General features: G+C 43.0%; 1 protein-coding gene across 4 annotated transcripts; it reads right to left on the bottom strand.

Annotated features, from left to right (window-relative positions):
* Positions 1-1,121: 1,121 nt before the first annotated feature.
* On the bottom strand, positions 1,122-30,199 carry Znf131 (zinc finger protein 131). Of its 4 annotated transcripts, none has more exons than XM_051183104.1 (7): positions 30,094-30,199; positions 29,487-29,625; positions 27,867-27,968; positions 19,811-19,955; positions 11,077-11,759; positions 3,846-3,976; positions 1,122-2,363 (listed from the first exon to the last, which is right to left on the bottom strand). In XM_051183104.1, the coding sequence occupies exons 2-7, from the start codon at positions 29,608-29,610 to the stop codon at positions 1,680-1,682; spliced, it is 1,869 nt and encodes a 622-aa protein (XP_051039061.1). In that variant the 5' UTR covers positions 29,611-29,625; positions 30,094-30,199; the 3' UTR covers positions 1,122-1,679. The 4 variants fall into 4 exon arrangements, with proteins under 4 accessions (XP_051039061.1, XP_051039062.1, XP_051039063.1 ...); XM_051183105.1 differs by lacking the exon at positions 30,094-30,199 and adding an exon at positions 29,830-30,065; XM_051183106.1 differs by lacking the exon at positions 30,094-30,199 and having other exon boundaries at positions 11,077-11,299; positions 11,402-11,759; positions 29,487-30,064.
* Between the last annotated feature and the right edge of the window lie 41,890 nt (positions 30,200-72,089).

The raw sequence follows: 72,089 nt of genomic DNA on the forward strand, positions 1-72,089 counted from the left end.
GTATACTTTTTGATTACACTTAATGCCAGGATTACCAAAAGTACTCTTGAACTGGTCCTTTATGTTTACTTTAAAAAGTAGAGAAATTGTTTAAAATAGTAGGCACTACTTAAAAAAACAAAAAAAGACCATTTCTTGTTGTGTCATTAAGAACTATATCATTGCCTATTTAGCTAAAGAAGTATGTATTAACAATATTCTATCGAGCCATGTTATTAGTCACAAAAACACATGAAATACCTCCAACCAAATTGGTAATTAAAAAAAAAATAAGAGGGTTGGAGAGATGGCTCAGCAGTTAAGAAGGCTGGCTGTTCTTCCAGGGGCCAAGGTTTGATTCCCAGCACCCCTGTGGCAGATCTCTAACTCCAGTTCAAGAATCTTCTGGCTTCTAGAAGTACCAGGCATGCACATGGTGCACATACATACAAGCAAAGCACCCTCACACATAAAAGAATAATAAATAATTAAAAAGAAAAAAAAGAGTCATGAATACATAATTTTAAAGTTTACTTTACAATGTAAATATCTCCCAGTATTTAACAGGTAAAGAAAATATCATATTGATTTTGTGGTTGTTATATTTTTATTTTCCAAGTAATACTGATTAAAAATATTTACACACCTACTTTTAAGTCCACAGTTTAGCACTCTTATTTGTATGGCTTTAAAAGTTATAGCACAAAATCTTTACATTAAGGATTGGGGGAAAAGATTCCATTCAAAACAAAGCCTGATATATTATATACATACTTTTCCTCTGTACTTTATTTTAAATACATTAATTTAAAAATGATGCTCATCTAATTTTTTTTTCATCTGGTGGTAAAATACTAGTGCAACTTCTCATCAAAATAAAGTTTACCACAGATATAAATGAATCTTTCCAATTGAAAATGGCCCTTCAGCTGCCATATAACTTAAAGGAAGAATTGGTTGTCATTATAAGCAAAAGTATCAAGTACCAGAGCAGTTGACACCGCCCCTTAAAACACAAACTTTGAAAGAAACAAAGATGTTTTGCTGAAGTTTTGTTGGCTTTGAAAAGGCACAAGGGTGTTTTTTTTTTTTTTTTTTGTTTTTTGTTTTTTGTTTTTTTTTTTTTGTTTTCTTTCTTCTTCTTTCTTTAACATTCTAGAAATTCTGCCACCACCATTTCTATTTTGGAGACAGCATTTGTAACTACTGGATAGACAAGAATGTTGTTCAAAATAAAGCCAGCCAGATCCCAATGTTTACTGCACAGTAACAATGCACTTCCCTCATGCAGCTTTGTGTTGCCTACAGACTCAATTTCCTAACATGCATTAGAATACAAAGACATGTATTCTAATGGTTTTATGTATGATTTTATAATATGGAAGGAATTAAGGACATGACCTGGGGAAGAGAATAAGGAGACCCTTACCACAATGAAAATAGATGCATTCGTACCCAACTATATAATAAGAATATAATTCATTTAAGTTACCAGAAATATACTTCTCAAAGCTCCCACTCATTATGAGAAATATTCCCATTCTGTGGCATTAACTGGAAGGAAGGACATCAGTCTGTTTCCATAGAAACAGTTCAGCACAACAGAAAATAGTTTAACTTTGGTCCACTTATCTGCTAGCTTAAGGTCACACTGCCCATCAGTTTACCCCAAATGTAAATTTAAAAATGTAATTGTTATTTCATTCTAAAACTGGCATAGATGTTCTGTCATTCTCTGCTTTTCCAGCTTGGGGATATTCTCTTGGTTTAGTCTCTAACCCCTCAGCATTTTCATGATCTTCCATGGCAGCCTCAGCAGCATCTGCATGGCTAGGCTCGCTCTCCTCTTGGCTCATGATTTCAGGGGTCATGTGATCCAAGTCAGCTTCTAGAAGCTCAGTTTGTACTTCAACTGGCATCTGATTAACCCGTTCAACATGCAGCTCCTCCACATGCACTTCAGTACCTTCTTCAGTCTGAATGCGACCCACTTCCAGATAACTCACTTGCACCTGCTCTGGGAGCTCACTCATGTGTGAGTCATGCACCTGGCCATCCTGCAGCAGATCTGGATGGACTTGTTCCACAGTGACTTGTGCTGAATCCACCTGGACCTGCAGCAGTGGTAACACGTGCACCTTTCCAACTTGTTCTATGATAGTCATTGATGTCACTGGTTCAGTTTGTACACGTGTTTCTACTGAAAGCACCTCTTCAGTTACTATACGCTCTGAAATATTGTGAGCATCACTAAGATGCCTCCTTAATTCATTTCCTTGCATAAACCACAAGTCACACAGAGTACAATGGTTGGGTTTATCTCCGGTGTGTATTACCAAGTGATCTTTGAACTGGTCCCAACTGTTAAACACACTGTTACAAACCTGAAAACACCAAGCATAATATGTTAATAATACTTATAATCAAACTGAAGTAAATGTGAACACATTTATTCTCCATAAAATACACTAAGGGGTTGAGATTAGCTGAGTGGAGAACCTACCAAGCATAAACAAGGCACGGTACTGGGTCTAATTCTAAGCTTCAAGATCTAGACATTATTTGGGACAAAAAAAAAAAAAAAAAGTACCAATCATGGAAAAGACCATTGCTGTATCTTGTCTGCTTTCCCTGTCCCTCTCCCACTCCCAGATGCTAATAATTGTTCTCATGGTTAAAATAACTAACTGTGGGCAGGTGAGATAACTCAATGGTAAAGGCATTTGCCTACAAGTCTGGGGACCTGAGTTCAATCTCTGGAACCCACATGGTGAAAGAGAATAAACTCCTGCAAACTGTCCTCTGACCTCCATGTACTGCAGCATGTGTGCCACTGCAATAATAAATATAAACACCCAAACAAATTACTCCCCCAAGCCAGGTGTGGGAGATTTAGAGAAGATCATACATAATTCAATGTCACCCTCAGCTACAAAGGGAGTTTGAGGCCAGCCTGAGCTATGAGACTGTCTTTAAACCTGCATATCCATAAGCACTACTGTACTATTTAGGGCAATTGTTATTAACACTCATCATCTAGGGTTGAATAAAAACAAACAAAAATATTCTAATAACCCACCAGATGGTGGTGGTTCACGCCTTTCATCCTAACACTAAGGAGGCAGAGGCAGGTGGATCTCTGAGTTTGAAGCCAGCTTGATTTAAAGAGTGAGTTCAAGGACAGTTAGAGCTGTTAACAGAGAAACCCTGACTTGGGGGGGGGGGGAGGGCGAATCTAATAACCCTTACAAAGTAAAAGGCTTTTCTTTATTCCCAAGTCTTTCTGAGGCTCTGTTTGCTTGAGATGCTGATACTCCTTGACTCAGAGTTGCATGCCAATTCACCATGCAATGCTGTAGCAAAAGTGCATTTACTAGCCTAACCTATCAGACACTACAGTAGCACAAACAGGCACATTTAACCCTTTGACACTGTAACAGGAAACTGTCACCTACAAAGTTCACATTCAAGAGCTGCTAAAGTTAAAAAACAAAACAAACACCCACCCACCCCCGTTGTTTAAGGATTTTACAATTTTGTCTTTGCCCAGATTATAGCTGTTCTGAGGTCACACAATGGATTCAGCCACAGAGAGTAACAGTTTTGTTTACTACTGTGACTGGACAGTTAACTGGGAGCTGAGGCTTCCTGCTGCCCAGTGTCACAAGACAATGTCCTATTGGGTATCACTGATTCACGAAAAGATCAGAATTCAAAATGCCAAGAATGGTTTCAACTGAACACATAGCTTTTTGCACTACTATCAAGTCAAAAGCTTCTAAACCTCGTGAGTCAATACTATTTAATCTGCACGCACAGTGACTGCAGTAAGTTCCTTTTTGAGAACAAAATACACCCACACATACCTGACATTCGTAAAGCTTCTTCCTTCCCTTTTTTGCTCCTATTCCAGTTTGACATGCAGTGAGGTGACATTTAAGAGTGCTGTTTCTAGCAAACCGCTCATGACAATTTGAACATTCAAATGGTTTTTCACCTATTGCAAGAAAAAAAACCACATCGATGAATTGAAAACATCAACAAAGGCAATATGAGATCATTTTGATTATTTTCTTCTTCTTCTTTTGCAGTGCTGGGGATTGAACCACAGGCTTCATGGATGCCAGGAAAATGATCCACCACCACTGAGGCACACCTTTGGCTAGCTTTATTAAAGTCGTCGTCTTCTGTGAAACAAGGTCTCTACTACGTATCTCTGGCTGCCTTGGAACTCACCCTGTAGACCAGGCCTGCCTCTGCTCCCAAGTGTTGGGATTAAAGGTTTGTACCCCTATACCCAGCTCATATTCATCTGCAGATGACGTGCATATGTGGGTGCATGTGTGTATGTAGGTGGGGTGAGGCCTGATTTGCCATGTATACCAGGCTGACCTCAAGTTCTTATGGCTCATTCTTCTGTGTGTGCCTCTGCCTCCTTCCCGTTTTGAAATATAGTTTCCCCATGTTCCTCATGTTGGAATTAAACTTAAACCTTCTGACTCAGGCTTCCAAGTGCTACAGCTACAGGTGTGACTTAATTAACACATTCACAATTCATAATGCACATGTTTTCCTTTGATAAAAACCAAGCTCTGTTTTATGGAAATATAGAACCATCCTTTCCCTAAGCACCTCTTTTTTTCCTCTTTGTACTAACTGTGTACCATATCATACTTTTGATGACAATAAAAGAAAAAAGGACAGGGATGCACAGATCCATAATCTCAGCACTGAGGAGAGGCAGAGGCAGAAGATTCTGACAGCAAAATGCTGTCTCAAAAAGCAAAACTCATTGAAGCATGGTGATGAATGCGCTTTAATCCTAGCACCAGGGAAACTGAGATGGAAGTTCTAGGCCAATAAAGGCTAGACAGTGAGACTCTGTCTCTAACAAAACTAAAAGCAAAGTAATAAGCTGATGCTCTGAACACTTTCATGAAAATAAACTCAAAGCACTGGAGACTGAAAAGGAGAGAGCTAACAGGGCAATTCTGCCTGGCACAGAATGATCTAAGGAAAGTTGAATTCACTAAAGTACAGCACTGAAGAGTAGATGAGTTAGGAGGGAGTAACTAACGATGAATCCCAAATCTCCGGCTTAGCATGCCACCTCATATCAAGAATGCAGGACTTCAAATGAAGTTTGTAGTGGAGATGCAGGGAAAGATCATGAATTTATTAGTTTGTTTGCAAAGTAGCACAAAGCCCTGGGTTTAATCCTTAGTATCACATAAACTGAGTGTGATGGTACACAGCTGTATCTCAGTACTAGAGAGGTGGTGATCATCCTGGACAATATATTTATTGAATTCAAGGCCACCTGAGCTACACGGAACTGTGTCCCAAAAAAATAAACGAGAGACTAGAGAGATGGTTCAGCAGCTGCTCTTCCAGAGGACCTAAGTTTGATTCCCAGCACACACAAGACAACTCACAACCATCTATTAATTCTAGCTCCAGGAGATGCCTTCTAGCCTGTGTGTGCAGACTTACATATAAGCAAGCACCCAAATATATTTAAAGAGGGGAGGGGGGCCACTAAATTTTATTTATTTTGTAAGAGGTAGTCAAAGTAGAGATTCCCATGGGATAGTTGTATAGACAATTCTGGAGAATCTCTATATACAGAATGGATTGATATATAGATGAAGTCTTTTTCAGTGGCAATGAATACTTCCAAGATAGATCAAAATTCTCAGCATGTTATACAATTACAAAACCCTGAGTAGGTTCTAAGGAAACCCCAAGTTATGACAGCAGGTAGATGAACTAACAGTGAGTGGAAACAGAACGGTCAAAGGATATCAGGAAAATTATAAAGTGGGACAGTACAGTGGCCCCGGGGCCAGGCTAAACCAGAATGGAGGAGTTAATGACAGACTCAGCACTGAAACCAAAACAGAGTTCTGTCAATAAAGCCTAGATAGAAGTAGGGTTGAGGATATGGCTCAGTGATAGAATGTGTATTTAGCAAGCACAGGGCCCAGGGTTCAATTTCCAGAAACATATAATATACATACATACTCTTAAAGAAAAAGAAGCCGGGCAGTGGTGCTGCATGCCTTTAATCCCAGCTCTAGGGAGGCAGAGGCAGGCGGATCTCTGAGTTCGAGGCCAGCCTGGTGTACAGAGCTTTCCAGGACAGTCTCCAAGGCGGCTATACTGAGAAACCTGTCTTGACCCCCCCCCCCCAAAAAAAAGAGGACTGGAAGAGATCTCTAATCAAAGAGAAATCACCATCTGTTGACCCTCTGTGGGGAAGGAAGATGCAGGGGAAGAGGAAAAAAGGATTAGAATAAAAATGGGCATGGTTCAAGTTAAAAGATTTACCACTGGTCTTTGAAGGAAAAGCAAGCTGATGGGAGGAAAAAGAGCTATGCTAACTAGAGAGTGGAAGGAAGGGAATACACAGCAGGGATGGAGAAGCAATTAGATACATCAGACAAGAAACTGCCACTGAGGCAGCATTTTCTCCAGCACTGTCCACTAACAAGGAAGGATATACAGACTCCAACATGCAATGACTCCAATGTGGAGTCCGGTTTTAAATACAAGTAGGATCCTTCTGCTGTGGGATAATCCTTTTGTACACACAACAGATTTGTTGCTGTGATTGGTTTACTAAAGAAGCCGACTGGCCAATAGCTCAACAGGATAAGGTGAGGCAGGAAAGCCAGAATAGGAAAATGCTGGAAGGGCAAAATCTGGAGTCACTCACTATGAGACAAAGGGTGACTGACACAAGATGGGCATGCCACACTTCGAAAAGGTACCAAGACATGTGGTAAAGCATAGATAAGAAATATCGGTTAATTTAAATGTAAGTTAGATAGTAACAAGCCTGAGCTATTGGACGACATTTATAATTAATATTAATCCTCTGGGTAATTACTTGAGTGGCTACAGGACAGGAAAACTTTGCCTACATCCTTCTATGAAAGAAAAGATATGGCAAGGTTCAGGTCAAGACTGAAATCATAAATAAGATAAGAAACTGACAGGAAGGATGAGCTGAAAGGCTTGGAGGTGGATGGACAAGAATTGTCCAGAGTATGGTGATTCAAAGACAGCATTGCATTTGCAGAGAAAAGATGTCAGAGGCTTCACTACCCCAGTAACAAGGGCATTCTGATGTTACCAAAATACTCAAGCAGACTGACATACTGACATAAGTTCCCAAGTCACATGTTCGTTTCCCAATAAAATAAATACAACTTTTACACAGTTTGCACATGATAAAAAAGCTAGGTAGTACCTAATTAATGTTGTTATGGGAACTCTTTAATTCAAGAAACACTGACAAATATGCTAAACAAAACCATTATTTTTTATTAGTGCATAATTTTAGACTACCAATGAAATCTATAAACATAAACTGTAACAGCCTTTGGGAAAGAATAATGTGAGGGGCTCAGGAAGATGACTCAGTGAAGTGTCAGCAGCGCAAGCATCCACCTACAGGAACCCAGCTGTGCTATAGCACAACTGCCCAGGAGGTTACAGACATGGTACTCGGGTAGACACAGGTAGCTCTCTGGTGCCAGCTAGCTAGTGGATGAACTTCAGGTTCAGTGAGAGATTCTGTCTCAAAAATAAGGTGTGTGTGTGTGTGTGTGTGTGTGTGTGTGTGTGTGTAGGTGGTGGCTCGCACCTTTAATGCCAGCACCAAAGCTACAGAGAGAAACCCCGTCTCCAAAAAACCAAAATAAATAAATAAACTAGTAAATGAATTAATAAAGTGGAGAAATACACCTGAAGTTGACCTCTGGCTTCCACAAACATATACATACTCACTCATGCATGTGCCACATCCATACACTCATGCAGGTACACACACATGCTACAGACACACATGTGCACATATGTTTGCAGAGAGGAAGGGAGGGAAGGTAAGGGAGGAATAAAAAGCATTCTGTTGTTTGTCAAGATTTCTTTAACCTGGTACTTCTGTTCTTAAAAATTAAATTGTATACAACAAGATGGCTCAACACTTGCTGTTAAGACTGATGAATTTGAGTTCAACCCCTGGAACCCACACAGCAGAATGAAAGAACCAACTCCTGAGTTGTTCTTTGATCTCCACTTATGTGGTGGCAAGTGCACAGGTACATATAATACATGGAATAAAAAGCCTTCCAAGGTACTTACATGAGCATGTGTATAACAATATGTGTATGTACCAGGATGCTTACTACATACACTACATCGAGCAAACTCTAGCAAAAACCTTGTGTTTACTTAAGAGTTACAATGACATGCACTAAAATAACATGTAGTCACAGTAAAAGACAATTTAAGCCCTCCTAAGAGTTTCATTTGCAATCCCAGCACTTGGGAGGCTGAGGCAAAAGGATCAGCTGAGCTACTTAATGAGAACTTGCAAAAAGAAAAAAAAAGTGTGAGTCTAAAATGAACCAAACGGCAGAAGCATATGTGCTTATGGTTACTTGATAATGCAAGGAATATGCCCGCAGTTTAGAGGCAAGCATTCTCTACCACGCCCCGCCCCAATAGTAGTGCTAGGTGCTTTGTATGCCCAAACAATGTTCTCCATTATGTTTTCCCTTTGAGCCAGTAGCTAGCTACTTTTAAGAAATCTATCATAACTAGGAAAGAATCACTTTCTACTGCCTGCCCCTCAAGCTATTTGTATTAAACAATTAGTTTAGTAAGTCTGGTAAAAATCTAGAAATAGCCAGATGACTTTTTTGAGAGGGTTTTTCTCTGTGTAGCCTTGGCTGTCCTGGAACGCGGATCAAGCTGGGCTTGAACTAGCAGAAACCTACCTACCTCTGAGTGCATGACCACTGCATGGCTGTTGTTTTTTTTTTTTTTTTTTTTTTTTTTTTAAGATATGTAGACTGTTAGTCTTCAGAGTGCTTCCTCTCTTCTCTATTTGTCATATCTGTGGGATGTGTATACCATTTCCTTAATGCAAAGAAAGGGGCCTCACTATAAAGGGACCCACCATGTTCATCAGACTCGTGGCTGTAAGGAATGATCCAGATTTTCCCATTCTCCTTGGAAAGCAGGGACCAAGTACATCACATCAAGGTTGTTTTTCAAATACAACTGTCAAACATATCAGGTATTCTCTGTCACCTCCTTCTGGCTTATGCCAGTCACATGGTCACTCCAACAGAAAGATCACCCTGTTTCATTCACCTTCAAGTTTCAGAGACCACCAAATCCTTGGCTCCTGCCTATTACTAAACTCTGCCTCTTTTTACTAATGCTGCTGTTAACTAATCTCTCATTCTTCAGATTGCTCCAAAAAATTTCCTCATCCAGAGCCAGGAGGTTTTATCTCACATCAGTCTACTTTGCCAGTCACTGGTCTAAAACAGAAACCCGATTCTTCTGCTTCCACATTTAAGCCTATAAGGGAGGTAAAGTTCAGTTTGCCTCTGTGCTAAACAGACTCTACAGCATATACTCTACAATTTACAACTAGTAAAGCTAATTAAGTTACTTTCTATCTCCGGGCTGGAGAGATGGCTCAGAGGTTAAGAGGTCCTGAGTTCAATTCCCAGCAACCACATCCACATGAGGTGGCTTATAAGCATCTGTAATAAGATCTGGTGATGCAGGACAAACACTGTATACATAATCAATAAACAAATCTTAAAAAAAAAAAGTTATTTGTTACCTCACATTCTTTGAAGAGTTAAAAAAAAAAAAAAAAAAGACACAGAACATAAACGTCTGCAGCCCTATAGCACAGGATGGGAAAGTCCCTCCTCTCCCTGCTCACACTTCTCCGGTATGCAGCCCAGATGGCCTGCTCCAGCAATCTCTTGGTATTCCTTTACTTTGACCCAACTCTACAGGCTCCATCTGTCTACTGGGATGCACACAACTTGCTTTTATGCTTTCCTCTATGACTGTGTTTTCTTTTGCTTGAAAATCTGCTTCCACACTACTTTTCCTCCTGTGAGGCATCATCACTGGGGCTGGATCTTAAGGAATAACACATTTTGTGAGTATGAGTCCTCAATTTCCACTGGTGTACTATAACTGACTTTGAGCAGTGAGAGAAGGAAGAGGAGGAGGGGAAAGAATCAACATCAGGAGCTATCCAAACTCCACTATCAAAGAAAGATTCTAAATGGCATATGTACCTATACTCTATTTCAATAATAATAACACTCCAAATGGCCTTACTACATATAATAACTTGGGCACAACTGTCTAGAAATTCAACTATTAGCAGCTCATGGTAACTGCTTTCTCCACACTCTTATATGGGGTTTAGAGCCTAGCAAAAATTTAAGTCACTGGTAGTAGGGTCCTGTGCTTGACTTAGTAAATCTAGCGAGGAATGCTTGGTGAGTAAAAGGACTTCAAGCACCTCACCTCCACTGGCTGTCCACTAGTCCTGACATATTTGCCATTAAGAGAGGTGAAGACTGACAGACAGAGATGACTATCTTTTCCTGGCTCAAAAATATACTACTGGAAGTGCCTGCTGCATAGACAACAGGACATGAGTGTGTACCTCCAGATATCATGTAAAAAGCCAGGAATGGCAGTGTGGGTATGTAACCCAAGCATTTAGCTAGGTGTGAGGAGTGGGGGCAGATTCTTGAAGCTTCCTGACCAGCCAATTTTGTTGAACTGATTAACTTCAGGTTCAGTGAGACTCTGCTTCCAAAAATAAAGTTGAAAAGAAGAATTATGGAAAGACTCATCCATCTCTGGCTTACACACACACACAGGTGAACATCCGGTATACAAATACATATATGCCCACTCAAACCCACTGAATACAGCACACTCTCTTACGAGATTGCTTATAAATGTCTATCTATGTAACATATTAGCATGGGAAACAAAAAGTCACACTATAATTAGGATTTAATAATTCATGGTACTTAGCAAATAAACTTTTTACAAATTTCTATGAAGAATATAAAAAAGGGCAAGTCATATAAGAGTGGCCATCATCTTCAAGGTAGACACTAGTTTGCATTTAAAGCATCAAATATTTCAAGAAATGAGTATGTATGTGCATACCCTGCTCATCAGGAAACACAGGGGGAAACAGACTTCAAGTGAATGTAGAAAACAATATACTTTAAAGTATTTCCCAATTACCTGTATGTTTTCGAAGGTGTTCTTTAAAGTGTCCAAAGTGGTCAAACTGTTTGTCACAGTACTGGCAAATGTGAATCTTTTTCCCAGTTCTTTGCTTCTTACTCACCCCACCTTCTTCAAGGTGGTAACAGTTTAGGTGCTGTTTCCATGCGCTCTCTCGAAGATACCTTTTATTGCATATGTCACACTTGAAACTCTCAGTGGAGTGTGATTTCATGTGTTCCTTAAAATGGTAAAACAATTTAAACGAACGGTTACATTTCTCACAATGGAACAAGTCCTTCACATGTGACAGCTGAAGTTCCACAATTTCAATACCTTCTACCTGTTTGCTTATGGGGTCAGATGCACAGTCATCTTCACTAATCTGTTCTTTGCTTTCACCTTGGCGGTACTTGCTGGTGATATCTGCCAGGAGTGCTAGTGCGGACTCATCTGAGGAGCCTGTGCTCTGTATGTACTTTATAGACTGCTTAGCAGAAGAAACCTCCTCCAAAGTCTCCATGCTTTCATCCTCTACTTCAATTGTGCCTTCAGCAATCTCCACCTCAATTTCCACAGGCTCTGATTCTGCAGATGGCAACGATTCAGTGATAACATTGGACGTTTCAGCAATCTTTCTTTTTTTTGCCTCATTTTTTCCTGTAGTATTTTCCTCTAATGGAGCTGAGTTTTCTTTGTTCCTGAAATATATATAAAGTTAAGGGTTAAGGAAAAAAAAAAAAACTATAAAAATATCTATAAAATCACAGAAGATGTCTTTGAAAAAAATTAAATTTACATGGAAGGCAGAAAACAAAAATTTGGCAGCCTATATTGATCAATTAAGATTTCCTAAAACAATTAACAATTAACTTAATCCTAACAATTAAGATAATGGTATTGATCAAAATATTAGGTATACAAATGTTAGTGGAATAGAACAAAGTCCAAAAACAAACCATTACTTATGATATTAACTTCTGGAGAAAAAAAAAATTGTTCAGAGTAACCCAATGGAGAAAGACACTCTTCACTCTTTTTTTTAAAAAATGGATCACAGATTAAAATGTGAAAACTAAACTTCTAAAAATCAAGGGGAAAAGTCTTAGCCACAGGCCCACCAACCTCTGTCTCCCCGCTGCCAATCTTTATGTTAAAATACACGAAAGCCTAACAGTGTCGTGACAACAGGGCATCATATGCCCAGGGTGTGCACTTTAAAAATCACTGCAAATCCACCCTGAAACAAGCCCCGAGGCTTGTGTCTGTCATCCTCATCTAGAAAACATGGAGAGGGATGCTCAATCAGAAGCTCCAGAACCTGAAGCACAGGCTTTCAGGAGGATCACCTTAATAGTGACTGAGGTGGTTAGGTGAGCTGAAAACACCAACAGGTAGACAAGAAACATGTAGCTTCTAGGATGCTTGAAACCAAAAGCAAATGTGCCTTGCATACTGGCAGACCGTCATCATCTCTCTTCAAAGATTTGGGGTTTTAGACTTGAGACCCTAGTCACAGCTACAAGCTACATAAAATTCCTCTTAAAAGAAGCAATTACCATGCTACTGGTCACATATTGGAATTGGTACCCAACCTGTGGAAGCTGGAGTCTTCCAGTCTGAAAGTCCCATTTCGTACTGAGTCAACCAGACTTTGTGACTAATATGGTAAGAAGTGTCCAACAACAAGTATCTTTGGTCAGTCAAGAAGAAATATTTAATTTGACAAAGTGGTTGGCTTTCTGTTACAGATGCTCAGCCTCAACAGCATCTATGAAAGCCAAAACAGACACAGCGGCGATGCTTGATAGGCTGTCCTCATAGTTCTGGCCAACATTCCTCATCATTTATCATGCTATATTTCCACTGACACACAGGCTGTTGCCAGTGGCTTAACTGTTTGGTGAGCTAACCTGAAAGGCATGGTACACCAAGACACCTACTTCCAAAGTCACAATCACAGGGAAGAGTGGTTTCAGAAACTTCCTGAGTTACTCATTTAAATGTCCACGACAAATGAGTGTTCTTTATTAAGACTAACTGCAATCAGTTATTGAAAGCAGCCTATTAAACAAGCAAGCCTGCTTTGCCCAGGCTGCCATCCATATACCAAGAGCCAACATTATGAATGTGTTAATACAGTCATCATCACAAGCTGGTCTTAAAGTAAAAGATGCTCTTTCATATGCAGACTTTCACACCCAATTTCTGCTACCTCCTAAGGGACTGCCTGTCTCCTGTGAAGACATGACATGCCTTCACACAGGATGCTGTTACTTACGATCTGATACTGATCTAGGACCTGTGTGTGGTAGCTTCACCCTAATCATCTTTCGGGTCATTCTTTTTGCTGCTTCAAGGCTCAGAATGTGGTCCATGAACACCGTGTCATGTATTGCTTCCTGAACTAGCTACAGTCTGAAAATGGTGCATCTTTTTTTTTTTTTTTTTAATCACAAAAGCACTATAATAATTGGATAACAAGAAGGTGTTAGCCTCTGATGTTTACTACCTTCCACGAATACTGATATGCAAACTATTACAATAACTTCCTCAAACATTGACTCAAGATAATTTCCCACTCTACTTCCCTCACCTCCTGCTTGTCCAAAAATCTGAGTAAGGCAGGTTGGTCATCGAGTTCAGCTGTCCCCAGAAAGGGGTCCCCTCTTCTCAGTTGCTTCCTGAGTAATGAAGACGACAAAAAGGATGGGAAGCATATGTAAGCCTAATCAGAAAATTTAGGACTCTGCTCTGAAAATATTCTTTGACATTATTTTTCCCCAATAGCAACTCTGGGGCAATAAAGTAGGTATCTCTCTCAAATATGGGCTTAAATGATTCAAGCTTAATTCTAGTTTAGTCATCTGGGTTCTTACTAGAACACCACCAAATAAGAATAAAAACCACTGACCAAGCAGCTCATTTATAATGGAACACATGAGGCCAAGTGGGAAACAATGGGTCTGTAAATTTTGTAAAAATGCTCTTGAAACAAACACATCATATGCAAGTTCTGGGCAGGAGTAGATGACTAATGACTAGAAAAGAGTTACAGTTGCTATACTAAGACATTGATATGGGGTGGGGAGGGGTTGAGGGAAAACAGCAATCCCAGGGCCGGGAGACAGTACTTTACATCCCAGGACGTTTATGGGAGGGAGAAACATTAAACCTTTCAGAGCCACTCAGTTGCTATTCAAGTGTCTGAGACTGAACTGACTTGACTGCCTTTCAGACAGCCCTCCACAAACTACAGCTACTAACAGGCAATGGCAACCTGTGTCCCTAGTAAAGTAGGCCTTAAATCTATATCTGCAAGTACAAGGTTTACTCAAATTCTCTTAATAGTCTTAAATAAGCCAATATGAGAAAAACTGAATGGATTAAGTCAGTCCTTACTAGTAGATTATTGGAGTGACTAATGATAAAGAAGTAATGAGAAGAATTACCAGAAGCCTAGATAACATAGAAACAAGACTACTGCTGGGAAACTTTTCATGGATCTCTCATGCACAGACAGCCCTTTATCTGTTTGCAAGGATATTTGTATATGTAACAGCTTAAAAACAAAGTTTGCCCTGTTTCCGAGTGTAAGATAAAGATAATGTCTACCCCCGTTATCAATGAATTTCAAAACTGATGACATTAGGTAAGTTTGTACTTACCATATATGCATATATAATTCTAGAAAATGTTAACGACCTATGGCAACAGTAGACTGGTATGATCATTAAGACTGGATTACAAAATTAAGAAACAGAGTGCCATATTCATTAACTTGATAGTGATAATGGTTTTATGGGTATGTTAAAAACTGCACACTTCAAAAATCTTTAAAAAAAAAATTTTTTTTTTTTTTTTTGTTTTGTTTTGTTTTATATTTTCGAGACAGGGTTTCTGTAGTTTTAGAGGTTGTCCTGGAACTCGCTCTGTAGACCAGGCTGGTCTTGAACTCAGATCTACCTGCCTCTGCCTCCCAGCTGCTGGGAATAAAGGCGTGAGCCACCGAGGCCCAGCTTCACTTAAATTTTTTATAACATGTATTCATGTCATTTTGTGTGAGTATTTTGCCTACATGTATGTATGTATACCGCATGCATGCAAGAGTGTCTGCAGAGATCACAAGGGGTAAGCATCTCCTGGAATGTTGTTCCTAGAATGAAAGGGGTGGTCATGAACTCTCACATAGGTTATGGGAACTGAACCCAGGTTCTCTGCAAGAGCAAGTGCTCTTAATCACTGAGCCATTTCTCCAGTTCCTAAGTCTTTACATTTTTTATTTTATGTGTTGACTACATTAATGTCTACCTTGTACCCAAAGAAACCAGAAAAGGGCATCAAATACACTAGAAAGTAGAGTCACAAGTGAGTGAGTCTCCATGTAGATGCCAGGACTCAAACCTGGGCCCTATAGAAAAACACTCAGTGCGCTTGATGCGCTTAACTACTTAGCCCCTTCAAACTACATACTTTAAATATGGTTTAATATTTACAAAACTAGCACATGTCTACCAGATTAAGCCTTTTTAAAACTGTAAACACGGAGCTGATAAGATGGTTCCACTGGTTAAGGTGCTTGCTGCCAAGCCTAATGACCTGAGTTCAATCCCCAGGACACACACAATGCAAAGAAATAACCAACTACTCCAATTTATCCTCTGACCTCTGACATTTTTGCTGTGGCACATGCATGCCCACGTATATACACATACAATGAATAAATGAGGTAATTAGAAAGTTTTACAAACATTTAAACCCCAACACACACACACTCTTATCAGAATAAAGGCTCATTAGAAGTTAGTGAACTGTAAAATACATGCAACTTATGTAAACAAAGCTTTATTAAAACAGCCACCTCGTGCATTTACTTATTGCATGAATAGCACAAATAAGGTATTTTTCTTTTTTTTTTTTTTTTTTATGTGAAGCAGATGTTAAATAACTATTTCTCTTTAAAAATGTTTACTGAGCTGGCAAACCATGTGGGGGCAAGTATGCTCCTAATAATATTTTAAAATGTTCACAAAGGTTTTAAAAATAATCCTTAACAATACTCAGTGTACTAGTGAGGATGCAACAAAACTGCAATCTCTTGTGTACTAGCAGAGCCTGTGTCTAAAGGTAAAAGCAAACGCACTAAACTTTAAACGTGTACTGGAATGCTGTGCGGTGGTACACACCTTTAATCCCAGCATTTAGGAGGTGAATCTCTGTGAGTTTGAGGCCAGCCTGGTCTACTCTCACCCAATTCTAGGGCAGCTAAGGCTACAAAGAGAAAATGTTGTCTCAACACACAACACACAAATGTTTACTGAGAAACTTGACATGCTCAGCAGCATTGCTCTAACAGTGAAACACCAGAAAAATAACCCAAAAGGTCATGCTATCATTCACTCTATGAACTACTAAGAAATGAGAATAAATGCAAAGCATCACAACATCAAACCTCTGAAATTCAATACTAAATGAAAAATAGCAAAGACAATGGCCACAGAAACCCATTCATGTGGCATTAATACAGTAAAAACTCAAGCAACTACTATCAGATCAGTGGCTCCCTGGAGGTTTGAGATCAACATAATCATCCAGCCTCCTGGGATGATAAAGATGCTTCTTGATCTTGACTGTGACAATGCAGATTTGCTCAAATCCAAACTCTGGCCAGGTGTGGGGGCACAAACCTTTAATCCCAACGTTCAGGAGGCAGAGGTAAGCAGATCTGAGGCCAGCCTGTCTACACAGGAACTCCAGGACAGCCAAAGCCACAAAGACCCTGACACACACACACATACCAAACCCAACTCTGATCAAAATGGGCAAATGGCTACTATATGTGAATTACAACATCATGAGAGAAGAGTGAAAACCTCCATTGGCAACCGCATTTCCCTACTGAGTTTTAAATAAGCAATGATGCTATTCCAACAATGTAAAATAAAGCCTTAGTGTATAGTTCTCAGTACCATTCATATCTGACACTACATTAAAAAACTAATGCCTTTCCTGGAAATGTTAAAAGGAACACTATATACCTTTGCCTGCAAAATAATAAACATAATACTCATCGATTGTTCCTCTAAGAGGTAAATTTAACGAAAACTAACCTTGATTCTTAAATTGTCTAGTCCATTAAACTTACATGTTTAATGTTTTGTTTTTATAGCACTGGGGACTTGCCTGTCAAATCTATCACCCATGAAGTACACATTTAAGTTACTAATTTATACCCCTCTTCCAGGTGACACTTGTACTATTAATACAATTTTTTTCTGGTTTTTTGAGACAGGGTTTCTGTGGAGCCTTGGCCGTCCTAGAACTGAGAGATCTGAGCGCCACTGCCTCCAGAGTGCTGGGATTTAAGGTATACACTCCCACTACCTGGCTCCATTAATACAATTTTAACAGACCACTTCAGAAGGCTTTAATTATATAACAATGATTTATTTAACATCAATTCATTGTAATCATTTCAGATATTTTAAGTAACAAACTAAAGTTGTGTGGTATCGAATTTAGTTATACTAAGTTACTATAGTGTCTAGTCATTTGTTGAAGAGTGTATTTTGAAGGATGTCAAAACCATTTTATTAAAACAGAAGAAACTAAGTAAACTAAGTACTATTGCTTAATTATGTTCTTTTCAAGTGCAAGTATTTGAGGTAAATGGTAAATTACTCTTAACTAGCATTCTAATGCTCATCTAATTATGAGTATGACCAGGTAAATCCAGATCTCTGACCCAAACAGAAAGGACTGACATACACAGAGTACTACCATGGGACCACTCAGTCCCAGAACCCAGAGTCACATGATGCTGTGCCTCTGTAATCCCAGCACCCCCACTAAGGGGAGATAGGAGACAGAAACAGGAACCCTGCACACTTACAAGCCAGGTGGACTCAAATACAAAGAGCAACAGAGAAAACAAGGTGTTTGGTGGGCAAGTGTTTGAGTAGCTTGTTTAACTAGCTATTGATTTTGTTATGTCAGTTAAGTAGAATATAGTGATTTTTCTTTTAAAAATGTAAGTTTAAAGAGAGACCTTGTCACAACAAGGAGGAGAAAGTGAGCAGCAACTGGAGAGCTGTAGTCTGACCGTCACACCTGCACCCTGAAACAAGCACACGCACCCACAGACCTGTGGTCCACTCTGCTGCCGTCTGGTGCCCAGATGCTACTCATGATTTTCAACAGCAAAAAGCCCCACACAACATTTCTTTCAGAAGGTTCTCAAAAAATTAAACACAAATCTGAAATTGTGCCTCAACACACACCTTTGCTTTACTAATCATTGCTAATCAATTTCAGCTATCTATCTGCCAGAGAGGACTACGCTGGTTTGAACAGGCATCCACCACAAACACTATGTGTTATTTACCAGGTGTCAGGCATCAAGTGGATATGTACCAAGTTCTTTCCAGAAATGTTTAATTGTGAACCATCAAATTAACTAAAAGAAATGTTACTGGGGTCTGGAAAGGTGGCTCAGAAGTTAAGAGCAACAGTTCACAACCATTTATAACTCCAGTCCTCTTCTGGTTGTAAGCACCGCAGGTACATAGTACACAGGCAAACAAGCAAGCAAAACACTCACACACATAAAATTAAAAATTTAAAAAATAAAATGTCACTTATGACAATTATAGTTCAAGTTTTTTTTCTAGATTTACTCCCAATTTCATCTTTTGACTAAACCCTACCAATGAGTTGGATTAAATCATTTTGTTCCTGCAGGAAAGCAACCTATAAAACAGTGATTGTCAACATGCTAATGGTCTATACTAAAAACAAATGTTTTTTTTTTTTTTTTAAATTAATCCTTTAAAAACCAAACCACAGGAGGAAGAGGAAAGCCAAATAATACCAGGAGGTACCACATTTTGAACACTACATTGTCATATGTATTTTACAGGCATTTAATCTCACAATCAATTCTCTGTAGAAAGTCACATTATTATACCATCTGATGGGCTGAGTACTTCATTAAGGCCATAGTGACGGAGCGAGAGTAACCTAGAGCTATGCCAGAGCCCTCAGCCCCTCCTATTTGCTTTGAATGAAGGTGCTGAGTGATTTGTTAATGGTACCCTGTAGTATTTTCTGAATGCCTCTTACTAGAAATTCTGTTTTAATACCAAGGGGTTACTCCTTAGCAATGGGCCTGTTCTCATGCTACAATACCACTGGACACCATTTTTTTCTCCTTTGCAGTGGACATTTTGGAAGTCAGATGGAGATTTAAATCATCTAGAGTATATAACAAGTTTATATAAATATATTTAGATTATAATGGTTCTAATTTGGCCACTGTGGTGGTTTTAATAGGAACCCCATAGGCTCACAGATTTCCTTCCCACCACAGACAATGGACTGAACCTGAGTGTAAGCCAGCCCCAACTAAATGTTTTCCTTTATTAAGAGTTGGCTTGGTCATGAGGTCTGTTCACAGCAATAGAACTTTAACTAAGGCAGCCTACTGACTTATATTAACATTCACAGTATTAATAATCACTCAAATCCAACTAAAGATTTTATGAGGGCCCAGAGACCGCCCTAAAGAGCTGCCTAGACTCTTACTAGATACCAGACATGCTATTGTAACACTAGCTGTGCTTACTTAAGTAACCAATGCAAATGGAAAAATCAATATTCAAAATTGTCTTAGTTCCAGAATGTCCTTGATACAACACACACTACAGTCTTGATGAACAGACTCATTTAGCATTCCTGAAGGAATAACAATTACCGGACTTCAAGGGCTTTAATAGCTTCCAGCATTTGTAGAAACTCTGCTGCTTTCCACACATCATTGGCTTCTTCTTCTCCTTGTATCATTAGTTTTGCTGTATATGTGAACTCAATTAAGTGACGAAAAGCCATTTTACTAACACCTGTAAAAAGTGCACATTATCATTAGTTCATATCAATTCAAACCACATAATGCACAGTAATAAGACAGTACTAGGGGTCTGATTGTCATTTTTAAAAAAAATGTCCACAATCATCATCATCACAATTAATACACTAGTCACATTCTAGCACTACTCACCAAGGTAAGATCTCATGTTCCCCATTGTAGCTCTGATGAGTCCAGTCTAGCCTCCACCCTGAAACCTTTTAAATTTCATTTTACTTTAAATTATGTCTGTGTGAGTGTCTGGGAAAGCCAGAAACAATGGATCCCCTGGAGCTAGCGTTACAAGTAGCTGTGAACCACATGATGGATGAGCTGGGAATTGAACTCAGGTCCTCTGGAAAAGCAACAATATTCTTAATTGCTAAGTCATCTCTCTAATCCCCACCCCTTAACTATGAATTTGACAATTTCAGTTAGTTACATATGTGGACATTTTGTCATTTATCTTTCTCTAACTGGCTAAATTTAACATGTTTTCAAGGTTTACATGTTGCATATGGCAGAATTTTTGAAGGCCTACCAGTATTTTGTCTATGTATAAATATCCTTTATTCATTAGAATATTCAGTGTTTTGATGAACATTTACATCATCTCCACATATTAGCTACTGTGAATGGTACTAAAAAGAATGGAGACATACAATTAAAGAAATTTTCAAATTTATTATTGCGTGTGCATGATAAATGGACATAATGTGCCACACACAGTGTACCTGTGGAGGTCAAAGTAGGTTCTAAGAATTGAACTCAGGCTGGGCATTGGTGGCACAGGCCTTTAATCCCAGCACTGGCGAGGCAGAGGCATATGGATCTCTGGGAGTTCCGAGGCCAGCCTGGTCTACAGAGGGAGTTCCAGAACAGGCTCCAAAGCAATACAGAGAAAGCCTGTCTTGAAAAACAAAACAAAAAAGAAAGAATTGAACTCAGGCTGTCAGTTTTCACACTAACTGCTGTTTACTGAGCCATCGCTGGTCAAGGAGCACAACTTCCTGAAGATCCCGATGCCAATTCTTTTGCATAGATGCTCAGATGTGGAATTACTGGATTTTATGTGTTAACAGCTTGGCCCCAGCTGGTGGCATGTGACTCAGACTGAGAATGAGTGGACTACTAAAGGGGCCTTGGTTATTCTATCCTGCAGACTGTGTGGGTCCATCACCCGCATACCTGACTTTCTCGGCTGTTGGCTTCTAGGAAAATATTTTAGACTCATTCATGGGCAGGATCATTTACATACCAACAAAGTTTTAGCTACATTACATACTAAGGGATCAATACATGCACACTGAATTGATTTTAAAGAAGGGCTGGGAGCTGGAGAGGTGGCTCAGAGGTTAAGAGCACTGATTGCTCTTCCAGAGGTCCCAAGTTCAACTCCCAGCAACCACATGGTGGTTCACATCCATCAATAATGATATCTGGTGCCCTTACACATGCTGGCAGAACACTGTCTGCACAATAAATAAATAAATCTTTAAAAAAAAAAAAAAAAAAAAAAAAAAAAGAAGGGCTGGTTAGAGGAAGGTTTTTCTTGCTCACAAACTGCTATGAGGTGAACACCTGTCTTCCTGCAGGCCTCTGCTGCAACACCTGCTGTGTCAAGATGCTTCATTTACCACAACCTCTGGAACTCAGAGCTGACTCTCCTCCCTTGAAAAGACATTCAACACATATGGTGCTGCTACTTTAAACTTTTGGCATGCTTCCTGTTGTTCACAGTAGCCACACTCATTTCCAACCTTTCTCCCCCCATCTTCTGCTTCCATGATACCCTCTTCACAAACGTGCAGTGATCATGGCTGAGTAATGGTGCAGATGGAAAACTCTTTCATATAGAGGGAATTGTTTTCTTTCTTTAAATTCCCACTCTATAGTTATTATTTTTGGTTTTTCAAGTCAAGAGTTTCTGTGTAGCTTTGGAGCCTGTCCTGGCCTTGAACTCAGAGATCTGCCTGCCTCTGCCTGAGTGCTGGGATTAAAAGTGAGTGCCAACACCATCAGCTCTTACTCTGTGTTTGAGAAGTTTTAAATTTGAGCTGTCCTCTTTCTGCTGCTGTGCTGGAAACCCCAGGCTAGCTGGCCCATCTCTGTTCCCTCACTATTGGAGTGCCAAGGTCACAGATGCTTCCTACTGCCATCTGGTAGGTTCCAGGATCAAATTCAGATCTTCGGGTTCTCCTTACAAGCCTTTTTCACTATCTTTCTAAACTTTTTTTTTTTTTAAAGGCTATATAGCTAGCCTTGAACCTGTGACAACCCTGCTGCTTCAACTTCCAAGTAACAGGATTGACAGGTGCCAACCACAATGCTTGACTAGTTTCCTAATATTTTACCTACAATCTTTACACCTATATTCATAATGGATATTGACTTACCGTTTTATTTTTAAATTATTTATCTTGCTACATCAGAGTCATACTAGTCTCAAGTAAATCTCAAAGTGTTTACTGTATGTACTCAGGAAGCAGAAGTAGGTTCAAGCCCATACTGGTCTACACTGAGAAACCATGTCTCAAAAAAACAAAACAAAATTGAAGTGTTCAATTGTTTTTAGACATTTATTTTATTAATGTGTGTCTATATGTTTATAGACACATAGCTGTCTGCAGAGGCCTAAGGAGGCTATCAGATCCCCCTGGAACTAGAGGCATCGACAAGTAATGAGCCATCTGACATGGGTGCTGGGTATAAAACTCACTAGATTCTCTGAAAGAGCACTTACATGCTTGTCACTGGTGAATTCTCCACCCTCCCAATCTCCTGTCCCCCTTGTTTTGAGTCTAAAGATGGCATGAATCCTTGAAATGTTTGACTGAGTTCACTAGTATAGCCATCTGGTCCTAGACTTTTCTTTGTTCAGAGGTATTTTGATAACTAATGCAATCCCCACAGGAGGTCCTTTATACCGTTTCTTCATGATTTAGTAACGAAACCTTCAGTTATTTCCCACAGGCTCAATTCTGTAACTGTCTGGAAATTTAGTTTATAGAAGTCTCTTCACTGTAACCTAGTGGGGAGAATTAACTTTTGATCTGTACATTCACCTCAGAGTATCTAACAGTTTCCCAAAATACTGGCCCATACAACAAGAATAAATGCTAAAGTTATTTTTGAAACTAAGTGTCCAGTTCAAGTGTGTTGACACAGATCTTTGATTCCAACTCCCAGGAAGCAGGAGGATCTCGTGGGAAGTTAGAGGCCAACATAGTCTAACAGAGCAGTGACATGAGACCCTGTCTCAAAACAAAAACCCTGTTTCTACAAATCCTATTTTTCTTTCAAGCTTTGTGCTTAAATTTAATAACAAAAGGATAATATTTCTGAATAGCCTTACTGATAGGTATTATTGTTTCAGTCTAGCTAAAGCAAAAAGCAATTTAAGAAGGCTATTTAAGCTGGGCATGGTGGCTCACAACCTTTAATCCCAGCACCCGGGAGGCAGAGACAGGCAGATCTGGAGGCCAGTCAGGCCTACAGAGTGAGAGCTAGGACAACAACTATAGTGGGCTGTTATACAGAGAAACCCTGCCTCAGAAAACAAAACACTTGAGTGTAAGAAGGCTATTTAAAGGAGCAAAGAAAAACTTTTAACATATTTCCAGGCCAAGAAATGCTCATCTAAATTACAAACAGTATACAATTGCTAAATCAACATCCTCCACATTACTTTCAGAAGTAGGATTAAGGTGACTCACTGATTTTTTTTCCAATTTAAATACCTTGATTTTATTTATTTATTTTTTTCCCCTGCTACAGATTTGGGCGTGAAAAATGATATGTAGATCAAACCCAGGGCCTTTGTATGGATGGACATGCTAGGAAAGTGTGCTACGTTTTCAGTTTTACAATTTGACTTTCATTAATGGATTTTATCAGACAGGTTTCACTGAACTCTTGTGGGTACTCACATATTGGGTATTTGCTAAACTGGACCTGGTGATGAACATATGTAATCCTAGCATTCAGGTGTTAGACCAACCAGTAAAACTTCATGAAAGAAAGTAAGAGAGAGAAAATGTACTAACTATGTTTGTTAGGATCACTAAGTTATTCTGCTGTACTGAACAGGGATGGAAGGCCCTGGCCATCTATTTGTAGAAAACTCCACATGGTATATGCCGTTTAAAGCTGTCAAGAGGGCTGGAGGGATGACTCAGTTGTTGGAGCACCACTTGCTCTTCTAGAGCACTAATTCAATTACTAGCTCCCCGGCAGCTCACAGCTTCAGGGGATCTAATAACACCCTCTTCTGGATTCTGCAGGCACTGCACACATGTAGCTACCATACACTCAGTAAAATACTCCTACACATAAAACAAATCCTTTTAGACAAAGAAGCTATCAAGCTGGGCAGCACTGGCAAATAACTTTAATCCCAGGACTTGGGAAGCAGAGGTAGTTAGTCCTGTGTGAGTACAAGGTCAGCTTGGTCTACAAAGGGAGTTCCAGGACTGTTACATAGAGGAGCCCTATCTATCAAGAGTGACAACATAATTTGTAATTTGGAACACCGTCCTCTTGGAAAACTGGCCTACAGACTGGCCTACAACACAACCAACACATTCAGAAAGAAAATTGTATCAAAGTTAGAAAAAACTGTTAAAGAGAAACTTAAAAGAGGAACTAGAGTGTTTACCTTTTCCTGTTCCTAATCTGGTTTAATTAGAATCACAGTCCTAAAGGATTCAAGCATGGTTCTCTGATCTCTAGACTCAGACCAGAGGAATGCTATTTATCTTAATATGAGAACATCAGAGTTTGTATGATGGAACCAGCCCAGAACTATCCTAGAAGCAAACCAAACTAATCTGGTATTTTGGGGTTAAAACATTTCTTACCAATCCCTTACTCCTCTCATAGTGGAAATATTCAGAAAAATATTATTTTTTCTAAGAGAATGTTATCTAAGGACAATGTTAAAGAACACTTTAAACCCCAGTCTTCTTTCTCTAGTTTGGATTAAAAAAGGAATTCAAAGAAATCAAAAAAAAAAAAATCAAAACAAAAAACTCATACTGAGAACAACTTTTGGCTGGGTGCTGTGGCACATGCCTTTAATCCTATCAATCACGAGGCCAGCATGGGCTATATAGTGAGTTCAGGACAGCAGGGGCTATATTAGAGATCCTGCCTTAAAAACACAAAACAAAAACTCCATAATTTTTAATGCTGAATAAAAATAGGTCCTTGGCTGTCTTGTCCTTGACATTAGGGATGAAATTTTCTGGACACAAAAGAATTCCAGAAGAGAAATAGAATGATTTGTATTTCAAAAGCAATACATTTAGAAAATTAGTCTCCTTTCTAAATTAGGGACTAGATGTCTTCTGAAGATTGTATATGGCTAAATAAAGTTCAAGTCACAAAGCTGAACTGGTATATAACTGTCTTCAAGAGCAACAAATCTCACTCAAAGCTACAGGCAGGTGGGTGGCCACAGGACATGGCAGCTGTATGTCTAGTCAAAGGTAATTTCATCAAGAAACCCTGGTGGAACACACTGATAACCCCAGCACTCGGGAGGCAAGAGTTCAAGACCAGCGTGGTCTACAAGAGCTAGTTCCATGACAGTGTCCAAAGCCAGGGGAAAAAACCCTGTCTGGAAAATCAAGCAAACAAACAAACAAACAAATCTCATGTTCTACCTATGTGCTCAGGGCTTTCTTTACAGCCAGGTGACCTCGGGAGAAAAATAAAACAATCTCCGAGTTAAGGGTTAAAATGATAATCCATAAACTCATTTTTTAAAAAATCCTAACCTGGGCAAATTACCAAAACAAGTATTTTCCATTTTATTTTCTGCTTGCAATTTAAATATTAAAGGTTTATGTGTACCACACTATAACACAGATCGGAAGTACTGGGAGATTTAAAAAAAAAAAAAAAAACTGCAAAACGATTTAGAAAGGAAAATCCTTTCTCCAGTGCAGATTTCTCAATTAGCAACAAGTATTCTAACCTGGACCAGAGTTTAAAACATCAGGTGTGGGCTGGGCGGTGGTAGTGCACGCCTTTAATCCCAGCACTCAGGAGGCAGAGGCAGGTGGATCTCATAAATTTCAAGAGTTCCAGGACTGACTCCAAAACTACAGAGAAACCGTATGGAAAAACAAACAAAAAACACAAGCAAGCAAAGTTAGATGTGAAAGACAAAGCTCACTGATTTATTAAAGTGCTGTTGTGCAAGCAAGAATAGAGTTCAGTTCTCCAAAAACGATGTGACCTATGTTGTTGCAGCTGTCTGCTTTTAATTAGTGCACTAGACACACCTCTGAGCTAAACTGTGAGACTCTGTCTCAAGGAATAAGGTGGGCAGCCATTGGTGAAGACACTGGAGTGTCTTGGACCTGCACTGAGTTCAGGTACAGGAGTACCCAATACATACACACACACAATTTTCTTGGTAACCTCTGCCTAGTATAGTTGACTCCTATCTGAAACAATAACCATTCCTACCCATATAACAGTCTTTGTAATATTTTACTATTGCTATTATATTTTCAAGTTCTTTAAGAAATGTTGTATTTATACATTCTACAGCTCTTGGGTCTGGCACACTATATAACACAACAGGTAATCAGAATGATAAGCAACTCTACCTATTGTGTGCTTTGGCAACACACCTAATATAGTGATGAGTTTTCTTCGTGATTATGTCAACTAATTATTACAAGCCTATATTATATTAGCCTGCTTTTCAGATGAGAGATATACCTCTGAGACGAAGTAACTTGTTAGCTACTCTTAACATGCCTCAAGCTGATGGATTTGGCTTTGTAGTAAAAACATTGCTATTAGGCGGCTAGATTCTCACTAGCAATCCCTGCATATGTCCAGTACAGCCACCCTTGGTCCACCATAGAAAATAAAATTTTCTTTTGTTTTGTTTTTTGAGACAGGGTTTCTCTGTGTAGCTTTGGAGTCTGTCCTGGGACTCACTCTGTAGACCAGGCTGGCCTCGAACTCAGAGATCCACCTGCCTCTGCCTTTCAAGTGCTGGGATTAGAAACGTGAGCCACCACTGCTGGTCTAATAAAAAAATACTTTACCTGCTGATACATTAACTGAAATATACCAAAACTAAAGAATAGCTGCAACTCTTTTCTTTACTCCCCTAGGTATCAATTTCTTACCAAGAGAAATTTCTAAGCAACCCATTTATAAGGAATATGTACAAAGTAAAAAAAATATGCATGGTGGGACATGGGGTAAGCACTGTGGTAGCAAGAGATAAAAGCATGGAAATTAACAGTACAAACTATCTCTTGCTCACTAGGCAGCCTTGAGCAAGTGAACTTTGGAGCCCGGTTCCCATATGCAAGATGGAAATACCGCCACTCATCAAAAGGTTATACAATACACAAACTTCCACAGCACAATGCTGGAGAGTTGGCCTGCTAAAATTTGGAGAAAAATGTCAATCATTTTGTTTCAAAGTAATATCTATCTGATGATCCCTTTTTTCCTAAAAACATAACCAAATTTCAGCTCAGTTCATCTTTCCTAGTCTTCTCCATAGTATCACAGCCCATTCATTTGCACCCATTAGTAAGTACATCAGTGTTTCTTCTAGTACAGAGGTCTCTCCTGTTAACTTAAAATATCTATTATCCCTAAAGCATAGGTCACTAGAACAAAGACAGTAGTTTCCACTTATGCGTACTTTGAAGACAACAGTGAGCTCAGGTTTCTGCAATGGGTCAGACCCATTTGAAACCAGTATCTACCACTTAATTCAAATGCTTTACCGAAAAAATTCTCAAGTAATAAAGAATAATGTGCCCAGTTTTTTTCTACCACCAACTATCAGTATTTATTTCCTAAGGTGTCTTGCTACATCAACCAATTGTTTTTTACTAAGTACTGTGTGGAAAATGCCACTTACCTTCTATTTCAACCAAAGGTTCTTGAGTAAACTCCTGAAAAAATTTGTAGAAGAACTTACTGCAGGCAGCCAAAACAGCCTTGTGGGCCTTAAAATGGTGTCCTAAGAAAAGGGGGTTAGAGTGGGGGAGAAAAAGAAATCATACATACACTGGCGACAAAAATCAAAGTTAAACTACAAAAATGTATAAAGGAGATCTTCATAATATAAATGCATATCCACACATAGTATTAGGAAAAACCCAAACTACTACTGTCAATTATTTCAGGAAGTTTTTATTTTAATTGGACACAAACCTAAATTTTAAGCTTCAAAGATTTCAGGTTTTCTAAAAGCCAGTTTATGAATGCTTTCTAGCACGTTGTTCCACTCAATTAAGTAACAAAGTCTATTTAACCCTGCTGAAACTGTTAAATATGGGCTACAGTCATGGCTTGGTAGTTAAGAGCACCAGTTTCTCTTTAAGAGGACCCAGGTTCAATTCCCAGCACCCACACCGCAGCTCACAAATGTTTGCAATTACAGTTCCAAGGAACCTTCTTGAACACCAACAAGCACATGGCGAGCACACACAGTCACGTGTGTGGGGCCAGGATAGTCATACACATAAAATAAAAAATATGACAATCCAACATTCAATGGTAGTGGCACAACCTTTAATCCCAGCACTCTGGAGGCAGAAGAATGTCTGGTGAATTCCAGCCCAGCCTAGTCTACACAGAAAGTTCTAGGACAACCAGGACTGTTACACAGAGAAACCCTGTCTGCAGGGGGAAAAAAAAAAAAAAAGTGCAAAGCTAGATGTGTCTGGTATGGGAAATGTTTCAATGTGCCTAACATATTTGTAGGCACAGCACACTTACAAACCCCTATAATAAGGAACAGCTTGTCTTGAAAGCCCATTTCCACTGAATAGAAAAGAACCCCAACTGGGAGCAGGCCTTTAATCCCAGCAGTAGGGAGGCAGAGGCAAGGGGATCTCTGTGAGTTCCCAGCCTGGTCTACAAGAGCTAGTTCAAGGACAGCCTCCAAAGCCACAGCGAAACACTGTCTGGAAAAATCAAAAGAGAGAGAATCCCAACCTGGGTTTGCCTCTACAAGACTGATAAAGATCCCAGTTTATTCTGGAGTCGCCCAAAGGGGGGTGGGTATGAGTAGCCAAGGTCTCTCTTCCTTTCTCTTTCCTTTCCACACCATTATGGAAAACTGGAATGAACATTTCCCAAAGATTCCTGTGCTACACTTCTCATAGCAGCTTGCTAAGAGGAAGCTTATTAACAAAACGTTAAGACAGCCTGCCTCCCTGTCTTCTTTCTTACCAAACATTTTGAGGCATTTTCTCTCCCCTTATCTTTACGCCCAAGTGTGTAATGAGAAAACTTGAACAGGGTGGCAAGAAGTTAAAATGCGATGCGCATCAGACTAGATTAAAATTAAGACTGGCCAACCAGCTTTCTGCAGCATGGTCTACGTGAGCAACACTGACAACCGCCCTCCCGGTTCCAATGCAAACCCTCCACAGACTTTGGAAGAGAGCCCGGAGAGGGTGGGTAAAAAAAAGGCGGGCAGTGAGAGGGAACGAAAGCTCCAACATTCTCCTCTGCCCACTACCCTACCCACCGTCGACAATCAGGGTGATGTCCGTGAACCGGTCCTGCTCCCGTTGTTCATTCAACCGGTCCAAGATCATTTTATGATGTTCAGGAAACTCCTGAAGGCATTCCATCGTTTCTTCAGCCTCCATGGCCGTCGGGGTGCTCTACAAAAGAGGAGCATGATAATGTACACCCATGAGCTCGGGCTGACACGAAAACCCCTACAGCAGAAAACAAAACAAAACCCAGGAACGGGGGGAGAAGGGGGAGGGGGAGGCCGAGAGCAAGGCTGGGCAAGAAGAAAGGCGAGCCGAGCGGCCGCCGCGCGTCGCGGGCCGGAGCGGCGGCCGCGGGACTCCGAGCCTGACCTAATTGGAGTCTGGAGACGCGAGCGGGAGCGGGGTGGGCACGGTGCCGGAGGCTCCGGGCGCCCAGGAGCGCCAGTCCGGCCGGGGAGGGCACCGAACAGCCTCGGCGACCTCCCAACGGCCCGCCGAGACTTCCGCCCGGCCCGGGCTCCCGCAGCCCCAGCCCCGGTCCGGCCCGCGGCCCACAACGACTCCCGCCCGGGTCGCCTCTCCCTCCGGCGCCCTCCCTCCTCTCCCCCCCGCCCCGACCCGGCCGGCACTCACTCAGGGAAGGAGGAGCGGCCCGGGCCTGCGCGTCACTTTACGTCGACGTGCTGCGTCACCGCGCCGGACGCGGACGTACCGAGAGCGCCAATCCCCGCAACGCCTGGCCACGCCCCCGCCGCCCCGTGGGGAGGGGCGGAGGCCCGGGAGGGATCGGCGCGGCCCTGGCCGCGTGCTCGGGTCCGCTGGGCGCCGCTGCGGCTTCTCTCCCGGGGGAGCCGGGCAGCACCAGGCCAGGCAGACGGTGGCCCTCGAGCGCCCCGCCGTCGCCGCCCGCACTCACGCACGCCCGCCCGCCCGCGCCGGGCTCAGGCGCTGCACTTCCGACCGCGAACTCGGAGAAAATCCGCTCCGCGGCCCCGCCCCGGCCGGCCCGGCCCGCCCCCTCCCCGGAGCCGAGGTGGGCCCCGAGCCTTACCTAGCTGGCGCCGCGCCCGCGTGCCCGCCTTTCCACGCGCTCCCCTCCCGCGGCGCAGCCGGTCCGGTGCCCAGGCCGGACCCCGCCCTCCATCTTCACCCCCGCTGCCCCGGCCTCGCCCGGCAGGAGACCCCGGCCCACGCACTTGCGCCCTGGGCTCGGCGGCGCGAGCACGCTCGGACGCCGGGGGTCCCTTCTCCCCCCCACCCCACCCCCAAAGGCCCGCCCTGCGGCGGTGGCAACACGCGTCTAAAGACTCTGGGACCCGGTCAACTCCTCGTCACGGCTCTGCGCACCCGCCTCCTGGACCCTAAAGAGACTGCAGACTGCCCGTCAGCTGCACGTGGCAGGCTTGCTCGCTCTCGCATTCATTCATCCATCCTAAAAAGGCTGAGGATGATGCTGTAATAGGTGAGGTGCAGTGACCGATAATCTCTCCAAGAGTTGGAGAATGAGGATTAATGGAAAGTCAAACAGCTGTATGCGAGACTGCATGGAATCACTTCAGCAGCTGGCTTGAGTCAGCTGCTGTTTAAGAAACCCAGAAGCGCTGGGGTGGACGAGGCACACTTGCTTCCTGCATTTTAACTCTGAACAGCAGTGAACTGATCGCCCAGTGTTACACACAGGTAGTCTGCAGAGTCCAGGGAAGCTAACAAGAAGGTGCGCGTGCTTTTAGCCAAGCACACACAGCACGTGCGGACTTGGAAGGCAGAGTGTCCCTGCTGCTGGAACAGGCTTCTTAAGTGTTAAAGATGTCAGATTTTCTTAACGTTTTAGGAGAGGAATCCTTGAAAATCCAACAGGAAGAGAGAATGGAGATGAGAGGAATAATTATGAGGGAACATAAGTGGGCATGATGATATCAAAGAATAATTTTGCTGTATGAGCTCCTTTGGGAGGAAAAATCTAGCCTCAGGGATTCGGAAATTGTCAGCGTCCATGCACATTAAAGGCAGAAGTGAATGGAATAACTTGTGAAGAATCAGCAAGAGTGATAGACTAGCGTCTTATAGATTGAACTGGCCCACTGTTGTACTTTTAATATTACGATCATTATTCTCACTTTAAGTTTTTTAGATTTATAGGTACGATTGTTTTCCTTCAGGTGCATAAGTGCACCATGTGTGTGCCTTTTGCCTAGAGGTCAGAAGGTGTGAGGTCTAGATCTGGAGTTGCAAATGGTTGTGAACTACCACATGAGTGCTCGAAAAGGAACTGTAAGAGCAACAAGTGCTCTTAACAGACAGTTCACACTATTTCTTAGAACAAGAAATTACATATGAAAATAGGTTTTGGGGACACTCCAGTTTATAAGTCTGTTTCCCTGTGTATTTGAGTTGGTTAAATGTAAAGCACTGTGTATTTTTAGTATATGAACTCTCCAGTTCAACACAACACTTTCTAATATACTCAGCTCATAACTTTTTTTTTTTTTTTTTTGAGAAAGGGCCTCACTATGTAGCCCTGTCTGGCTTGGAATTCGGTATGTAGACCACGATGGCCTCCCATTCACAGATATACTTGCCTCTGCCTCCCTCGTGCTGGAATGAAAGGCATGCCCTGTCATGTCTGGCCATAGCATGCCTTTTTGGATACTTGCCTAGTCCAAAGTCTGAAGCTCCTGTGCTTAAAGCATCCAAGTGGAAGCAACAATGTTTATCCCTGCAGAAGTATCTGTACACTTGAGTACAAAAAATCCGGAAAGGACTGAGAAATGCAGCTAGAGAAAGGTAAGTATTGCCTCGAGAGAAGAGTCTTTCTAAGACCAGGGCTGTGCTGCTTGAGATGGCTCAAACCCAGAAACCCACAGAAATGCCACGTGGATGTGGTAGCCATTCTGTAATTCCAAACTTAAAAGGCAAAGAAGGGATTCTCAGAGTGAGCTGGCTAGCAAGTCAAGCCTCATCAACAAGCTCTGGGTTTGACCCTGTATCCGTGAATAAGGTAGAAGAGAGAGTATGATTCCTGATGTGAACAGGTACGCCTCCACACAAGGAAAGAAAAAATATTCACAATGGAGTCAGGAGACACAAGTGCTGTTCAGCTGTGTCAAATGGCCAAGCTAGACAAGGGGAATGGTTTGGGAGATGCACCTTGTGTCTTGGACATCTTATGAAAGACCGTAGTAATTAGCAGATTTGATGAAGAGAGATGAGAAGCAGATTTGGTGGAGAGAGACCCTAAGATATTTATATTCAAGTATGTTGAATAATAATTAGTAATATTTTACTAATTGTAAGGAGCCATGTGTGGTGGTTCACGCTTTTAATCCCAGTGCTTGGGAGGCAGAGCCAGGCAGATCTCTGAGTTCGAGGTCAGCCTGGTCAATACAGTGAGTTCCAGGACAGCTAGGGTATGCAGAGAAACCCTGCCTTGAAAAACCAAATATAACTTTATTGTTTCTGTGGAACAGCATCCTGGTTGCTACTTAAGTTTTCATCATCACTCACTGGCTTTAGTCAAGGTGTCACTGTGTTTCTGTATGATAGAAACATAAAATGTGAGGGAGGTGAGGTTGATTTTGACTTACAGGTTTGTCGTGACACACACACAGCTAGGAGTAGCTATTTCCAAAGCTTCAGGAACATGAGCTTCTAGTCACATCAGAGCAGCAGACAGGGTGCTTGTGCTGGAAGCTGTCAAAGGCCGGCTCCCCATGACCTGCCTACGAAAGCATGCCTCACCCCAGAGTTTCCATTTTCCCCAGACTGCGTCTACAAACAAGGACCAAGTGTTCAAACATACACTTTGGAGGGCTGTTGACAGCTAAACCACCATCTCAAGGCTCAGCTGGGACAGGTCCAAGGTCACACAAGAGATTCTTTACAGAATTCACTTCCCTATACTCAGACCAAAAACCCAGTTCTTTTAAGGCTTCTCTCCATCTCAGGCTCTTACAAGACAGGATGGCTAGATCCCAACAGAGAAAATAAGTGAAAAAGTATGAAAGAACAACACATGTCAAAATCTTAAAAGCTGTTTTAGTGAGCTGTCTGTCTGATAAAGAAATGCCTGGGGCTGGAGAGCTGGCTCAGCAGTTAAGAGCATTGACTGCTCTGCTAGAGGACTGGGGTTCAATTCCCAGTACCCACATTGTAACTCCATGTTACAGACATAACATTGCAAACAAAACCCCAGTGCAAATGAAATGAAATAAATCATTAAAAGAAAAGTGCCTAGGGTAAAGGACTTAAGAGGAAAGGCCTGTTGGGTGGTGGTGGTCACCTTTAACCGCAGCACAGCTGGGGCTATGCAGAGAAAAAAAAAAAAAAAAAAACAATAAGGGTTTATGCTAACTCACAGCTATGGAGACTTCCATTCATGGTTAGCCCAGGTGCTTTCAGTCCTGAAGTGAGGTAATATTTTACCGTGGAGAGGGGGTTGGAAAGTTCAAGGGTAGTGGGGTGTCTGATAATTCCTTGAAAGCTATGGAAGATTACAGGACAGGAGCCATAGGGAGCCATAGGGAGTGCCTGAAGACCTGAGTGAATGTATGCTGTCAGACAGACATGAGCTGGATGTCCAGAACCAAGGCCTCAGGCTCATGGGAAATTGACAGAACCTTTGCCTTATGGATCATGTTTAGAACTGGCAAAGCCTTCCTCTGGTCCAAATGTGAGTGTTGACAGTATGTGCAAGTATGAGTGTTTCTGAATGGTTGACCAGTGTGAACAAACTAGCAGTTACAGCTTCCTCCTTCCTGGTGTTTACAGCCACAGAGTGCTGCCTACTGTTGTGTGATGAAACTGACACGATGCATCTACTCAGCCCAGATAGGGAATCCCATGACACCAAACCAGCAAAGTTCAACATGACCCAATGGGTTTTAGTGGGGGTTAATTACAGGCGCAGAAATAACTGAAAGGCAGCTGCATGGCCAAGGCCTACCCCAGTACAGGTGACAAAAGTCGGGAACCTGGGCACTAGCACAGCCTGAACGTAGCCCAGCAGGTGTGCTTTCCAGGTTCCACCTCCTCCCGGCAGCTCAGCTGGTTTCTGCTTTTTCAAGGCAGCTGGTCTCTGAGAATCTTTGCAGCTTGCCTTGTTTCCTGTGGGAGTCTCAGCTTTTATTGTTTACTCTGGCAGGGAGGAGCCTGGTGAATCTGGTCTGTTTCAGGGTTGCTGTCTTGAGTTATTTCCTTTCCTGCTCAAGCAGCTTCTCTGTTACACAACTTTACAGAGACCATCCACTGTAAGAGTAGCTAAAGACTAGCTAATGTCCCCCTTGTGTTGTACATAGTAAGAGGGTTGCTTGGTAGTTAGTTGGTGCCACTCCATCAGAGTATGCACGGCCCACCTTTTGGTATGGATGTGTGTTTATCTTTTGTTCATTCCCTGTTGGCCCCAAAGATGACCTTGAACTTCTTTATCCTCCTGCCTCCACCTTCCAAGTGGCTTTGAAAGGCATGCACTATCATACTTGGTTTTTTTTTTTTTTTTTTCCATACTTGGTTTTATGAGGCACCACCATTAAACTTGGCCTCATGCATGGTAGGCCAATGCTCTCATCTGAATTAAAACATCTGAATGACTTGATACCTTTGCTGTCTTATAACAGAAAGTTCTGGGGACATTCTAAGTCCCTTTACTCTCCTCCTCTCCAGGTCTATTTATTTTGATTCTCAATATTGTAAGTATTGTTTTATTGTTTCATGTAGATAGTATCCATTCAAATTCCTTTTCAGATTCAGTTTTCTCATAATTTACCGTTTTTGTTACTTTTCACTCAGTCTCAATCTGCATTTCAAATTTGTGTCACTTTCCTTTTATTTCCAAATTCTTTTTAGTACTTCCTTTAAGATAGTGTTAATAGTTGGACATGGTGGCACATATCTTTAATTTCAGCACTTGAAAGGCAAAGGCATATTTCTGTGAATTTGAGGCCAGTCTGGTCTATATAAAGATTTATTGTGTTTTTATGTATATGTGTCCGTGTATGCCGTGTGTGTGTGTGTGTGTGTGTGTGTGTGTGTGTTTGTGTGTGTGTGTGCATGCGCTGTGTCCACAGAAGCCAGAGAGGGCAGCTGGAATTATATGTAAGTAGTTATGAACCTACTGACATGGGTCCTGGGAACTGGAAGAGCATCAAGCACTCTTGACTACTCTTAACCACTTTGCTTTTAAAAAAGCACAATTAATATAAAATTCCCACTTCTAGAAAGCTATGGGCGATTCCCCACAGTGTGAAGAACAACGGAAAACCACCCTGAATGTTTTGTAAAAGACAAAACATAAAGAGAGACTGGCAGGTGAGACTGGCAGACAAAACCAGGAAGCATGTTTCCTGCTTGTTTGTTTGCTTCACATACCCAGACTTTGAACCAATGAAGCCAGAAATGCCAGTGGACACAGCCAAGAAAAGCAAGGCAAAGAAAACTAATAAATGTCTGCCCTCTCCAACCAAAAGAACAGGAAAGGAGGATTGGAAACTTTTAGAAAAACACCATACTACTCAGGCCAAGCATCACAGAAAAACAGAGTAAATAAAGCCTAGGCTCCATCCGTGCCTGAGTGCAAAGTGAAGTTTCTACCTTCTCTGGCTGTGATGAGGCCAAAGTGCCCAGCTGTCTTCTGGAGCGGTGTCAAACAGCCAAGTAGAACTCTCTCCTCTGGGAGTGACAAGCCGGGGAGAGTCAGTGCATTCACTACCCAACAAGGATGAGGACATCTTCACTGTGGGACGGCCTGAGCCCCTCTGTATTCATGGAGACCAAGTTGAAGCCTGGCTACTATGCCAGTCTTAACAGTAATAAGGTGAGGTTCTGCCCTCTCTGCAGAAGCTATGTCCTAAAAAGCATCTTAAATGTGAGGTTTAAATAAAACTGAGTATGGGATGGAAAATGGCTCAACTTAAGAGTGCTTGTTCTTACAGAGGACCTGGGTTCAATTCCCAGCCCTCAAATGGCAACTCATAACCACCTCTAGTTGCAGGAAATCCAGTGCTGTCTTGTGACATCTGTGGGCATCAGACATGTGTATGATGCACATAATACTTCCAAGCAGGTAAAATAGTCATATATAAAAAAGTAAAATAAAATCTCTCTCTGAGTTTTTTTCTTTTTCCCCCGCTGTGTCTTTGGAGGCTGTCTTGGACTAGCTCAGTAGACCAGGTTGGCCTTGGACTCGCAGAGATCCACTTGCCTCTGCCTACCTAGTGCTGGGATTAAAGGCTTTCATCACCACTGCCCAGCAAAATTCAGCATTTCTAAAACAAAATTATGAAGTAACAGTGCCCTGGGATGTCCAAGTTATGAAGTTGCAGAATTGCCATCTTCTCTGCTGTCAGAGTAGCTCTATGATTGACGTCTACTGGGTGCCATGCCTTGAGTCAGATTCTTGGTTTGGTCTTATTCATCTTTGTTTTTTGGACCCTGAATACTGACTGAGTCATACCAGCCATCCAGAAAGTGTTTGTTCACATTTGTCTTTACTAAACTCTTTTTAGAATGATTCATTTGACTTCTGAGAGTCAAAAATAACACCCAAATTGGTTTGCTGTTCAGTTGCTAGGACTCCAGGAGCTTAGAATATTCTGCACACGATTTTGAGGCTTTGTAGTTTTGTTATTAAATGTCCAGTTGTCCAGTGTGTGTTTTTCTTTCAGAATTGTATAAGATGGTTCAAACTTTTAAAAAAAAAATGTATTTATTGATTATGCATACAGTGTTCTGCCTGCAGGCCAGAAGAGGGCACCTGTTCTCATTACAGATGGTTGTGAGCCACCATGTGATTTCTGGAATTGAATTCAGGACCTTTGGAAGAACAGCCAGAGATCTTAACCTCTGAGCCATCTCACAAGGAGTGTGTGTAAGATTTCAGGCCTGCCCCTGTCACCTGGCAGAATGCACTCAGGCAGTACTCTGGCCAGCCCAGAGCTCCATGAGTACTAGTCTGCACACAGGTGTAAAGGACCCCTTTAAAAGACAGACCCCCCCACCCACTTACTCTTTCTTTGCTCTTTGCTCTCTTTCCAACTCTTCTCTCTCTTGGCTCTCTTCTGTCCTGTCTCTTTACCTCTTTTCCCTTCCCCCTCACTCCCTTTTCTAATAAAACTTCTCACTCAAGCTCTGTCTGCCTGGTGTATTTGTACCTCTGTCTCAGTCTCCCTCGAGTGCCATGGAACCCACCATTGTCCCCCATGTGGGACCCCCCTCCAGCTTTATCCTAACATTGGAACAAAAGAACAACAGTGTATACAGGTAGCGGCATCGGCACAAGCACACAGGTAGGTAAACTGCCTCAACTGATGCAAAGAACTGTGGTGCAAGGGGAAAACAGCTAGCTCTGTGAAGGATTCTCCAGTCTCAGGCATATGTTAAATCAGATGAAAGCTCTCAAAGTCTAGAAACAATTTAGCCATCTCAAGCTTCCCTGGGGCAGGACAGTAAAGACCAAGTCTTTGGGATGGAGAGAGTTCCCTGGGACTCTCATGACTGTGTTCTCTCCTTATCTCTTTACCCCACCAATATAATCTCCATTGTAATGAACACCTACAGTAACTTACCTAATGAAAAGGGTTGTTTTGGCCTACAGCTTTAGAGCTGCCAGCTGATGGTTGATGGGCTCCCTTGCTTTGGAGTAGGGTGTGTGATGATACAATACAACCTGGGGGCAGGCCAAAACAAAGTCATTCTCCTTGTGGGCAGGAAGGGGAAAAAGGCAGACCTCCCAGTCTCCCTCAAAAGCACATTCCCAAACACCTAGAGCCTCCTACAGGGCCCTATCTCTTAAAGCTCACCCCACCAATAGGCTCCACGGGCTTTGCCAAATGGGCACTGGGGGCCATTTAAAATGGAAACTTTATCAAGCTCTGCCTAGTTTAGACACTGGTGTCTGAACCTGTTGCTCTTTTGGGTACCTGAACCACATCAATACCACATCTTGTAAATATATGAAATTCACTCATTTAGTTATTGATGCACACACTTGACCATTTGTAGAATTCTTTGTCTTTTCTCTCCCATCCATCCATCACTCATCACATGGTGGCATTTTAGTTCATGATAGATCAGTCACAATCAATGGTCCAGTAAGACTATAATGCAGCTGGAAAGTCCCCAGGATGTAGTTCTGTTATAGCTTTAACATTTTAAAGCATTTTGTAACTTGTGTGTGTGTGTGTGTGTGTGTGTGAGAGAGAGAGAGAGATATTCAGGTGTAAACAAATCTGTGCTCCTAAAGTTGCAGCAAGATACAGTTCATTGTGATACTTGATAATAAAGAACTTAGCTGGTTATGTACTATATTGTACTTGCTGTTTTTCATGTGCTCCTACTTATGTATACAAATATATTAAAATTTTACTGTAAAACAGTATGGATAGCCTCATATATCCATGCTTATCTTGTTCTCAGATTAATGCTTGAACTAACCTTGTGTTCTGTTAAGTCCCCAAGGGCAATGGATTTTATGCCATTGATATGACTCATACACAAACATACAATTTGGTATATGTATATGAATGGCATATCACCTAGATTCCTCTAAGTATATTCCAGATATTTGTATAATTGCAGAATCACCTTTTGCCAATTGTTAAGTGACACATGACATGCCTATATTGCCAAGTCTTGCTTTGGAATTTTTAATGATTCCAAACCTATCAACTAACAATTGTCCTATAATTCTGCTTAGGAGTTTTTATGAAGAGGATTTGGCAGTTCCAAAAATTGTCTTGACATAAATTGGATGAGTCTGTATGAAATAAGGGTACAATAAGATTTCAGGTTGGTCCACTATTTAGCTGTCTAGTACAGGTGTGGCAAAGAAATAACAGGAAAACAAAAGGAAGTCCTGGTTGTATAACCCTGTAATCCCAATTACAAGAGAGGCAGACATAAAAGGATCCAAATTTCAACCCATCACATTCCTGCCTCAGAATAGAAAATTGAAGAGGTTAATTTATAGGTTAGTGGCAGAGTGTTTGCCTAGCATGCATGAGGCTTGTGTTCAGTCCTCAATACCACAGGAAAGAAACTGAGCAAACAGAAAAACATGTCTTTTTTTTTTTTTTTTCTATTTTTTTAAATTTAAATTTGAAACAAGATTGTTTTACATGTCAATCCCAGTTTCCTCTCCCTTCCTCCCCTGTCCCCCATTAATCTCCTATCTCATTCCCTTTCTGCTCCCCGGGAGGGTGAAGATACAAGGGGGATCTTCAAAGTCTGTCATATCATTTGGAGCAGGGCCTAGGCCCTCCCCTGTGTTTCTAGGCTGAGGGAGTAGCCCTCTACGTGGAATGGGCTCCCAAAGTCCATTCGTATATTAGGGATAAATACTGATCCATTACCAGAGGCCCCATAGATTGTCCTGACCTCCTAACTGACACCCTTGCTCAGGGGTCTGGGTCAGTCCTATTCTGGTTTCCCAGCTATCAGTCTGGGGTCCATGAGCTCCCCCTTGTTTAGGTCAACTAAAACATCAGTCTTAACGCTTTCTATCAGACTGGCCTTGAACTCCTGGAAGTCCCTTTACCTTGCCTCCCCAGGGCTGGGATTACATGCTTGGCTAACACTGAACATTTTAGGGTTACTAAATAATAGTGTTTCATTTTCCCTAATTAAAAACGCTTGCGTATTCCAGATGTTGTACATGACCCCATGTACTGTCACCAAAAGGCAAGCTCTATAAAGGCAAGGGCTTTTTGTTGTTGTTTAGTTAGGAGTCATGATGGTCTAGAACATAATCGTACCTGCTCAATAAATATTGGCTGATTGAATGAATCTATATAATACAAAAATTATATGAAGGTTAAAAATATGTATTAAAGTCACATTTCTTTCTGGATATTTTATTTTAACATTTTCTTTTACTAAAAAGTAAGTGCTCTTTAGTTTTATTTACTATTTCATTTACTTTTGCTAAATAAAAGTTAAAAAAATGCTTTTGTGTGCATTGGTATTTTGCCTGTATTGTATGTCTGTCCAGTACCCTGGGACTGACAGAGAGTTGTGAGCTGCTGTTGTGAGTGCTGGGGATAGAATTCAGGTCCTCTGGAAGAGGAGCCAGCGCTCTTATCAGCTGAGCCATCTCTCCAGCCCCTTAACAGCTCTATTTTTTCCTTTGTACTGCCTATGAGTTAGAAAAATTATGGTAGTCTACTACTGAAGTTATCCAACTGTTGGGTGTTTTCCTACCAGACCTTAAAAAGGTTTGTGCTCTGGCTATTCCTTTCACTTTGCCCAACAGATATTACTGGGTCTGTCTATCCTAAATGACTGTTCTCTTGACTTCTGTTGTGGAAAGTAGCACTGCTTCGTCTACTTAATTTAGAACCATGGGTGTGATCAGTTTGCACAGAACCTTCGGAACTACACCATTTTGCGGGGGCTCCTGGCTCGATGCTGCCCTCTCGTGGTCTATTGGCTACTGCGGCGCATCGCCGCTTTTCTCCCACCAGTAGTTGACAGAGCAAACTTCTCAGCCAGGAGGCTTTCTCTCAAATACTCAAATTGAGGTCGTTGCTGAAACCATCCAAGCCCACTGTCCTGCCCACAAGGCTCCGAAATCATGAAAAAGGGAAGGAAGAATTGTTAGGCCCAGTGAGTGAGACTGTGTTTCCTCACCTGAGGTGCAAAATTGGAACACTAAACGTCTGTACTGGCTCTCTGTCGGTGTACAAAAAGAAGAAAGGGACGTGGACAAGCTTGAAGAATGGGTTTTGCAGCAGGGACCCAAATCCACAGCCGTTTTAATATTTTTACAGATGAAGATAACTTTTTATGATGGTGGTAATGTCTTCAGTGGGATATATATATATATATATATATATATATATATATATGTTTTATTTGCCTTTTAATTTTAGACAGGGTCTCATTGTGTAGCCCTGGTATTAATGGAACTTGCTGTGTAGATATGTAGACCAAGCTGGCCTTGAACTCTGAAATCTGCTTGCTTTTCCTGTCCCCACCCTACCCCACCCTATGTGGAATGTGCTCTTCAAATCTTCAGAGTTTCATAGTTTGTTTTTGATGCTTGGGATTTAGCCTCGGGGCTCTACTACTTAAAGTAAGACAGTCTTCAGGGGACTGACGAGCAGTGTTTAAGAGGAGGTTCTGGCCAGGTGGTGGTGGCACACACCTTTAATTCCAACGATTGGGAGGCAGAAGCAGGTGGATCTTTGTGAGTTCGAGGCCAGCAAGGTCTACAGAGAGTGTCAGGGCAGCCAGAATTGTTACACAGAGAAACCCTGTCTCAAAAAACAAACAAGAGCCTTATCAAGGATGAACCAACAAAGCAACTGAACATATGTGTGGGCTAAAAACAGTATGAACAGCACAGAATCTACAGCATCTTGGGATATAAACACCAAAGCATACATTGGTTCTGAATGTTCTATGCCATCTGTGGTGTTTAATCTTTATCCTCAGCTTGGTAGAAACAGCTAGGAAACATGCCTCTTGGCACGTGGGGGAGATGTTTCAATGAGGAGTGAACACCCACCCTGGATGTACCAGGCCCCCTCTGTGCATATGTATGTTCTCCCACACTGTTTCCCAGCTCTGTTTGGGTGGCAGCGATGGAGCTTGGGACACTGTCCCAAATGCAGCACCTTAGCATTTGAGAGACAGTAGAAGCCAGAAGGTGCTCTTCTGCCTCATTCCTGTCATTCTACCTGAGACAACATAACAGAATTCTGTTTCTTGAAGCAGGTTCCCTCGACAATACCTGGAGGGAAGGAGTAAAAACAGACACCAAGCAGAGTGTGAGCAAGCTGCTTTTGTTGGGCTCCATTCCGTTTATGACCATTGGTCCATCTTTTGTCCTGCAGCTGCACATACCTCACACACCTTCACTTTTCCTACTGATCTCATTAATATCTTTTGTTTAGTAGTCTCTACCATGATCTTGTCAATGAATGAAGAAAACTTTTCTTGCCTTAAAGTGCCTTTAAGATGGTCCCTAAGAGATTGGGTGTTGGTGGCGAACGCCTTTAATCCCAGCCCTTGGGAGGCAGAGGTAGATGAGAGGCCAGCCTGATCTACAAAGGGAGTTCTAGACTATTTCAGGGCTACACAGAGAAACTCTGTCTTGAAGAAGAAGAAGAAGAAGAAGAAGAAAAAAAAAGGAGATGGTCCCTAGGAACTCCTACTTCCTGGGGTTTGATTGTGTCTTACAACCTGAGTATGGGCTGATGTAGACCTTAGGTTCTAAATACAGAAAAAAAGAACAATGTGTTCATTCTCAGCCATCCAGCTCTGCACAGCATTGGGACACTCTGCCCAAAGACTGCCACTGAGGAGTTTAATATTCTGGGTAGTTTTGTGTTGCACAAAAACCCTCTGGGCAGAATCCTTGTTTGTGTATGTGTATAGCCTATGTGGTGGTGAAGTGGAGGTTGGAAAAGGAAATTGATTTGGATTTGGGAGAAACTTTCATGCCCCAAGGTGTTTGTTTGGTGAGGGTGTGATTATTAATTTTCAGGGCATGGTGGTGGACACCATTAATCTCGGGCAGGTGGATCTTTGAGTTCAAGGCCAGCCTCATGTACAGAGCTAGTTCCAGTGCAGCCATGACTAAACAGGGAAACCATGTTTGGGGGGGGGGGAGGAAACAAACACAAAACAGAAGAGAAAGGAGGAAATGCCTGGGGCTTAGTGAGGCTAATGTTAGTGGTGATAGTACCAGTGACAATTAGATCATGAGAGCTCTGGGGTTTTTGTTTGTTTTTTGTTTTTCCAAGACAGGGTTTCTTTGTAGCTTTGGAGGATGTCCTGGAATTCATGCTATAGACCAGGCCTCGAACTCACAGAGATCCGCCTGCCTCTGCCTCCCCAGTGCTGGGACTAAAGGATTGTATCAATACCAACCGGGTAGAAAGAACTTGTTAGTTGGGATGTAAGGAAGTCAGTTTCTTTACTTTCACAAGATTCTTCATCCACTTTTTTTTTTTTTCCTTCGAGAACCAATTTCAGGAAACAGTTCCCTGGGGACTGGTGACTGATACAGTGCATGCCAGCAGACGTTCCCTTCCTCTGCTACAAGCACTCTTCTGGATCCTGCTTTGTACACTGGAGCCAGAGCTTTGCAGACTCCACCCTTATTTTACCAACTTTTTAGAAAAGATTTACTTATTAATTATGTACACAGTGTTCTGCCTGTGTGTGTGTCTGCAGGCCAGATGAGGGGACCGGATCATAGATGGCTATACTCCACCATGTGTGCTGGGAATTGAACTCAGGTCCTTCGGAGAAGCACTCAGTGCTCTTAGGCTTTGAGCCATCTCTCCAGCATTTACAACTCTTTTTATATTGGGTTCCCTTTGGAAGACACTAGAGGGAACTTTCTAAGCTGTAATAGAGAGCATGGACTCAACAGCCAGGAAGAGGTGGCACACCTTTAATTCCAGCACTGGGAAGGCAGAGACAGGCAGATCTCTGCAAGTTCAAGGCCAGCCTGGCACACAGAGCGAGTTCCAGGACAGGCTCCAAAGCTACAGAGAAATCCTGTTTCAAAAAAAGCAAAAAAAAAAAAAAAAAAAAAAAAAAAAAAAAGGGGGGGGGGGTTGTGGGAAGAGGATTGAATCCATATCAAGTGTGTGTGTGTGTGTGTTTTTAAGTCATATTGGAAAAAAATGAGAAATCAACTACATTAGGAATCTTAGAAAAATACACAAATTAGTAGAAATTTTAAAATTATTCTAAATAATGAATAAGTCACAGAAGAAATTAAAAAAGGAAGTGAAAATATCTTGAGATATAAAACATTCTTGTTTATTTTAAGATATGATCTTGTAGCTCAGACTGGCCTCAAACCTTCCTAACTTAGTCTCCCAAGTGCTGGGATTAAGTCACTACACCTTGCTCAATATATTTTATTAATTATCAGCATCCTGCTGTTTAAGACACCTCAGAAGTTATTCTGCCTGTGTATCTGAAAGTTTGGACCTTTTGAGCAAAAACTCCCCATCCCTTTTCCACCCAGGACTCTGGGAACTATTGTTTGCTCTCAGTTTTGTGAGTGTGAGTTCACCTTCAATACATCCTATGTATAACTGAGATTCCCCTTCATTCTCTCTGTCTCTCTCTCTCTCTTTCTCTCTCCGTCTCTCCCTCTCTCGTCTCTCATATTCCACATTAATTTCTCAAGACACTGCAAGTTTTCCTATAAATTAGTTCCAGTAGAAAAAGTAAATGAAGAGTTTTGCAAAAGCAAAGCAGGGCTTGGTGATGAACCTTTAATCCCATCACTTGAGACACAGAGGCTAGCAGGGTCTACAGAGCGATTTCCAGGACAGACAAGGATATGCAGAGAAACCCTGCCCACCCACCACCACCCCCTAACAAAGATAATTTTTTAGAAGGAATGGAATGTCTTCATTTTCCAGCCTCAGTTTCTCCAGTTCTGAGATGTAGCCAAAATGCTAGGCATGGTATTTGTTTTTCTGTGCCTACTACTTTTAAGGTCTTAGTTACTTTTATATTGCTGTGACAAAACCCTACAACCAAGGCAACATATAAAAGAAAGCACTTACTTGGTGCCTACAGTTGCAGAGGGTTAGAGTACACAATCACTTGGCAGCAGACAGGCATGGTGCTGGAGCAGTAGCTGAGAGCTCAGGTTCTGATTCACAAGTACAGGCAGAGAGAGCTATCCTGAAATAGTATGCGCGTTTAAAACTTCAAAGCCCACTCCCAGTGACATCCTTCTCCAAGGAGGACACATCTCCTAATCCTTCCTAAAGAGTTCTACCAACTCGGGATCAAACACTCAAGTCCATGAGCCTGTGGGAGCCATTCTCATTCAGAATGCCACATGTCCTCCAGATTCACTCATGTAGTTACAAATGGCAGAACTCCCCCCCTCTTATTATTGAATGATTCACAAAAGGCACTCTGGACTGTAAAACTTTATTTAGTCGCCATTTTGGAGATAATAAAGGAAGACCTTTAGACACAATGTAATTTGCTGAGAGTCCTAGGCTAGAAAAGTGTGGAACTCCTCACAGCCACAAGGGGTTCCTCCCCAGGGAACCCAGAGCCTTCAGAAAGGGGGGGTCTAGTTCTGATCAGGTGAGGTGTGTCTCTGCTGTCCCCAATTCCCAGTCTTTCAAAGGTGCCTTCCTTTCTCCCGGACCTGGGTATCAGTCCCTGCTGCAACACTACTGAGTGACTTGGGACAACAGTCAACTTTTTACAGAGTGGCATCTTCAGGACCTGTGATACCTTGGTTGCCCATTCAGAATCCAGTCTCACTGGGTTAATTCACATGGGGTAATTTCACCTACAAAGATAAGATCTGGGGAAGGTAATGAGATAGGTACTTCTGAGGAAGTTAATTCCTGGGCTTCCTGTCAATGCCCAGTTTTTCCTTGTCTACCCTTGTCTATTAACCAGGTAGACACCTGGACCCTTCTGATTAGAATCCAGTGTTACTGGTGTGAGATCAATGAAATCCAGAACTTTCTCCTCTGTGTGCTGAGGGCCTAGAGTTCTGATGACTGCATGACAGGACTTAACAGTCACCAGACAGACCCCAGAACTCTCCTGTTCTATCTCCAGCACCCCACCCCACCCCCACCTTAAGATTTTCTGGGGCAGTCAAGTGTCTGGCTAAGACATGCTTTCTACTCCTGAGGTTCCTCAATGGCGCCACTCCAGAAACTGGGACATGGCCACAATGCAGAGAACCACCTGCATGACTCAGCAAGAGGTGACAACAACCTCCTAACCCTCACTGACTTTCTGCCTCTGCCTCCTGAGTGATTGGATTACAGATGTGCACTTCTGGGCTCCATCAACAGGCAGTTATTACAGGCATCTGTTTTCATATATTACATGGCAAGCTTTGCTTTCACAATTTCCTTTAACAGTATATTCGTCAGCACTGGACAGATGGCTCAAGTAAGAGCCCTGGATGCCCTTTCAGAGGACCCAGGTTAGCACCCATAAAGCAGAGGACCCAGCATAGCATCCACATAGCAACTCATAAGTGTCTGTAAGTCCAGACTAACTTCCCAGTTCCATGGAATTTGACACACTCTTTCTCTCTCTTTGTGTGTGTGTATGTACATATATATCGCGGTAAAATAAGGATCAGGATAAACAAATAAGCCGAATAGATGTTTATTCAGGGAGAAATAACTTACAACCTAGACAGATGAACAGCAGGAAATTCAACCCGTTCCTCTCCTGTCCGAGTCAGGCCAGCAAGAGAGCTTTTCCTGGCTCTCCCTCCGACTTCCTTCCACAGGTCACTTCCGCCCATGGCTCCACCCCCCAATGGGCGTGGTCAGTGCCACAGAAGGACTATCTCACTACACATATATACATACATATATACACACATACATATGTTTTGGCTGTATGTGTGTCTGTGCACTACCTGCATACTGTGCCTATGAAGGCGCAAAATTGCTTGGATATATCAACTAGGGCTTAATTTTCTTTTTTCAAGACAGGGTTTCTTTTTTTCTTTTTCAGGACAAGGTTTCTCTGTATTGCTTTGGAGCCTGTCCTGGGACTTGCTCTGTATATCAGGCTGGCCTCGAACTCACAGAGATCCACCTACATCTGCCTCCCGAGTTCTGGGATTAAAGGTATGTGCCACCACTGCCTGGCCAAGACAGGGTTTCTTTATGTGGCCTTGACTGTCCTGGAACTCACTCTGTAGATAAGGCTCGCCTCAAACTTGGAGACTCTTGCGCCTCTGACTCCCGAGTGCTGGAACTAAAATCCTATACTACCTCTGCCTGGTCCTCAACGAGGACTTAAAATCACTCATTTTAGGGCTGAAGTGATTGTTCAGGAGTTAAGAGCTCTTACTGCTCTTACAAAGGACCCAAGTTCAGTTCCCAGCACCCATGTTGGGTGGCTTACTATCTCCTAAAATTTCAGGGATCCAATGATCCTTTTTCTGGTCTCTGAGGGTGCCTTCATGCACTTGTGCATGTACACACATAAACAAGACCACCATAGACTGAAGACCAGTAGTAGCTCCCCAGGAACCCTCCTGGTCTTCAGCACCAGACGGGGGCTATCAAGAGACATCTAGGCTCCTGGACTGACCAACTACCAAATTCTCAGCCTTTCCAGTGTGAGACAGCCATTGTTGAGCTACCCAGACCACATCCAGTAAGCCAACCTAACATTTATTCTGCTAGTTATTTCCCGTTAAGAACCCTGACTGATATAACTATCTTCTGTGAGAGCTACCTAAATAGTAACACCTATTAGAGAATGTTTACATGAAAACTATTGTAAAATTAAATCTGATACTGGGTTCCATTGCAAAGATAATTTAAAAATGCAACACCTAGAGAGATCACATAACATGTTGGGTGGTCATTCCACTGGAAAGGCATAAAAGAGGTCTTTGCCTCTACTAGTATCTATGAATTTGTTTTTTGTTTGGGGTTTTGACTTTTTCAAAATATTATGCCAGACAGTGGTGGCTCACACCTTTAATCCCAGCACTCGGGAGACAGAGGCATGTGAATCTCTTTGAGTTTGAGGCCAGTCTGGTCTACAAGTTCCAGGACAGCTAGGACTGTTAAACGGAGAAACATTGTCTCAAAAAATCAAATATATATATATATATATATTCTTACATAATTTTCCTCCATTCCCTTCCCTTCCTGAAACTTCTTGTTCCCTCTCCAACTCCTGGCCTCCTCTTCTTTAATTTGTATTGCATATACATGATATTGGATCACCAATTAGGGAGTTCCTCCATAGGGAAGATTACATTTCCCTCTCAGCATCCCTTAGTTACTTAGTCTTTTGTCTAAGGCCAGGGCCCCATGAGGCTTTCCCGTGTCCATGTTAGCATGTTTATGTGCTGTCCTTGTTTAGGTCCTGCTAAGGCAGCTGTATTGTTGAAGTATCATGGGTAAAGCATTCCTATAATTTCTTTTCTTTTCTTTCTTTTTTTTTTTTTCCCCTCTCCCTGAGATAGAATTTCTCTGTGTAGCCTTCGCTGTCCTGGAACTTGCTTCTTAGACCAGGCTGTCCTTGAACTCATATCGATCCAGCTGCCTCTGCCTCCCAAGTGCTGGGAGTAAAGGCTTGTGCCGGCTCCACCCAGCTACAAGCTGCATCACTGTAATTTCTAGAAGATACAATCTTGTATATGTTATTTATGATTTATTAAAGCTTTCTTGAGGATCAAAAAGCATAGTCAGGCTCAATACACAGAGATCAGGCAGTGGTGGTACAGCCTTAACCCCAGGACTAGGAGGTAGATGGGTCTCTCTGAGTTCAAGGCCACCACAGGGCACACACGAGTGAAGAGTAACGGAGTTCATGCCATTGATCGAAGCACCCAGGATCACACGCCTTTAATCCCAGCATTATGGAGGAATATAAGATAGGAGCAAGAGCTCAGAGCTGGCATTCAGTCTCCAGACACATTGAGAGGCAGCAGTCTGAGGCTTGGTGAGAGATTGTGGAGCCAGGATTGCCTTAGGTAAGTGCCAGTGGCCAGCTGCTTTGATTTTTCTGATCTTCAGCTTGTAGTCTGAACTGCAATATCAGTCTTTGGGTCTTTATTTAATGTATTACACAATCTAAGAGCAGATCTTCTGATCCTCTTTCCAACCTCCTCCTTCTTCAAAATTACCTGAGCTTTGGGTGCAGGAGTTGTAGAAGTAGCTGTTGGAGGTGGGCACCCCATGATCAGTTCTTTGCATTTTGACCAATTGTGATTTTTCTGTATCGGCCTCTGCTTGCTGCAGGAAAAAGTCTCTTTGGCTAGTGTTCAGAGCTATCCTTACCTGTGGGTATAAGGATAAGTATTTGGAATGCAGTTAGGATTTGTGTTAGTTTAGCAGTGTGAAGGAGATCCATAACCTCACTAGTCCTGGGTAGTTTTACCCACCATGGTTTAGCTCCTGCCGAATAAGCCTTAAGTTTAATCAGACATCTGTTGGTTATTGCCAAGATATATGAATGCCCCAATTTCACCTTTGGGGATATCTTGATGTGCTGATTGTCTTTGTGTCTTTGTTCATATACTTCACAGCTAGGTAGAACTACTTACTGGTTGCTTTTCTTCATTTTTTTTTTGTTATTGTTTTTTGTTTGTTTGTTTGTTTTTTTCGAGACAGGGTTTCTCTGAATTGTTTTGGAACTAGCTCTGTAGACCAGGCTGGCCTGGAACTCAGATCTACATGCCTCTGCCTCCCGAGTGCTGGGATTAAAGGCCTGTGCCCCGCCGAGGAGGGAGTTTTCAATCAGATCCATTGAATGCTGTCTTCAGTAATGGGGACTTAAACTTCAACCTCTAGGGGGCAACCAAGGATAATAGCAATAGCCTATAATATTTTCAAGTCCTTTGGGCAACCCTGACCAACTTGAAACTAGTTCTGAGGAAAAGGTCAGCTCAAGTGACCTACCATTGTTTATACATACACATATGTATTGTGTGAGATTGTGGCCTTTTTGTCCTTAGTGCTATTTTCCCCTCCTCCATCTCTGCTTCTGTCTTGACCTCCCTCCTTAACTAGACGCCCTCCCCACGTGCCTTGGGACTGTTTCACTTGCCGGGTTTCCAAGATTACTTTGAAGATCTGAGTCAGGCTTTTACAGTGTAGACCAGGCTGGCCTGAGACACACAGATCCACCGTCTCTGCTTCTAAGAATTGGTGTTAAGGGTGAGTGCCAAGAGTAGAACTGGCTGCTTGCTCTTACAGATACACATAAAATGGAATCCTTTGCATTGAGAAATTTGGCAGCCGAAATTAAGACAGTGAAAGTCTACATTAAAGTGGGATCAGTCCTGGTAGGGAAACCCTACAGCCCAGCTACTTGAGACTGAGGTGGCAAGAGGATCACAAGTTAGGCCTGGCTAGTTTCACGACTATCCCAGGGGCCAGGCTTGTGGTGGTGACTGCCTTTAGCCCCAGCACTCTGGTGGCAGAACCAGGAGAGTCTGAGTTTGAGGCCAGAATGGTCTATAGAGTGAGCTCGGTAGGACAGGCAAGGCTACACAGAGAAACCCTGTCTCCAAAAACTAACCAAACAACCACCCCTCCACACACACAAAAAAAATTAAGACTGTCCCAGGCCACTTAGTGAGACCCTGTATCAAAAAAGAAAAAAGCTCAAAGGAAGGTTGCCTGCCTAGCAGGCACACTGCCCTGGATTCCACTTCCAGTCCTGGGAAGGAGTGTTTGGAAAACTAACCTTCAACAATTGCAAATCCTCACTCATGCATCGGTTCCTTTCACATCCTAATCCTCACCCCAAGCTTTCCTGTGCTTGGAGCCCGGGTTTGGTGTCCCCAGACATGACTGGTTGACTAGTCAGCTTCTGATAAAAATGGAGAACCATGACCCCACTCCTGACACATCCAAACATTCTTTTTCCAGGATTACTTTGGATACCCAACACAGCTGCTAATACAATTTCTTATTAGTTCTTCTTGACTTTGGGTAATTCCATCCTAAGAAGAGACTACATTGAAAGTCACAGATGACTAGGATCTTCTGATGCAATTACGACCTCGAAGTTTTCTCGTCACCGCCCAATAGACCTAGGACCACATACTCAGGGAGAGTATAAAACCTCCAGTATTAAAATGTCTTTTAAATCTCCCATTCCCGCTGTCAACTGCTGTGAGAGGAGCACCATGGAGCAGTGCGGGCAGCTCTGTGTGAGGGAAGCCTGGGACTCTGTAGACCAAGCACCAGAGCCCAGAATCCTGAGACACCTGAATTCCGGGCGTTCCAGTGCCGGGCCGCTACCTTTGTATCCAAAGCTGGGACAGGTCTATGAAGATCGTGGGAACCTCGCCAGTCAGCCTGCTGAGCCCTGTGGTCCTCTGTGGTGGGCCTGTCCCAGACACAAACCCAGAGAGCCGAGCACCCTGAAAAGGGAGGGAGAGCATGCTGACCGGGCTCCCACACTTGCAACACCGAAGGAGCCCCAGAAGGAGCCCCAGAAGGAGCCCCAGAAGGAGCCCCAGAAGGAGTCACCAGAATCCGCAGCAAAGCTGACTGCCTCCCGCAAGCCTGCCCGGAGGTCTTCCTCGAAGCTTTGCTCTTTCAGATCTCCACGCTCTAGATGAAGATCACTGGAGCCTAAGAAACCCAATGTTGGTGACTGAAAGTAATGCCCATTACCTGCTCATAGTCACTCTTGCTGATGGCCATCCCCACTCCCAGGAGCAGTGACCCCCAGCTTCTTCCTCCACACTCCTTTGGTGACCAGGATCTAGGAGATTTCTTCAACCTAGGTGCTTTATTGGATGGTCCTTTGGTGACAGATGCCTAACCCAAGCTCCCTGCTTCTTCTCATACCATACAAGGGCTTCTGCCTTTTGATATGTCAGCTTTAACTATCTTAATAAAGCATCAAAAACAGATTTTCCTGTGTCGTCTTGCTTCTGCTTTGGGGGAAAGACGGCTTTGGGGGCTGAGGTGGTTACTGGCCAGTTTCAGCAGCCCCATGGTTCCAAACCATGACTTTGATTGAAGAGAAATAGAATCTTTTCAGTTCCATGGATGAACTGAATCTATGTACTGCCCAGCTAAAAAGTAGTTGTAAAAATGGAGGAATTCTCTCATCTTCTCATTGTAACTCCCATGATCCCCATGATTTTTTCAAGACTGGATTTCCCTGTACCTTAGGAGCCTATCCTGGAACTCACTCTGTACAACAGGCTGGTCTGGAACTCACAGATATGTTTGCCTCTGCCTCCCAAGTGCTGGGATTTCATCCTGAGTGAGGTAACCCAGACACAGAAAGACAAACATGGTGTGTACTCACTCATAAGTGGATATTAGAGATAGGGCAAAAGATTCCAAGCCTACAATCCACACCTCCAGAGAAGCTAGGAAACAAGGAGTAAGGACCCTAAGAGACATACATAGACCCCCAAGAAGGGAAAAGGAACAAGAACTGAGTAAACTGGGGAGGAGAACATGAGGAATCAGGAAGGTACAGCTTAGGGAAGAACAGAAGGAGAGCAAGAAAAGATACCTTAATAGAGGGAACACTTATGAGCTTGACAAGAAACCTAGCACTAGGGAAATTTCCAATAATCCAAGCAATAATGGAGAGGCTACCTTAAATGCCCTTCCTCTAATATGAGGTTGATGACTACCTTCTATGCCATCCTAGAGCCTTCATCCAATAACTGATGGAAACAGAAGCAGAGACTCACAGCTAAGCACTGAGCCAAACTCCTGGAAGCCAGTAGTAGAGTGAGGAGTGATGAGCAAAGGGTCAAGACCATGCTAGGGAAACCCACAGAAACAGCTGACCTGAGCAAGTGGGAGCTCACAGACCCCAGTCTGACAGCTTCCCAGCATGAGACCAAAGCAGGCCTCCACAATATGGGTGTCAGTTGGGGACCTTAAGCAGTCTATGGGGTCTCTGGAAGTGGAAGAGAATTTATCCCTAGTACACGAATGGCTGAGCCACCACAGCCCGGCTTTCTGTGATCATTTCTTCCTTTCTTTCTTTCACTTTTTTTTTTTTTGTTTTGTTTTTTTTTTTTCTTTTTTCTTTTTTTGTTTGTTTGTTTGTTTGAGACAGGGTTTTGCTGTGGCTTTCAAGACTGTCCTGTAACTACCTCTTGTAGACTAGGCTGGTCTTGAACTCACAGAGGTCTACAGAGATCTGCCTGCTTCTGTCTCCCAAGTGCTGGTATTAAAGGCATATGCCACCATCGCCCAGCTCCAGTGATTAGTTCTTAATATTTTGTTTCTGGCTGGGGTGGGGGGAGGGTGTGCACATGGATGTACTTTCCCTTGGAGGCCAGAGGGGGGCATTGCATTTCCAGGAGCTGCAGTCTGAGCTGCAAGACATGGATGCTGAGAACTGGACTTATGTCCTCCAGAGCAAAGGAGCCTTAACCTCAGAACCATCTACTCATCCCCACTATCATTGTTTGGTTTGGTTTGGGTTTTTGAGACAGGGTTTCTCTGTGTAGCCCTGGCTGTCCTGGAACTCACTCTGAAGACCTGGCTAGTCTTGAATTCAGAGTTTGCCTGCCTTTGCCTCCTGAGTGCTGGGTTAAAGGCCTGAGCCACCACAGCCCCAGGCTGACCCTTCTCTTGAAGCCCTTGGAAGGAAGCTGCAGACACTTCCCATCTTCCCTCATGTGTCCCACTGGTTTATGAACTCATCACTGATCGCTTTTGCTTTGAATAAAGTTTCCCAGCCTGTCTGCAACCTGTCCAGCCCTTTCATTTACTCTCGAATCTGGGGGGGCCAAGACCGCAAAATATCAAACCTAGGCCTCAACCACTGACAACAAAGCCATACATTACCCGGTGTGGTGGCATGTGCCAAGCCTTTTAGAAGTGGAGGCAGGAGAATCAAGAGCTTCAGGTCATCCTCAGCTACATCAGGACTAGCCTGAGCTAAGTGAGGTCATCCTCAGCTACATCAGAACTAGCCCAAGCTAGGTGGGATATCGTTTCAAAAATAAAAGAAAAACAAATAAGCAACAGAAAAACAAAAACAAACAAACAAAACCACTCCAATCTGGCTCTTGAGAGACAGAAATTACAAAACCCTTATGAGATCTGAGTGTGGTGTCACACACCTTTAAACCCAGTGCCCAGGATGTAGGCTGATCTCTGTCAGTTTGGGGCCAGCCTGATCTCCAGAGTGAAATCCTTCCCGGGAGAGCAGCATACTGAGATGCTGTTTCAAAAAAGAGCAGGAGAAGAAAAAAAGGAAAGTATGTACTGAGGCCGTCTTCACCCGGACAAGATTTCTCTGCTCACAAAGCCATTGCAGACGCTTGGCTTCTGCATCATTCAGTGGGATAGTGAGGTTCTTGAGAACTGCATTCCTCCTAAAGAGCAATCTGGCGGTGCTCAGGAAAACAAGACTTCATCAATGAGTTATTAGCTACTCTTGTGTTCCGGACCAAAACAAGGGAGGAAAGGGTTTGTCTGCTCCATGGTTTCACTCAGTGCCAGAGGCAGGCAGATCTCTGTGAGTTTGAGGTCAGACTGTTGTACATAATTAGTGCCAGCCAAGGATATACACACATGCATACCCTGGCTCAAAATACTACCGGACAGGGGAGAGGAAGACGTTCAGAAAGGGGCTACTTTAAAAGGCCAGGGCAGGATAGGGCATGAAAAACACATATATTCACATTATTCGCTTCCTCTTACTGGGCCCCACTTCCAAATAATTCCATCATACTCTAAATCTATCCAGAGATTAACTAACTCATTACATCAGACCTCTGAAAATCTAGTTGTCTAAGGGAAGGCCACCATCACCCCACTCAGAGTTTGGTTTCAGTAATCATCTAATTGTTTCTTAACCCAGCCAAGCTGATGATTTAAATTCACCTTTACAATGGCAATTCTGCTCAAGGGTACAGTCCTAGAGAAGTTCTCTCACAAAGGGACTATCACATGTGAAGATAGCTGTGGGTATCCACTGTAGATCAGGAGAGAAAGAGAGTATCCGGGGAAGTCCACTGAAGGCCAGTGTACACAAATGAATGCAGCAGGTGAAACCCGTATATGAAGATTCAAAAAAGTTGCAAATGGATAGAAAAGTCTGAACAAAATCAGATCCATATGCTGATCCCTTTTATGACACCTTTCATGTGAACTCAAAATACTGACAGGAGTGATGACACAGGCCTTTAATCCCCACACTTAGGAGGCAGAGAGGGAGGATCGCTGTAAACTCAGGCCAGCTCAATCAGAATAGTGATTTCACAGTCATCCAGAGCTACATAAAGAAACCCTATGTCACACACACACACACACACACACGTATATGCATACATACACAAATGTACTGGGGAGATGGTTCAGCAGTTAAGGAGCTCTGACTCCCTGGTTACAGATGTTGAAACCGCACACATGGCAGCTCACAATTATCTATAGTTTCTGTTCCAGGGGATCTGAAGTCCACTTCTGGCCACCTCAGGCCAGACTTTCAAGCAGAGAAAATGCCTATCCACATATAAAAATATAAAACAATTAAAAAGTACACAAAAAAAATGATTCCCATAGGATTAATGGATATAAAAATGGACCTTTAAAAAATACTAATGAGGGTGGAGAGATGATTTGATGGTTAAGAGCACTGGCTGCTCCTCCAGAGGTCCTGAGTTCAATTTCCAGCACCCACATGGTAGTTCACAGCCATCTGTGATGGGGTTGGATGTTGTCTTCTGAGGTGCAGACTAACGTGCAGATGGAGCGCTCACATGCATGCCTGTGATACACACATCTTTACCGATGAGGAGGAGGAGGAATGGCAGCTTCTCTCTGCAAACTAAGAGCAATACTCCTTAGGGCCTCAACATTGTTCTCATCACCCTGAGCATTGCTACTTTGTTTGTTTGATTTTTTGAGACAGGGATTTGGCTGTTCAGGAACTGCCTCTGTAAATCCATTGGCCTTGAACTCACAGGGACCCTTCGGCCTCTGCCTCTGCCGCCCAAGAGCTGGGATTAAAGGTGTACACTACCAACGCCCAGATGCACAGGACTTTTACCCATCTAGCCTAATTAAGGCGCTCAGTGTTTCCTGCTCGTTTTCCATTCCAAAAACTTCCAGCAGTGCCTTCCCAAAGGTTTCGGTTTCCACCTTGACAGGATTAGGTTCTGAACCAATTGCTGTGCAAATGCATGCTAATCCTCACAGGGTCGGATTTTGGCTTCTGCAGTCACCTCCAGCAGAGAACACACCACATAAAAGCAGCTGCAGGACTGGAGAGCACCAGCGTCTCTTAGCCCGGTTGGGTAGCTGATGCTATGGCTTCCCCTCTGACTGGAAGGAGGTACTACTACCCAGAGCCCCACATGCCACCAAACATGAACCGAGAGCAGGCTTGGGCCTGGGCACTGGATAATTTTGAGGCACTGTGCCATCGCTCGTGCCAGCACCCCCAGTGCCATGGAAGTGGATGTACCCTCATAACCACACTGGATGGAGACGCATTTGGAGCTGGGGTGGGACAGAACCCCCGTAGAGAGCCACGTGTCAAGGAGCCAAAGGCTGAAACTGCAGAGAGGCTTTGTGCTCCTCAAGAAGTAAGAGGCCCTTCCAGGAGAGGGGACCACCAGGATCTGAACCAGCCAGAAGATGACAGCAACGTCCACAGCGCTGGAGAGATGCGTGCCCAGAATGAATCCTGGAGCCTAGGTCGCTCCCGGAAACGGCTAAAGGCCTATGTGATAGAGGATCATGGAAAGAAAAGACACCCAAGCCATGAACAGCGTACACCATGGAGTCCTTCAGTCTATTCCCCTGTAAGGAGCCAGAGAAACCCTGGTGAGAGCCTCAGCTGTCTCCGTGGACTTACAAGGGACTGTGCCCTGCACACCTAGGACTCTTGAAGTCTTGAAGGCCTCTCTTGACCAAGTTTCTCTTCTTAAAATTAGTATGTTAGGGATCTTTTTAAATTTTTTGTTTCATTTTTCAAAACAGGGTTTTGATGGGAGATGCCAATCTGTATATGTTTCTCATACTGGTTAATGAATAAAGCACTGTTGGCCAATAGGAAAGGAAGGTAGGAGGGAGTAGGAGACAAGGAGGAAAGAGGAAGTAGTAAGGAGGAGTCAAGATGGAGAGACTGAGGAGATGAGACACCTACTTTATTCCCCACATGGAAATACATGCCTATAAGAAACTAGTACCTGGCCAATAGCATTATGTCAAATACAGAGTCTCAGTGTGTTATTTGGGGCTGGCACAGCAGCGGGACGAGACGGGGCACAGGGCGGATAAACCCTACTCCTTACAGGGTTTCTCTGTATCAATCTGGTGGCTGTCCTGGGACTAGCTCTGTAGACCAGGCTGGCCAAGAACTCAGATCTGTCTGCCTCTGCCTCCTGAGTGCTGGGATTAAAGGCTCGTGCCACCAACGCCCAGCTAGGAATCCTTTCTTAAATTTGTGTAGACTGGTTACATTATGATGGAAAGTGTTCATAATTAAAATCTTTCCACCAACACCTGTGTAATTCTTTTTCAGGGGAAAAGTCAGCATTGGAATCAGGGGTAGGGAGTGGTTAGTAATCAAGTCAGAGTTGAATTTTCCTGTGGAGTTTTGGGGGTGTCCAAAAGATGTGGGTGGAGTTTGTGGAGGTGTCAGGAAAATGTGGGTACTAACAGGGTCAGTAGGGACAAATGGGTGGCCCACTAATTAGTATATCTTAGTTAAATAGTTTTCTAGATTAGGCAACATAAAACCATGAATACGGTGTCACCGGCGGGCCTGTAAGTGATCTGCTGGCTACAATGACAAGGAAAAGGCAATCTGATTTTGGCTCTTCAGAACTGACAACCAAGAAATGACAGTACATCAGGTCCATGCAGGTACAGAATACACCCCTGTAAGTCCTGTCCATCTCAGATGTTATCTGCATAGTTTGACTACCAGATCCAACAAATGTGAGGTTCATGGACAAGGAACAAGACCTCTCTGGTTTATAATGTAAATAGTAAAGGTTCTTGCCAGAGCCAGGTGTAGTTGTGTGCACCTGTAATCCCAGCCCTCTGGAGGCAAGCAGATCTCATGTAAATGCTAGACTGGTCTACATGGTGAGTTCCAGTGCAATAATGTCTACACAGTGAGACCCTGTCTCAAAAGGGGTAGGCTCTTTTCAGGCTGGGTAGAGGTGAGCTTAAAAGGATTTCAGGGGTGCCAGATTTCTTTTTTCCCAGACATGGAGTCTCCGCAGCTTTGCAGCCTGTCCTGGAATTTGTTCTGTAGTCCAGGCTAGCCTCGAACTCACAGAGACCCTCTTGTCACTACCCCCTGACCTGAAGGACCAGGTTCTCTAACAATGCCACCACTTGCAAGGGTGTGTGCTGATGTCTGTGCACAGGGATAGGGTAAAGATAAGTAGCAAACCTTAGAACAAAGGACATTCCTTGCATTAATATACTTTAGAGGGTAAGGCTCTGAGTTAGGCAGGTCAGTGAAGGTGTTAGATAGGATATAAAGCAGCAGCTTAGAAAGCTAACCTTACTTGTGCACTCTAGGGACATGCTAGGAGTGTAACAGCTTGGATTAGTTGTTAAATGGGATGCAAGCATGAGCTACTCCCCTGCACAGGAGCAGCCTCAGGGATCTAAGAGTTCAGAGATCCCAGAGTGAGAAGGGGAGGGGGTATGTGGGAATCCAGGGACAATGGTGGCCTGGGTAAGATCTGAATACCTGAGCCCTATAGACTGGCAGCTTATTTACTAGGATTCTAGCACAATTCATGTCATCCCTGAATTTCATGTTAGTTCAACACTTATGCTTAATTTGCTCATTGGTAAAACAGCGTGAGCTATGGTAGCCACCATCTGGATGTGTGGTGGACTCACCATTATCCCTGCCCCTTTCTGTCACACTCCAGGGCCATCTAATCCTTCCAGTTCTTCCTCACTCCTCTCACCCAAAAGCAACCCGTAGATGAAGATCAATCGTGCATATACAGAACCATGAATTCTGAGTCCATTTTTAAAACGTTCTGGCCGGGTGATGATGGTGCCTGTCTCAGAGAAGGTGGATTTCTGTGAGTTCTAGGCCAGCTTGGTCTACAAGGCAACACAGACAAACTGTCTTGAAAAACAAAAACAAAAAACAAAGAAAGGAAAGTTTCAGAGTGTGTTTTTTCACTTTCTTAAGGAAATTTGTCATGAAAAATTTTTCCTTGTTTCCCTAGTAGCAACCATGGTTCCATATAAGTCCATAGTACAACAGGTGGCTTGTCACCACTGTATTAGTGAGTTGTTTTTACTTTTGTTTTGTTTTGCCATTATAACCAATAAGGCTTGGCTCAGTCATTTAAGCTTTTCGTTTTTGTTTGTTTAGTTTTGTTTGTTTGTTTGTTTGTTTGAGACAGGCTTTTTGTACATGCCTTGCCTAACCTGAATTCTGTCGGTAGACCACAATGACTTTGAATTCAAAGAGGTTGCTTCATCTCTGGGTCCAGAGGCTTGCTGGGACTAAAGGCCTATGACAGCATGCTATCTAGGCTCAGTAGGATATAATGAAAATGGATTTATATTTATCACTCTTTGGAAGTTCAAGGGCATGAATGGACAGCATTACTGATACTTGAATTACTTTAGAATTAATTCTGATTTTCTCAGCTTTCCTATGGAAAACATCATACCTTTATATAGATAATAAATTTTCTTTTTATTTGATTTTTTTCTAGAGACAGGCTCTCTTGCAGTCCAACTTCCCTGCAACTCTATATGGCCAAAGGCAATGTTTAAAAATTAGAACCTACCAGAATTTTTTACTCAGATTATTTGCCCAATTGTCAGGCCTGTGTTATACTTGTTTGGTATTTCTCCTACCAAAACAGACAGAACTTAGGGCAGGCTCCATGTCTAATAACAGATGATCAAAAACAATTAATTGGGTGGTATCTTTGAAGACTTTTCATCTCATAATGCTTTGGGCATTTCCTGTTTACATTACTGGTCTTTTGCTTATATATTATATATTATGGCTTCTCATTTTGTGTGTTTATGAGATGTCTGCATATTTGGTGGTTTTCTTTGTTTTTGTTTTGTTTCATTCTGATTTGTTTTTTTAATTGCTTGTTTGTTTTCTAAAGAGAGAAAGGAGGTATGAAGTTATATGGGTAGAGTGGATCTGAGAGGAAGTAAAAGGGAAGAAAACATGATCAGAATCTTTTGTGTTTAAAAAAAAAAATTATTTTCAACTTAAAAAAAAAACCCACAATTTGATCACACCAGACCGCCTGAAACAGAGTACAAGCTGATCCTACATTCCAAACAGCTGGACAAAACAGCCCTACAGACTACAGCTAGGATATCTGAATCTTCTTCGAATCCCCCAAGACAGCGCCCCTTACCAGCAGGAAGTAGTTTGGAAAGAACGACGCCCAAATTCCCAAATATTGTGTATAAATGTTTGTTTTCATTTAATTGGACTTTGTTATATAAAATTAAATAAAAAATACTCTATAAAAAAAAAAAAAAAAAAAAAAAAAAACCCACAAGACTCGGTCTCCGTAGGAGCCCTGGATGGTCCATTGTGGGTTTCCCCACCCTTCATTATGTGATTCTGTGAACTCTCTCACTAAGAATTCAGGAGTGTGGGCTCCTGGGAAATGTAGGCAAAACAGATAATGGTTTACCCTAGAACACTGACTACTTAGCATGGAAGCTTGCATTAGATAAGAAATGCCAGCAGCTTCTCCTCCTCCTGGGTTTTGTTTTGAGACAGGGACTCTTCATGAAACCTGACTGTACTGGAACTCCTATGTAGACCAGGCTGGCCTCGACCTCAGAGATCCCCAGATCCTCTGCCTCCTGAGTGCTTCGATTAAAGGCATGGGCCCTACACCTGGCAGTATGTTTAAAATATTAAAATTGTAATGGATTTTGAAATTTTATTACTCACTTCTATTTAAATGTTTCGTTTATTTATTTTATTTTATTCTGAGACAGGGTTTCTCTGTCTGTCTTGAAATTTACTCGGCCAACCAGATGAGCCTGGAACTCAGATATCCACCTACCTCTGCTTCCTTTCTGCTAGGATTAAATGTGTGAGCCACCACTGCCTGGCATCTCTTTATTTCTTATTTGTGTGTTACCCATGGTGTGTGTGTGAAAACAGGCATGCCGGAGCCACAGCTCTCTGTGGAGGAAGGGAGACAGCCATCAAGAGTCCATCAAAAGTCAGTAAGAATTCCATCATGGGGGTCAGAGGATCAAATCCAGTTCTTAAGGATGTAGTAAATGTTTTCATTTTCTGAATCATTTCAACTTCCCTGAACTTTTTATATTTGTTTGTGTGTCTGTCTGTCTGTCCTTTCGTCCACCCATCTACCCATTAATTACCCACTGTGGATTATCTTGAGAATCTCCACTGAGCTCCTTACTCCTAAGAGTTCTTATTGGTACAGAAGTCAAGATGCAAAGCTAGGGCACCCTCCCTAGGCGTCCGAACCTGCAGCGATGGCGAAATCTGTCCACTAGGTGGCAGCCGAGGTACAGGCTGGAGCTCAACAGGCTCTAAACTGCTGGTTCTCTAAAGCGGGTATCTGGCAGGTTTCCACCCTTTGTACCTTTCTGCTGGGAAGTCCAACCCATTACGACCTGTTTATCCGTCTAAGCACAAACCCAAAACACACAGAACGTTTTATTATTTGCCATAAGAAAGGCGAGAATCCCAGTCAGGTTATTTTTCAACTGTGAAATGGAATGGAGGTTTTATTCAGGAGTCTAAGTTATTATATTTTCGAAAGGCTTATCACAAAGTTTCTGGGAACCCTGAATTGAAGACCACACCATAGCTTGTCGCTAACCTGCGACCCAAAATGCTGTTCGGGAAAATTCTCTCTCTCTCTCTCTCTCTCTCTCTCTCTCTCTCTCTCTCTCTGTGTCTCTCTCTCTGTGTGTGTGTGTGTGTGTGTGTGTGTGTGTGTGTGTGTGTGTATGCATGGTTTTTAAAGAAAGAGTTTCTCTGGGTAACAGTCCTGCCTGTCCTGGCATTTCCTTTGTAGTTCAGGCCGTCCCCAAACTCACAGAGATCCACCTGCCTCTGCTGCATCAGTGCTGGGATTAAAGACATATGCCAGCACCTCCAGCCAGGAATTTGTCTTTATGGTCAGATTATAATGATTGAGCAAAGTCCTCTTAAGAAGCAGGGGTGGGGGTGTAAGACCCTCAGAATGAGGAGTCTTCCAGGTTCGGTGGATACCCCAAGAACTCAATGTCCAGTCCAGTTGCTTCAAAATGCAAGAGGCTTTAATGAACAGGAAACGTTTGGGCAAAGGGGCTCCTCCAGCACGCAGGCTAGGGAGAAGCCCCCTCCCCTGGGCCCAGGTGTTTTTAAAGGCAAACCCACAAGCTTAGGGAGGGGGTGGGACCCTCTGTCCATTGAGTACATGACTCTTAGAGGGTGGATGGTCTGATATTAGGGTCAACAGACCTTAGGGCCTCAGGTGTGCTAATTAATTTTGTCTGGGCAAAACAGAGTTGCAGCTATCTCTTTGTTTCCTAAGGACCCTATTTACCACCTGTTGACTCACAGGAAAGGAGGGGCAGTGTGAATTCTTATCTCAGGGCCTTGTGAGAAGAAGTTAGCAAATTCCAAGGAACAGATATTGGTTTCCAGGTCAGTCCATCATTAACATTACTTTTTTTGGTCTTTCAGGGGGAGGGTTGGAGCTGGTTTGAATCTATTCCTGGCTGTTTTCTCTAGAACACTTCTCTAGAAACAAAATCTGCTGGCAGTGACCATAACCACAGTTTAAAGGGACATCAGCTCACTTCCCTGCAAGAACAGCCACTTGACCATAGAAGTTCCTGTCTGCTGGGTAGTAGCCACTCCCCGCTTGATGCTGCCTTCTTAAGGCATTTCCAACAGAAGTCTCATCTTTGAAAGCCTGGTGCGGAGTGGGAGAGCCCTTCCTGTGCTGTCAGAGCAGTCTTGCAGGGCTGCAATTGGAGCCAGCAGAGCAGCCCCAATTCCGTACCTGAGTGGGGGAGTGTGGATGAGGGAAAGGCTATAGATAATAAAGAGAGAGAGAGACAGAATAAAGGTCAGGAGGACAGATCGGTCAATACTGGAATGCCACACTTTTATTTTACGCCATTCTTTTAAATCATAACCAAAAAGGGGAACACAGTACCATGTATATGGAACAGACTTTTCTTCCTCATTCATTCCAAGGGTTCAATAACCATACCTTAGCTCTAAACTTATTGTTCCCTGGCCTTGAGGTCATGGCCAAAACATCCTTCTGCAGCCACACCCTTGACCTTTAGGTTTGTGACTTGCTGACAGCTTTGAACCCTCCTTGTGCCAAGATGGAGTACGGCCATCAGCAAGGTGGGGCAGAGTACCGGGGCCATAAGTGATGGACACCACAGAAGAATAGGCACCCTTGAAAGAAGAAGCAATGTGTGGTAAACGTCAGGAGTAAAACCATACAATTGTAGATGTGAAACAGAAATATCAGGCAGATGCTAAGGAAGTGAGCTAGTTAACCTCGAGAGTAAAAATGTATATAATTAGAGATATGAGACAGGGTCTTATTAGTCAGATGATTGTATATTTACTTGGGTATATTTTAATAGCTAGGATAGCTGGAGTAAAGCAGGAGCAAGTACAGAAATGTTTACAATTTGAAAGTTTTGTAAGGATCCGCCACTCCCCCCTGGCAGAAGCCAACACAGTGGTTTTCTCAGAGCTGCACTGGGGCCCTGCTTATGCACTAGGTCAGCAGGACCTGTGGGTGCCAAGAACTCGGAGTTGCTACAATGGTGGTTGCTTACTTTTCAAACAGCTGCAGTCATAGATGAGCTGCAACAGGCCAGCCCAGGCCCAGAGAGCAAAGGCAGGATGGGACTTAAAAGCCTGCAGCTTTAGGAGCTGCACTCAGATTGCAAATTAAACTCCGTTCTTGGTTTTTTGATTCCGTCCTTTATTTTACCGCCAGAATGCGCCTCTTCCAGAAGGGCTGAACAGGACCTGAAGCGAATATGAACCACAAACTACAATTGCGATGACGTGGTCCAAACGCTGCAAAAATAAGTGCGCACCACATTGGGCGGTTTCCGTTCCTTTTCGGATCCCCTGCGGTGAACTCATCACCGTTTCTAAATCATGAACATCCCCCGGATTTCTCTCCTTCGTCGATTTCGTAGCGGTGCAGATGACGTCGGCAGCAAATGCACGTTTTGACCGGGCAAGTGTCCGAGACCTCCAACTGCGGCCGCTTGGGACCACAACTTTGGTGTTTACACCACGGAATCTCCGTCGGGGGCTGCGTTCCTGGGGTTGCGCCCACGGTTTTCGGGTCAGGTCTCCATCGAGGGTCGGGAGCGGACCCGTCACCGACGGCGGTCTCAGACTCGCCCTCTTTTCTCCCGCGGTCAGGACGCCAGACAAAGCCTGCCTGGCGATTCCCACCTCGCCCTGCGGCACTAATGAAGTTCTAGCCAGAAGCAGAAACACTTTAACCCAAAACACAACCACGCCCCCAAGCGGCGGGCCGCACATTCCTTACAGCTGGGGCGCTGGGCCTCCAGGACTGTGGCTTGCCAAGCTTCCCGGGGCACTGCTGCAGACTGAAAGTTTTCCACGTCAGTGTTCCGGGGCCCGAGAGCGCGTCCCATCCCTCCACCCAGCCAACTTCTGATCGACCATCAGCAGGCTCGAGCTGCAAACCGACAGTGTTTTCAAACCGCGTTCCTGACAGCTTCTCACTCTCACTTTCATGCTTAAGAAGTGGGTGATTAATCCGCCCGCTCCTTAGTCTACTGTGGTGTGTGGGCACAGCGGCAGCCAAAGGTGTTAGTAAGTCCCAACCAGAGGTCAAAACCCTCCTGATGCAGTTGGCCATTTAGCCCTGGCTCGGGTTAGCCTTGGGGCGATTCTGCGGGGTAGTGCTAGTGCTACGAACTTTGAGCACTGGTGTTCTACAGTGTCCTGGATTCTTTCACAGAACAGACTTCTGATCACTGCTAAGGCGCTTTTTTTTTTTTTTTTTTTTTTTTTTTTTTTTTTTTCTTTGTGGCGCCTAAGGTGCAGCATTCTGGTGAGGCGCTGTCTGGGACTGCCTTCTCATCCTTGCTGTCCTTCGTCCACTCGTGGTTGCCCGGGGCAAGACTCTGAGGGCTTCTCTCTCTCATGTTCTCTGGATTTTGGTCCGGTCTTATGATCCTGGGAAAGTCAATGGTTATTCTGCCCATTCACTCTTCCCACGTTTGAGATGGAATAGTGGAGACCGAGCTCTAGAAGTCGGTATCAGAAAGAGATATGGTTCAATGGAAATCCTAAACTCCCTCCGGAGCTGCAAGCACTTGATTGATTCCCTGGTACTTATCTGGCTTGGCTGTCAGCAACCCCTGGAATACTTGAAGGTTTCAACTGTATAATTTAGGAAACACAGTGTTAGATTTGTAAAGTTGTTTTTTATAATTTTTAATGGTATAACGAACATACTGCTGTACGTTGGTACAATACCCAATTTCTGGCAAAATGTTTTTGTTCAAACCTTTCTGCTTTCACTTTCCTCTTCCCAAACCCTCCCATCCCTGGTCTTCAAATTCCTAGGCAGTTTTTTTGTTTGTTTGTTTGTTTGTTTGTTTTTACTAATTGCATGAACACTTTTATATTTACAAATATTACTAAATATACCCTGAATTACGTTTTTAATGTGAGGACTCACATCACAATGTAACCCTTTCTTTTTCTTTTTCTGTTTTTCCTCATTTGGATTTTTAAGACGGGCTTTCTCTGTAGCTATGGAGCCTGTCTTGGAACTCTGTGTAGACCAAAGTGGCCAGGACCTCACAGACATTCCCCTGCCTCTCTTTCCCTAGTGCTGGGATGAAAGGTCTGTGCCACCACTGCCAGGCTACTGTAACCCTTTCTATGTGCCTGTACAGTTTAACCCTGCCCCTGGGATAACACTGTAACAGTTCTCTCCACGTTTACAGTGTTTAGTGCTATAACTGGATTCAGCTGTTCTGGTTTGTATGTGTATTTACCTGGTTTTGCTTGATATTGCTATTGGAGAGTTTAGCTTGTATTTTACTTGTCTGTGTCCTAAGCCTCCATAGATGTCCTGATACGATTTGCATGCCCAACATTCTTGAAGGCCAAGAAATGAACATGCATTAGAGAAACTTAAATAATTACATACAAATAATTATTTGCAGCTTTGCTTACAAAACTCAGTGATATAACCTGGAAAGTATCCAGCAACGAAAGAGGGAGTAAAGAGTTTGTGGGGAACAGACTCAAAAGGATTATTGTTATTCACCAAGAAGATTGAAGTCATGTGGTCTGCAGAAAGGTCCATGCACCTGGACATCACCATACCAAGTGGATGAGCAAGTCTCATCATGACAGCTATCCAGTGCCTCTCATTTGTGGAGCCTAGCTGGGTAAATATGTGAAGAAAAGTTGGCTAGTGATATGAAGAAGGTTTGAGAAATATAAGGAGATTGAAGTATTGTGAAAGAGGCTCAAAGAGGATTACACAACTGCATGAAATTAACATCATTCAAACCCATAGCACCCAGTACATAACACCAACAAATGCATATGTGAGTATTCTATGTCTAAGATTAAACACCATACTCAATGCACTTGTACAAAGATACCATTATTTTAGCTTATGGCTTCAGAGGGTTCAAGTCCATGATGAGAGAAAGCAGAGCAGCAATAGCTGGGAGAGGTCATATCTTGATCAATCATCAGAAAGGAGAGAGACAGAGACAGATGGAAAGAGACAGAGACAGAGAGGGGAAGAGAGAGAGACTATTTAATAAACTTATAATAGAGGTCCTTTGAAATCTCAACATCCATTCCATGATATACTTCTTCCCAAAAGTTCACACCTGCTCATTCTCTTGTTCAAAGAAGTTCCACTAACTAGGAACAAAGCATTCAAACACCAGCTTTTGGGACCACCTTCCTTAAACCATCACAGGATGGACTAATGAATGAATGAACAAATGAATGGACCTGTTAATTTATAAGGGACAAAGTGTTCCATGCTGATGCACTATCCATTGAAATCAGGTTGCAGGGGTTGTGGGTGCCCGGGGCAGACAAGCACATCTGGGGGTGCCTCGATCTCTGGCTGTCATGCCTTCTGGCTGTGATGATAGAATCTGTCCCCTTGAAACTCTGCTGGGGAAGCCTGAGATTCAAATATTCTGGTCACATCAATGAAAGTCCTTTCTTGTAATGTGTGACAGGAAGCCAACTGTTGATTGTGCAGACCAGAGATGTTTTTTTAGGGGGGATTGCACACGAGGCTCATTCACTGTTCACAGAGCTCACCTTAGTTCCTCCAGAGCCAAATCCAGGCTTTCTATTCAAGATGCCCTTTCTGAATGATGCAGCTCTGCTCTCAGCTGCTTCTCCCACCTAAGCTGCTCTGATCTCTGCCTGAATGGAGGACATCCTCGTGGGAATTCAAGGTCCTTCAGGATGTGTTAATGGACGGGGGATCTGCATGCTCACCTGCAGACACCCCATACCTCTCCGTTTCTGGGTGGGATCAGATTCCATTTCTTCCTAAGTTAGAGCACTTTAGATCTTGGAACATCCCATTGGTGGCTGAAACTATCCAGTATTCATTGGCTTTAAGACACATCTTCTGCACCACTCATGTGGGAGAGAGGAGACTTATGGATGACCCCTGAATAAATCAATTGTTGAGAAAATAAAAAATTTCCAGGTGTGGTGGCACTCGCCTTTTATCCCGGCACTCAAAGGGCAGAAGCAGATGGCTCTCTCTGAGTTCAAGTCCAGCCTGATGTACAAAGTGAGTTTCAGATCATCCAGGGCTTTACACAGAGGAAGCCAATCTCAAAAAAAAAAAAAAAAAAAAATCACAAATGATAAGTTAAATTACATAATAGAAAAGATCCTAGGTGCCTTTTGAGTTTGTGGAGATTTAGCATTTATAAATAACCATTAATACTTACAATACTTGTAAACATGAGAGCACATGAAATGAGTTTCAAAAACCTCAAAATGAATTTAGGACAACATCCTTAAGAGAAATAAGGTAGGAGGACATAAGATATGTGGATTTTTTGTTTTGATTTGTTTTTCGGTATGGCTTTGGAGCCTGTCCTGGAAGGAGCTCTGTAGACCAGGCTGGCCTGGAACTCACAGAGATCTGCCTGCCTCTGCCTCCAGAGAGCTGGGATTAAAGGTGTGCACCACCAAGGCCTGGCTGAAAACGGATTGTTTTTAAAGCAGATTTTAAATGATATTTCCTTTTTCAATTTCCTATGGTAAGAAACATAGTCTTTATGTACTATACCTAAATGATATTAAACTCATTTCATTAGTAGAATGGAAAAGTAACTATTTGTTTCTGTTCCTTCTTGTTTCTTCTTCTTCTGTTTTGGTTTTCAAGACATGGTATCTCTGTGTAGCCCTGCTCCTTGGATCTTCCTAGACCAGGCTGTCAGGAGTGCTGAGATAAAAGGTGGTTGCCACCTCTCCCTCCTGGCTTTTTCCTTTAAACTCAAGGGTGTCCTGCACGTTAAGGAGATCCATTTGTTTTCATTTTGTGTGTATGAGTGTTTTTCCTGCATGGATGTCTGTGCATATTGTGTGTGTCTGGTGCCCACCGAGGCCAGATGAGTGCTTCAGATGCCCTGGACGGTGGTGAACCACAGTGTGGGTGCAGGGAACTAAACATGGCTCTCTGCAAAGGCAACATGTACTCTTAAGTACTGGATCATCATCCCTCCAGTCCCTCGGAGAGTATTTAAGTTGACTTATTTGTGTACTTGATATGCGCTGGTGTTTTGCAGCCATGTGTGTCTGTGAGCCACATACATGAGTATTTGGTTCCTGCAGATGCTAAGAGAGGGCCTCTCATCCCCTGGAACTCATCCAAGGGATTCTCAACACACAAATAACATGTATGAGTTAAAAGTCAAGTCCATGAGATATAGGATATGAAAAGAGATATTTATTTAATATGTACGTATTAAATTTTCTTTTCAATATGGTAATGGCAAAAGACACAATCCAGGAAATGGTACCATACAGGTCCTAGAGCATGTTCAGTGTTTAACTGTAGAGTCATCAGAAAGCTGAACTTGGGGACTTTGGGGGGCTGGTTGTATTCAAGAAAGTGATTGTGTTTGTTGTCTGCTAATGTCGGATATATACTTTTAACATGTTCTATAAAGAACAAAATAAAACTGGATTAGAAAAAAGAGCAAAAGTCTGTCTTAGTGAGTGTGTTGGTGCATGCCTTTGATCTCAGCACTGAGCACAGATGGCAGCCTGATCTCCATAGTGAGTTCCAGGACACCCTTTCTGTGATTGAATAGCAGTGCTTTGGGTGAATTTGGTTAAAAGTACTTTTCGATGAAACCCAAAAGTTTTCAGTGTACATTACACTCCAAAATAAAGGATTGTTTCAACAAGTAGTCCTGGGAGTACTGTATGGCCACAAGTAGAATGCCACCAGACCCCTCTCTGTGTCACCCTATGGGAACACCAGTTCACATGGAACAAAACCTCTAAAGCTTGTAGATTAGAAAAACAAATAGTCTAAACACTCAGGATGCCTTCATCATGGTCCATGCTGAACAGGCTCCAGGACTAAGGAAACATTGTTAGCCATGACAAGACAGAGGTCAGGAAACTGAAATCCTTAGGTCCAGCAAAGGAAAGAGTCAAATGACCACAGAATGGAAGAAACTCTTTGATATCCTTACATGTGGGAGAGGATTAATAATCACAAAGAACTCAGCATTTTTAAAAAATCTTTAAAAAAAAATCGTCTTTATTACTTCCAGATTTCATGTGTATCAGTGTTTCACCTGAATGCTTGTCTGTATATGGGTTTCAGATACCTTGGAATTGCAAATGCAGAGAGGAGTGGTCTGACCAAAGTATTAGGAATTCAACCCAGGTCCTCTGGGAAGGCAGCTGATGCTCTCAACCACAGAATCATCTCTCCATAGACCAGAATTTATGGTATTCAATGTCCACAGAGTATGCCTGGGAGGCCATTTCTGGATTGATTCTTGCTGTATTCAATTGTCTGGCCTGGAATCTGCAGCCACCTTTCTGCTTTCTCTGAAGGTAGAGTTCTGGGATCAGGGCTCTGCACCAGCACACCCAGCTCTGCCCCGTAAATGTCATTTTTAAGTCTAAACCAAACAAAACATTTAGCAGGGACATGGCTGACAGCTGGAATGAGTCTGTATTTTGAAAATGAAGGCATTCAGTCAAGAAGCATACTTGCAGGAAGCAGTAGCCCAGAGGTGCCTTCTGCTCTCTATGGCTCCCTGGTGCCAACAACTGTGGGCCAGCAGCGGCCAGGTGGCACTGGGCTAAGGACTTTTCCAGGATACCAACCAAATCTGGCTGACTCCTCCACCAACTGTTGGCACCAGGTAGGCCACACTGGACAAAAGCTCCAGGATAACCATATGGATGTGCTGTAGTGGGGCACCACGCTGGGGGCCCTGTTCCAGGCGTGTGATAGAGTGAAAACCTTCCTGGTGATTACCCCAGGTCCTCTTCTGCCAACTGAGTTGAGGAGGGGAAGGTGTGTTTACTTTTGCTTCCTGGACAGAAGAGAGGTCCCAAGCTGCCAGGATTGCTCTGCAGTTTGCAAGATTCGGTGTCCAAGGTGCACTGGTCACTCTATGATTATTCTAACACCCAGGTAGCAAAGAAGAGGCCATGCCTGAAGGTTTTGCCAGTGTTGAGGTTTGCTAGTGTTATGTCGCTGTTCCTCCTTCAGGAACCAACAGAGCCTTAATTGGGCTCCACAGACCAAACACAACTCACCATATCAGGAGGAGGTAGATAGCTACAGTGTTGTATATGGCCATCTCCTGCAGGTTGTCTGGGTCAGTTTTTCTGTATTACAAAGTTTAGGACAGCTGGGCTTGCTTCCCAGATCGGGTATGATGAGGCCTTTACTCATTACAGCAGTTGCATCTGGCTTTTAATACTCTAACCAGCAAAGGGCTTGCTAGCTCCTTATAGACAAGTCCTTGTTTGCCAACCCCTGCCCTACCTCAAAAGAGCCCAGACAAAGCGGTTTCAGTTGTATCTTTGCTAAAACCAGAAAGGAAACATTGTGGGGGCAAGGAGGGCTGTGGGAGGAAAGGGTGACTCAGTCAGCTGCTCAGAAAAGAAACTGAAGGCGGGCCAGGGGCTAAGGAGATGTACAAGATGGTGGGGCTCTGGTAGAATGCTGCAGAGTGGAGTGGACTGAGGGGGCAGCCTAGCACTGTGGTGCAGCCTGAAGAATCAGTCCTTGTACTGGCCAGGCCAGAACTGGATTTCAGACAGAGTTCCTCAGCAGCCAGCCCCACCAAGGCCAGTGCCAGGCTGAAAACACACTGAGGAGTCTAGAAGGATTCTAGATGATACCTGACACCAGAAAACCACTTTTCTTCAGCAAGAAGAAGTAAACCAGCTAGTCTAAGAACGCTGAAGAAAAAACAAACAAACAAACAAACAAACAAAAAACCCAGCCCCAGCCCACACACAAGCAACCTGTGGCCATGTGCAGACAGAAATCTATCCCACCCAGAGTTTGTCCCAGTGGCCTTGCTAATTCTTACTACCTAGCAGCCAGAAATGAGGTACTCTTTTGTAATATATAGCCAGGAACCTTTTCTTTCTCTTTTCTTTTCTATTCTTTTCCTTTTGTTTTGATTTATATTTCAGGGCACCAGGTCTCATTCATTATACATGGTTGTGAGACACCTTGTGGTTGCTGGGAATTGAACTCACGACCTCTGGATGAGCAGCCAATGCTAAAGCTGAGCCATCAGTCCAGCCCAGAGCCAGGAGCCTGTGATTACCAGCTGGGATGAATGTAGGTAGCTTCTGGACTGAAGCCAACCTTAGCCGGCTTTAGAGAAATCGGATAGTGGCACCAACAGCAATCCAGGGAGCAAAATCCTTGTACTTTGTCAGCTTGAACCAGGTCTTCTTGTGACTGGGAAACCACTCTCCAGGCTCCATCCTGACCTGGAAGCTTCTGATCCCTCTAGCCAGGCTACTCCAGTCCCTCCTTGATCACCCAGCTGGATGGCTCATCACCCAGCAGGGAGTTGAGCAATACTTTGAGCTTTCAAAGGACACCTGCAGCATTAAAATGACTATAGAATCTCATCTCTGATTCAGGAACCTGATCATTG

This window comes from Phodopus roborovskii, unplaced genomic scaffold (genome assembly GCF_943737965.1).
Source record: "Phodopus roborovskii unplaced genomic scaffold, PHOROB, whole genome shotgun sequence".
Taxonomy (NCBI): Eukaryota; Metazoa; Chordata; class Mammalia; order Rodentia; family Cricetidae; genus Phodopus; species Phodopus roborovskii.

Bases quoted from the DNA above. Each gene is read 5' to 3' on its own strand.
- Znf131 (XM_051183104.1), bottom strand. From the start codon at position 29,610: ATGGAGGCTGAAGAAACGATGGAATGCCTTCAGGAGTTTCCTGAACAT. The intron at 11,760-19,810 runs GTAATTGTTATT...TATATATTTCAG, and splicing joins ATTAAAGCCCTTGAAGTCCG to GAACAAAGAAAACTCAGCTC. The intron at 2,364-3,845 runs GTATGTGTGGGT...TGGTGTTTTCAG, and splicing joins AGAAGCTTTACGAATGTCAG to GTTTGTAACAGTGTGTTTAA.